The sequence below is a fragment of the Taurulus bubalis genome (assembly GCF_910589615.1).
Source record: "Taurulus bubalis genome assembly, chromosome: 12".
NCBI lineage: Eukaryota > Metazoa > Chordata > Actinopteri > Perciformes > Cottidae > Taurulus > Taurulus bubalis.
In genome coordinates this window covers 21,315,660-21,387,748 of record NC_136600.1, presented here as the reverse complement: position 1 = coordinate 21,387,748, position 72,089 = coordinate 21,315,660, and the positions used below count along the sequence as shown (strand labels likewise).

The 72,089-nt window shown below is 40.4% G+C and overlaps 5 protein-coding genes across 5 annotated transcripts; 4 read left to right on the top strand and 1 right to left on the bottom strand.

Moving 5' to 3' along the window:
- The first annotated feature begins 20,826 nt into the window (after positions 1–20,826).
- LOC306744921 (maternal B9.15 protein) lies at positions 20,827–26,720 on the top strand. The gene is made up of 5 exons (XM_079227626.1): positions 20,827–20,900; positions 23,790–23,967; positions 24,076–24,213; positions 24,371–24,698; positions 25,481–26,720. Exons 2-5 carry the CDS (start codon positions 23,795–23,797, stop codon positions 25,691–25,693), a joined length of 852 nt encoding a protein of 283 aa, XP_079083752.1. The 5' UTR covers positions 20,827–20,900; positions 23,790–23,794; the 3' UTR covers positions 25,694–26,720.
- A 1,141-nt stretch (positions 26,721–27,861) lies between these two features.
- kcnn4 (potassium intermediate/small conductance calcium-activated channel, subfamily N, member 4) lies at positions 27,862–45,141 on the top strand (the record flags this gene model as incomplete). Its single annotated transcript, XM_079228107.1, has 9 exons — positions 27,862–28,152; positions 33,672–33,767; positions 34,755–35,191; positions 38,063–38,198; positions 40,158–40,175; positions 40,648–40,758; positions 42,833–42,954; positions 44,153–44,222; positions 44,971–45,141. 9 exons carry the CDS (start codon positions 27,862–27,864, stop codon positions 45,139–45,141), a joined length of 1,452 nt encoding a protein of 483 aa, XP_079084233.1.
- A 1,424-nt stretch (positions 45,142–46,565) lies between these two features.
- Positions 46,566–48,521, bottom strand: LOC306744659 (uncharacterized protein; the record flags this gene model as incomplete). The annotated part of the gene is made up of 1 exon (XM_079227341.1): positions 46,566–48,521. The coding sequence occupies one exon, from the start codon at positions 48,519–48,521 to the stop codon at positions 46,566–46,568; it is 1,956 nt and encodes a 651-aa protein (XP_079083467.1).
- Positions 48,522–50,387: 1,866 nt separating this feature from the next.
- Positions 50,388–56,661, top strand: smg9 (SMG9 nonsense mediated mRNA decay factor; the record flags this gene model as incomplete). Its single annotated transcript, XM_079227503.1, has 13 exons — positions 50,388–50,534; positions 50,635–50,709; positions 51,075–51,309; positions 51,455–51,552; positions 51,649–51,761; positions 52,273–52,384; positions 52,593–52,688; positions 52,841–52,926; positions 54,779–54,885; positions 54,968–55,075; positions 55,257–55,382; positions 55,474–55,618; positions 56,245–56,661. 13 exons carry the CDS (start codon positions 50,388–50,390, stop codon positions 56,321–56,323), a joined length of 1,527 nt encoding a protein of 508 aa, XP_079083629.1. The 3' UTR covers positions 56,324–56,661.
- Positions 56,662–58,529: 1,868 nt separating this feature from the next.
- negaly6 (neuromast-expressed gpi-anchored lymphocyte antigen 6) lies at positions 58,530–62,090 on the top strand (the record flags this gene model as incomplete). Its single annotated transcript, XM_079227340.1, has 5 exons — positions 58,530–58,575; positions 58,699–58,815; positions 58,894–59,040; positions 61,547–61,657; positions 61,753–62,090. 5 exons carry the CDS (start codon positions 58,530–58,532, stop codon positions 61,950–61,952), a joined length of 621 nt encoding a protein of 206 aa, XP_079083466.1. The 3' UTR covers positions 61,953–62,090.
- Between the last annotated feature and the right edge of the window lie 9,999 nt (positions 62,091–72,089).

Here is a 72,089-nt window from a genome sequence, read left to right as displayed (position 1 = left end):
CCAGAGGAGACGGAGTGACACTTAAAACGACTTTATCTTGAAACGAAGGAGTATTTGCATTTCCCTTTCAATTAATCCATTATTTATTAAAACGACTCAAATTTTCAAATGTTGAAAATGCCCATCATTAGTTCAAAACATTGTCAAATAACTTTTTTTGTCGAATACGTTTACTCAAGTTCACTAATTAACACGTTTGTTTGAACAGCACTAAGATAACCGACCGGCTGCAGTCTTATGATTAACTGACCGATAGAGTGGTATCGATCTTGAAAATACATTGTGTGCATTCCACAAAAGTGTTGATGTTTTTATCAGAACATGCAGTGACAATCCCAACATCTGATACGACACTGATGTACAATTGTGCAGGTGGGTGGGGACTATTTCCTGGTCCACAGTCATGGTCCTCATGAGAAGTTATGAACATACAATGCCTGATGACGGCAACAATGCTCATTCCTCAGGAAACTGCTCCATAAATCATACATGACTGACATACTTTAGACTAGAGGACACAATGGCAGCAGGAGAGAGAGAGCGCTGTGCTAGAATTACCACACTGACACAGTTTCACTATCTCTTTTTACTCAACCCCAAACTCCTGGAGTTCTGAAGATGTCTCCAAGACATCTAAGGAGTCTGAAAGGAGAGGGGAGACGAAGAGGATCAAAACTGAAAGGAGGAATGTGGCGATAAAGACGGAGATCAAATGTAGAGGGAGACGGAAGAGGCAGACGTAAGCAAACGAGGCGAATGAGATAGTTTGGCGAGGTAAGAGGCAAAACTGAGACCTACTAATGCAGAACTGAGGAATTCTCACTGCTGACTCCAAACACATTCCTGCAGCCTGCAAATATTAACCCCCACCTCACCACCTCTGCCTCCTTCTGAATGCACGAGGCAGCCACCTGGGCCGCCATGGGGAAACTATTCATTGATAGCATACTGTACTCGAATACCTAGACATCATGTAACATAATGGAGGCCAACTTCATTCATGATTGACAACTAAGCAGTTGACAATCTGCATGCTTGCTCAAGAGAGTATTAAGAAAAGCAAAACATCCATACAATGGAGCTTATTCTGAAACAAGGGATCTCTTGCTGCCGTTTAAAGTTTGTCATAGTTGACTGTAAAGAGAATATTTTTACGCAAATAGGGAGATGTTGTGGGTCTATTGTGGTTTTTCAGACCAAATTTCAGTATTTAGACTGATCTGACACAGATGTATATTACAATGTACATACTGCAGCTATGAAGTGTCTGGAATTATTCACAAGTATGTTACCGCTCAACTGAGAGTGATTTTTTTTTAAATGAATTCCTAATTTCTTTTAGATTACTAGATTCTAGTATTTTTGGCCTTCATTTAATTTTGTCACCAGGGAGACATTTTAACCAGAGACATTGTAGTTTATGTAGTTCAAGTCTGAGCCACTCAAAATGTTGAGGTTGACAATGAAAGATGAAATTGAAAAGATATTTCAGCTAATTCTTTTAACATAAAACATGAACAGATTTTCGATGAGTGTCACTCATTTTTAAAGAATTGGGACCATGAACTGTATGTGCTGAGCATTTCACAGTTTAAAGTTAACAGTGATCTTTAGTCAATCATTTATGTAATGGTGACGATGTTTCTAAACAACCTTGAATATGGACAACAAAATATGATATAACCCAATATTGGCTAATACATCTGTCGGGTGGCTCTACTTCAACATAATCTCTTGCACAGGTGTGTAAAATAACAGCAACACAATATTATTCATCAGTAGTGAAAGAGGTATTTAGATCCTCCATAAATTTAAATATTTTACTTAAAAAAAATACTCAATTATAATTGTAAATGTACTGCATTCAAGATTGTACCACTATTGGGGTATAAGTAACAAAATATTCCACAAGAATCAAAATTATTCATCATTCAGAACGACCCTTTTGTTGTATTATTTTATATTATTGAACAAATATTATTGTTTTTGAATTAACATGGAAGGAGCATGTTAATGTAGTTGGTCGAGGTGGAGTTAATTTTAAGTATTTGATGTACCATTGGGGAGTTTAATCTATAATAGAGAATGCTATAATAATAATAATTATCTATAATAATTATCATAAGTAAGGAATTGGTAACTACAGCTGTCAGATAAATGTAGTAAAAATGCACATATAACATTGCACAAATGTTATCCAATTTTATACCTCAATAGAGAAAAAAAACCAGTAATCAATGATCTCTTTATATCAACAACATCGCCAAATCGCAAATGACGATAATATCAAGACATGCACCTCCTGCAACTGGAACAATGCCCAAGAACTTCACATCAGTCAGAGTTTAAAATGGCCAAACTTTTTTGCTCTGTGCGACAGGGAGAAACATCATCTGTACCTTGCTTATAGTAGGAAAGCCCTATGGGTATCCAGATGGAGCGCGCTCAACTTCAGCCCCATTTCAACCCCCATGTCCTAGAGAAGGCCAACAAACACTGATGCAAACTAGAACACCGAGTCGGGGGGGGAAATAGCTCTCGCTGAGACTCTTTGAGAGCGTTAGTACATCCACAGCGGTCACATGGTGCAATGCTTTCTCTCCGCGTGGAACCCTGCTGCCTGGTGTGTGTGTGTGTGTGTGTGTGTGTGTGTGTGTGTGTGTCCCTCTTCCCATCTCTTTCACACCCGAGCTACATAATTGATAGCGAAGGCAGAGTTATGTTTTATAAAGTGAAACACATTAATGGATTCCTCCGCACTCTAAAGTTGAGATGTGCTGGGATCAGTAAGCGCCGGCCTCACGTTGAAGAGGCTTTAAATAACCGATACATTCAATGTCAGGGTAATCCATTATTTCTGCCACAGTATTCAGCATTGTTATGGAGAAGCTCTTCATTGTAAATATACTGAAGGCTTTAAATACTCAGATGCTTCCAGTGTTATAATATGACAGGCGAGCTTAATGCTACAACCAGTGACTAAAACGGTTATTATTCTCGGTTTTCAACTTGTTTGAGAACATTTAAAGAATAATAAAAAATGAAGCTCCATATTCGATTCATGAAATGTGAAAAAAAAAAAATCAAATAAAAAATAAAAATGGCGTAGGACAGCGATTGTTCGTTTTAGGTTTGTTCTCCAGAAGACAATATCCAAATGATCAGTGGAGCTTTGTGCAAAAATTATCCGCAGGCTTTCTCCTCGACGAGCATCAGAAGATGTCACCGTAGGGTTTAAGGATTTCACAGCACACAACGGAACACGAGCGGTTTGATAGCGAAAGAAAAGAGTCTCTAACCTGCTGAACTGGATGAGCGTGGCGGTACATAACGGGACAAGCTACACATTCAATTGTGCCGGCTAAATTGCCACATCGAGCTCCCGCTGCTGGACACCATCACACCACTCACTGAGCCAGGCATCAAGGTCAGAGCGGTGCAGTCGTCCTGCATGGATGTTAGTTTATCGGAGCTAAAACAATTGGTCAATTGACAGAAATAAATCAGTAACTGACTGTAGTAATAATTGATTAACAGATAAAGCAAAAAATGCAAAGAATTCCTGACTTCTCAAATAAATATTTGCTAGTTTACCCATTACTGTGATAGTACTGTTGGTTGAACACAATAAGCATTTTCAATCGATTAATCAAGACAATATTTGGACCAATTAATAATTAAAATAGTCCATGCATCATCAGCATATTACCAAAAGTTGTCAGCTTTCTTTTGGGCAAAAAAAAAAAATCTTGAAAATAAAACGGGTACTTTCTGCATTTTAATTACTTTACTTGCACGTTCATTTCCATTGTAAATATTTCTCCACACTGAGACTGAGGTGGAATATCTCCTCCTGAACTTGAACTGAACTGGTTTAAGTGATTTCATTATTCAAGTTCATCTTTTAACTTAAAGACTCCACGTTAACTCAAATCGAGATAACACGTGTGCACATGAATGAGACCCGATGTGCAACGGAGCCTCTCTGTATTTGACCATGGAGAAGAACATCGGTAATAAAATGTGTTGGTGTTTGAGAAACCTGCTTGTTTTCTATTAATTGCTCAGTTTATCATCTTCAACGAGGTCCACCAAAAAACTAATATGTTGAACAGTCCTTCTCTGCTAAATCCCCGATATTCAAGATCGTCTACCTGAGACTTTGGTTCCAGTGTTAAGCCGCCAGTTAAACCGACATTCGGAGGTAACTATCAAGACTACTATCATCCCGCAGCCGCCCTTTGATCCACTATTTCTGCCCTTTGCCAAACGGCGCACCCTGTTTGAGAGATAACCAGGGTGTCTTTGTGAGTTTGTTTGCATGCAGTCAGGGGTACAGACACCGAGCGCTCGTATCAGGTCTCCATGGAGATGGAAACGGCTTGTTAAGAGCATGAATAGACCGAGAATATATCACAGGTGCTCAATCGCACATGCAGGGGACAACAGTAACTTGTCGATATTAAACAATGGCCGAGAACAACAGGGCGACGGAAGGATGGAGTGAGAGGAGCACGGGCACAAAGCAGATTGGGAAAGGTTAGCGAGGTGTTCGTGGACGCTGTGAGACAGAGTTGAGGGACACACACTGAGACCACAAACAAACAGTCAGGGGAAGTAGAGGGTGGGACGTGTCAATTCCAGAGTAGGGAGGATGACGGCCAAATAATCCAAATACTATGTAATCTTTTCAACTGTTTCACCTCAGCTGAAACTCAGAACCGAAAACAGGCCGAAAAACATTCACAAAGACTGTGATCGACGCAGAATGATAGCACAACTGGGCCCCAAAAGCAGCCTGGACCCTTCAAAGACCTTTCAGCAAATACACATATTCTGTCAAGGAGATAAAAGGCATAGCCGAGTTATGGGAGAAGCGTGGAGACGGGGGAAATGTTCCAGTGGGAGTGGGAGGAAGGAAAATGACTTTAGGCACACAAACCAACAGAAACCACAGAGGAATAAAGAGGCGGTCGACAGCAAACAAGACAGAAATAATGTGTGGGGATGATTACTTTTTAACAGCTCATGGACTTAACAATGACAATTAAACAATGCACGAGAATTAGGATCCTTTTTTCTTTTACCTCTTCCCGCGTTCCTTTCTCGATTCCAATTTGATTCCTCCTCCCCGTCTCCTCTTCTTCACTCTGGAGTTAGTGCTTTCCCTCCTGACATGCATCTCTATTTCACTCCGGTCTCGTCAAATGTTATCCGCTGTTGCCTCATCTCCTTTTCCTCAGACACCATTTCTCTTTTCTTCACCCCTCCACGCTCAGGACTTTGAAGGGAAACATGGCTTGTGGACAAAGGAGATCAACGGTTGGAGGAAAAGTACAGTATTAGTACTTTTCCTCGCGACGTTGAGCTGGAACTGTGCAGAAGCCGTTCCACCGTGCGCTGTACAGGGAGGACAAACACACAAAAGTCTCAGTGGTGCAGAGAGAGGTGGGAAAGCGGAGAATGCAAGAGAAGGCATCAGTCATCGTGTGTGTGTGTGTGTGTGTGTGAATGTGTGTGTGTGTGCATGTGTGTTAGAGAGTGTGCATGTGTGTTAGAGAGTGTGCATGCATGCAGGGTTGGAATGAAGAAGAGAGGGAGGGACAGAGATTGAAGGAAGCTGGGAGGGAATAGGAGACAAAAAGGGGAGGAGACATTTTTCTCCATTTTCCTATTCACATTTCTTTCTAACCCCCTCTTTTTGTGAAATGATCCCCATACTGTCTCCATGTACACAACCGCCTTATCAATACGTCATTATTCTGCCGCTCTCCGACTGTTTTCCCCTCGTCATGTTCTCCCTTTGTTTGAAGCCAGCTGTGTCTTTAAGCTCGTGCACTTGAACTCAGAGTGCATTTCTTACTCCGTGTACTTCCCCTCCACTGGCCCCCCAGCATACAGGAAAGAGACACAGCTTGCAGGGAGAGAGCGAGAGAGGGGCAAAAGGGGGGAGAAATGCAGATGGGGGAGGGGGAAGGTTTGTAAACGGTTGTTGAAGGCTATCTGGAACACTTGGAAATCAGTTCAAGAAATACAGGAGATTTAAAAAGATATAAACATGAACAAAACATTGTAATCAGCGCACCAGATTTCTGTATCAATATGAAAGGGCCTTCTAATGTGTTTGCAGCAGCGCGGACAGGATAGACTGCTGCTGAAATATTGATTTGCGGTATAAAGTATATCCATGTGTTTGCAACATCGTGAAAGCGTTCAATCGAGAAAGTGCAAGGTTAAGGTCAGACCATTAAGCAGAGCTTCACATATCTGCACAAAATCTCCATGGCAACTGTTGACATGCAGGTGAATTATTTGTGATAAGACAACTCGTTTGTGTTGTGGGTCATAAAGTGGACTATTAAACCAGCTCAAGCTTTTATCTATTTTTCATAGAAAAGAAAGAGTGGGCAGTCCACTCACCTTGACTGATTTAATTGTGGAGACGGCAGAGAGGGAGGCCGAGGGAGCCTGAACCGCCCAGCAACTCTCACAGCACAGTTCCAAAATAAATAAATGGTTCTGCATCACACAAGTAGTCTGTGAGCATTTACATTTGCAGGGCCAGAGTTGTGCAGTAGTTTAATGAGGGGCATTTATTAAGAAGATTATAAGCTCAACAATAGAAAAATATAAGACAAACCGAAGGAAAAGAATAAACAACAGGTCTTTACGCGTTCAAAGCTATAAGCCATACAAAGAGGAAATAATGAAAACAATACAGCGCAGGCTTTCCAAGCTCACTTCCTCAAATTTTGAAAATCAAAAATGAGTTGCAGTTTCACATCTGAGATTCAAAACATCCTCAGTGAACGTGGAGGAAATTTTTCTGAAAGCCAGAAGAGAAGGCAGAAGTTTGGTACACGCAGGAAATCAATTGAAATGTAATGTAAGTGAAGTTTGTTGTATTAATAATTATTTTTACAATTATTGATTTATTCCTTACTTACACTCTACTTGATCCTTTTCTATATTGTATGGTTTATTCCCAGTGCACTTAGAAGATGGTTTGAGCAGTTTCTTGTTGAGCTAATCCTGTCTGAAGCTTGGATCAATAAGGGCGGATAGAAGTCTATCAGAGAAGAAATGACGAGGGATAATGTCAACATGGCCGCACAGCACTAACCTCACACTGGAGTGTGAGGTTAGTGCTGAGAAAGTTAGACTTTTTCTCTCTCAAATGTTGCAACTATTCTGATCTAATAACTACTCGTATAATTCAGCAGGTTAAAAAAAAAAGGATTTTCTTAGAATTCAGAGATTACAAATCGCAATGGTATGAATAAGGTTTGTCCCTCAGACCGTAGCTCATTGGTCCTTTTTGGCTTGTTACTCTTATTCACCAAACAATAGCTTCTCAGGACGCCTCGTCACAGATTGCATATGAATGTCTGTGAGCTGTAAGGAATGAAGCTACCTTCTTATATTTGTCAGTTTAGAGCCCCTCATAAGGTCAAACTCCCAAATTTCACAATCTCACCACAAGGATTTTACCTAAACTGTAGAGGTACCAGACGATGGAAAAGGTTAACTCGCTGATGAACACAGAGGAGTATTTAGCAGCTAAAGACCTGCATGTGTCTCTTGGGAATTAAAACGGAGATAAAGAGAGTGAATACGGGACTTGCATTCATCAGACTGACAGTATTGCTCTTTAAGTGCTTGGTGCATAAATGAGCAATGTTTTCTAACCAGTTCGCCATACCAACTTAAAAGTTTATGTCAGTGTTGTGTTTGCAGCTTGTTCCACTGCATCCTTGGGGCCAAAAAAAAAACTGTTGATCAAAAGTAAAGGTTCAATCTTAAACATTATTTTGTGGAGTAGAAACAGGTTTTTTTTGGACTGCGGATGTCTCTTAATTTCTTAGCATGGCCCTGCATCTATAATTGAGCATTAAAATAAGTTAGGTTTTTTTTCAAGAGCTAACCAAACAGATAAATGTGATATCACTGATCTTAATATGCCTTAAAAAGACAAGAAAAGGGTGGGAAATGTTCATAATGTCTTATTGCTGTGGTTTGCCTGCAAGGCGCCAAACTGAGAAAAGTCAACTTTTTCAATCTAAAAAGAAGGCGCTGCGTCTAATGCATTGCAAATACAAATAGGTATCGACCCGCTGAGAGGTGGAGAGGAGGAGGGGAGGGAAGCAGAGGGAGGGGGGGGGATGAGCAGATGATAAAGGTCAAAGAAGGTGTGTGCTGCATTCGCTCATCGCGTTTTGGCAAAAGATATACGTTCCATACATAACCATATTACTGGGGACCGGAGAGGACGGAGACCGACTGGATGCCACGAGAAACACTTCTCTCTCTTAATGCAAGACAAACCATTCCCCCAGCTCAAGGACAGCCATTACCTGAGGGGAAAGAGGCCGCATGTGTGTGAGGGGAAGAGATGCTTATACTGGCGCTGATCTTGAAAGGGCCCGGCCGATCGATCGCATTAAGCTCCCTGCAAAAGAGAGAAATCAATATGTTTTTAAAGGCAAAGCAGGCTGCATGTGGTGTATGCGTGTGGGCTTCATTGATACCGCCAGACGCGTTCAGAGAGAAGCTGATCCTGAAAAAGAACGATCACATTTCGAGGTCAAGTGGTTTCATTTCCAATATTTAACTACACAATCCTGACACTTGTGAGAGTCTGATACATGAAGCAAAAAAAACATCTGTTTGTATGAAGTGTCACAGTTTCGATTCTCAGAACTGAAATACTGGCCAGTGTTTGAGGAGCATCAATGTCACAGTGACAGGGAACATCAATAGTATTCAGTTGGACAAAGTTGCGCAGAAGATACATCAGGATTAGAAAGAGAGAAAGAAAGACAAATGACCTGCGATTCTTTGTGGAAATTAATTGCTTGTTTAAAGACGCTGTAATGCAATCAGTCTTATAGTTAGCAACATAAATTGCCTCCAGAGGTTTGGCTTAAGGCGATGGAGTGGGAAGGAGGTCAACAAGAGCAAAAGAGTGAGACAGAAGAGAAAGCAATTTAATTTCCATAAGTCGTCAAAACAATGCTAATCAACATCAAAGACGCCCACTCTTTAATAGTTTCTCCTCCAAGTGATGTCTCTTTCTCTCCTCCATCTATCTCTTTCATCCACACTCATAGCAATAATTTACTCTCGAGTTGGCATTTGGGACAAGTAGTGAAGAAAACATGTACCGAGCTGACAGTGTCCTCAGTGTACCTGCAGGTACACACACCACTAACTGCTGGCGGGAAGAAAGAAAGATCAACTCAAATCTAAACCGACGAAAAAAGCAGAGTGACGACGAGTAAATGAGGAAGGAAGAAAAGAAACTGGGCATGGTATGCAGGTGTGCAGCAAAACCGAAGAAAAAAATTGGAATAGGAGAAATGAGTCAACCAAAAATATTCACAAAAAGGTCCTGCAAAGAAACCATATTTCCAATATGAGCCTACAAATTTGACGAAAAAAACATTAAAATGGAGGGTTGATAGTTTGTTAGTAAAGTAAATTTGCACTTACATAGAATATTACTTTTGTTTGTGCATCTTTGTTGATGTATGTACACAGAAATAGAATAACAGCTTGGAGATAAAGACAACAAAATGCAAAATTAGACACCAGCTTTTTCTGGTGGAGACGGTTGAAATGAACATATTTAGTTGCTGAGTAATTAAAAGCAAAACAGTGTTATATAAATTAGGAAGCTGCATCAACAACAGCTTGGGGACAAAGACAACAAAATGCAAAATTAGACATGAGAAGTGGTCAAAAACAACAATAACATCAAAAATAAAACATTTGTATACAAGTCAAGTGCTTTAAGTTTTAAAGAACACAAATAGAGCAGATAAATACATACTGGATAGATGCACATGGACTGGATGATAAGTGTAAATATGTCTGCACACTGTAAACAGAGAGTAAGGTTATAGGTTATGTCGAAGGAGAGAGTTGATGCCCAACTGTAGCAGTGAAGACTGAGAAAGAGCTTTAGAAATGTCAAGCTTTAGAATGTCAAGCTTTCTGTTTCATGAGTTTAGAAACATGCAACCACCATTTAAAACTGGACGTAATTTGAGAAATGAAATCAGCCTGCCCTTTAGTGGTCGCAGAGAGAAACACAGGCTGGCTGGTCAGGAGTGAAATGCAACACATTGGTGATACCACCAAAGCATCTACAAAGCAGTGGTGGAAAGAACCATTTAATGAGGCATTGGCCTTTGAGGTTCTTGTATTTTACGTATTTTATGACACTCAATGTTTCTCTTAATTAAAGAGGGAAATATAGTTATTATTACATTCTCTGTATTTCATAGCTGTAGTTGCAAATTAACCACTTAGTTTGTTAGAAGGGGGTGTGGTGTTGAGGACCCAAATGCACAGACGCAGCAGTTCAAGTTCCAAGGGCGGACTTTATTGCGACAAAACAAAACAAATAGACAAACTTATACCAACGGTAATGTCCAGCGAACACAGGAGATCCACCTCCACTGCTCCAGAGTCGGGAGGGCAACTCAACCGCTCTTGTGATCCACTCTCACCTGAAGAAGATAACCGAACTGGAACAACCGGACAAATGAGCCAGGTACGCAGTGGTCCCTAAATCACCTGCCGGTGATCAAGGCAATGCACATCAGCTGGGATGAAGGAGAGGGGCGTGGCAGTGGACGGAAACCGGGGGTGGAGACTTACGAGCAGACAGGGAATCCAACATAGTTATGAATTTGAAATGATAAACCCTATCAGCTGAAACATTTAAATGATGCTTACACATGAGCACATTGGTAATTAGGACATATTATAATAATATAACACTCTTAAAAGGGGTCATTCAGTATTATGAGTACTTTTACTTTTGATGCTGTTTTAAGTACCGTTTATAGCTTATACTTCCATACTTGAAGTTAAATAACATTTTGAGTATTTCTACAATTATTTAAGTAAAATATTTACACAAATGCTAAAAAGTAAATTACAACCTCACTGGAGGGCTTTTTTATGGGAAGAGAAAAAACAAACAACTACACTGTACAGCACTCTCTTGTTAATATGATATGAGCTTCTCCTGTGATTTAGAGCTGCAGACGTTCAGACTGTGCTGCTATAACATTCTGGTATTTATGGACGTTTTACTGGTTCTCAGCATGCAGACTCACTGTGGCCAAAAGAAACCGAGGTGAGTAAGATACGACTACAGTTTATGATACAATTATTTGAAAACAAGCCAAACAGGATCACTGATGTCAATTCATTGCAATACAGAATAACTGTATTGATGCCAGAACACACGTAGGAGAGCTGTTAAACCAGTTACCCTTTACAGTTTTACAATCCAATATAATTACGGTGTCACTCGCAACATAAACAATGAATACTGGCGCTGTGATTTATGCTTTAGGCTACTTTGACTTATCTTTACTGCACTGTAGTGTTTTTTAAGCTTGGTTTGTCACATTTAGACTCGCACATCTATGTAAGGTGAATTGTTTATGTGTAAATTACAATGCATAAAATATGATTATTAATAAGGGATATTATTATGAGGGATTTGTAATTGTATGCATATGAAGGTCACTTTATTACTGTGTAATGATGTCCATGTGTACATTGTAATGCTTAAGATAGATTATTGTTCATCAGGTCACAGAGTCACTAGTTTGCTGAGGTCACATGAACTCTGTGCTGCAGAGTGCAGAGGTCATTTACACACAGACAGTGGTTGAGGGTTTTACAAAGGAGCATTTGGTCTTAAGGAACAAAGAGAATGGACCACCTGTGGTTCGTCCTGTGGTTTATAACACGAGATAAGGAACTGGATGGGGATTCGAGGCAGCCGAGATGAAAGGTTTCTGGGGAAGGATGACTGTAGGCTGAAGTAAGATTCTCATAAATTGTAACGTATAGAACTGAATAACAATTCCTTCTAGGTCAAATATTGCGTTAGCAAACACAGGAGGGCGGAGTGAGGACTTCAGGTACCGGAAAACATGAATGTTATGGAGCTATCTTCAAAACCTGTGCCAAGAGAGACTCCGCCCCTGTGGGACTTTTAGCCAATCGCATGCCGTAGAACTAACTAATGAGTGGCCTTAAGCTCTGTGAATGAGATAAACTAACACGAGAGACTGGAAGGGTCTCTCTTGAACCACGGAGGCGGCAGGTAACTGGGGGACAGACTGTGAATCTGTGAGCAAGGGAGGGCCTCAAGCGAGAATGCATACGCTGTTTTTGTGATGAACCTTTTATTAAATACTTTTTAATTATACCTCATCGAATTCCGGACTATTACTTCCCATGATCACCCGGGATTTAAAGAATACATTCTCAGTACGAACGTTATGTTTTGCAGGGAAACATTGTAACACTACTTATTACAGTACATTACTTATTACAGTACGTTACTTATTACAGTAACGCTAATCGCTCTTTTCTGACAGCAATAAGGTTACTTTGTTATAAAGATTTCAAAAATAAAGCATATGATCATCTCACAAAATGTGGTACATTATTACCATCATTATTACATTAATATTTTGCTAATGTTAGGTGGTAAACATTGCATAGCATTTAGCTGCAAAAGAGCCACCAGTCTTCCTCTGGAATTAGCGTCACAAGCGCCATTCTTGGACGCCGTTAGCTTCTATTAGCCTTTTCCGGACGTAGCCGACGTGACACAGTTTCTGATCTTTTTGCCGGCAATTTCTTGGGCGATCGCCAGAAAAGTGTAAGTAGTATTACTTTATACATATCAAATAATCTACATGTTAAATTTCATGAACATATATGGACGTTTACATGTCTAAATACTAGAGGAAAGTGACTTTGATGAGCGAAAGCAGTAAGAACGCTCGGTTGACGATCTTTACTCTGAAAAGTATCTCTCTATTGTCATCCTACTGCTAATATGAATTAGCATATGAGTGTATTTTAAAGCTAGCTTTACACTACTTTATCTAGCCAATAAAAAAATGCACCATCATGTGTGACGTGATCTGTAGTCGAGTGGAGGAGGGGAGGGGGGCAGACAAACATGTTTGATGTCTGAAAAAAAAGTTGCGACAGCGGGAAAAACTAACAAATAATCGGAGCGCTTTTAGGTAGGCAGCTGTTTGTTTGTAGATCTGAAACATAAAGCAGACATAATCAAATGTTTTTCTTGTTTTTATAAGCCAGGCTACATCAAGTATTTTCATGCACAATGATCTTACTAATACATGATGCAAATAATGTTGGTGTGTGTTTGAGAGTGAGAGAGAAAGAGACTGTGTACATTTGTTGAAAGTCAGCAGTGGCTCTTATTAGAAATATTGTTTGTGTAGATACACACACACACACATATATATATATATATATATATATATATATATATATATATATATATATATATATACACACACACACACACATACATATACAATACAGTGCTAGCTTCTATATAAGGTTCACCAAAGTGTAATATTACGTTTCCTTTCTTTTTTTTCATATTGTTGTCAATTTGTTGTGATTTATGTTCCTGCTTGAAAAGATAGAGAACAGAGACAGAGCGAAGGAAGAGAGGCAGAGGGAGAAACCAAGTGAAACAAGGAGAAAAGAGAGAAGCAGAATAGAAGAATAGAATAAGAAGAAGCCGAAAAGAAAAGAGAGAAGCAGATAAGACTTGAAAGAAGCAGAAAAGAAAGGTAGGTAACGTGCGTCTGTGTGAGAGTTTTTTCCTTTACAGGAGGATCAAGAAAAGAAAAGATGGATATAGAAATTGTAAAGCTGCAATAGTTTAAGGTAAATATATATATATATATATATATATATATATATATATATATATATATATATATATATATATATATATATATGTATATGTATGTGTCTATACATGGTAATCTGGCAAATTATAGAATTCATCAACATTATTAAGACATTTAAAACTAATTTAGAATTTCTGACTGCCAAAATGAATGTATTTGCAGATGCCAAGCAACTGGCAAATGAGGGAGAGGAAGACGAGGAAGTGGACCCAGGAGGCCATGGCGCAGGCCTACAGGAGGTGAAAGCAGGCAGGCTCACTCTACGGCAGGCAGCCCAGCAGTTTGGGGTCCCGAAGTCCAGCCTGGGTGACCGAGTCAGTGGAAGGGTGTCCTCTGACTGTGGGCCGAGTCCGAAGACATCCTCACCCCTGCAGATGAGGATTCCCTGGTGGAGTACCTCTTGTACTCTGCCAGTCATGGGTTTCCAGCTTCAGGTCCTGGCCCACGCTCTGGCCAGTTACAATCACCGCCATCAGGCAGCCGCCAAGACCGGGCTTGGCCAGACGTGGTGGATCAACTTCCGGGAGCGGCACCACCATCGACTGACTGCACGGACCCCAGACATTATTGACCGTGGGAGGGCATCCTGTATGAAGGTAGATTTGTGTCTTTATTACGCAAACAAAAAAAACTGTTTTGAGAGCAAATTTCGCATTTGTAACTAGAATTTCTGGCTACAATTAAAAATGTTTTTTTGAATTCTCAAATCAAAAACCTTTGCTCTCAAAATAAGTTGAGTTTGGACGTAGTGGGCGGGGCATACACTGCTGAATGAGGCAGGAGTTTCCGTTGGTGGGGTTGACTTGGTTATTGGCACGCTACGCTAACGGGAGGCTACGTGAGGAGGACATGGAGGTAGTTGACATCATATTGCTTTGTTTGTCAAAAGTATTTTAAATGTAGCAGCACTTTGTTTTCATGTTGTTAGTGCCGTGGAGTCTCTTTCTTTAAAGAACGACATGGAGGGCTGCTGTGACATGCAGGCAGAAAGTGGGGCTGCATGTCAACACAGAAACTCCTTGCTCATTCAGCAGCGTATACCCCGTATTTATCTGGTGTTACAGGAGATCTGTGGGCAGTGAGCCACTCCTTCTTGGATTCTAAGGAGTTTTCAAGGGTCCTAAGAGACTTCTACCAGAGGGTGAAGGATCGGAGAGTAGTGGTGGCTGGGTTTAGGAGGTGTGGCATCTTCCCTCTGGACTCGATGGCCATTGACTGGTCATGGGTCATGCCGTCCGGGCTGCGGTACCTCCTCACCTCCTCCAACCCCATCGGCATCTTCCTGGGCTGCGCCTGATGTTGCCCTACCCTCCCAACATCCCCTTTCCCCAGCCCAACCCCCACCTGCCTCTCCTCCTCCCTCTCCCTCTCCCCCAAATTCTTACATTACCCATCCCCTGGTATCATCAGGCCGGATTACAGTCAGCCTGGCCCACCTCCTGGCCGGAATAAATTGCAACCGCAACACCGGTAAGGTCAGGAGGAATGCCACCAAGGCCAGGTTGATGACAGCCCAGGAAATGTCCGACGTCATCGAGGAGGCGGAGTACCGGGCTGCGAGGAGGGAGGCTCAAGCTCTGGCCAGAACAGACAGAGAGCAGCAGCGGGCCGGTCCGGCAGCCACTTCCTCCACCCTGTCTGGCGGCTCTGGCCACAGCTGCAGAAGACCAGTGTCACTCGGGGCACTCCACCAGCTCCGGACTTTCCATCGCCGTCCCCTCATCCCGCTCCGTCCCCTCTTGTGCCTCCCACGGTCCCCGGCTGCCTGCCAACCGCAGAACATCTCTCCCGAGCCTGCCTGCCTGATGAGGAACACGGTCACCTTCCCCCGTCTCCTGGTCAGCACACACCTATTTAGCATTTTAATTCACGAATAAATCTGAATGTATTAACTATTGTGACAGTTAGACATTACGAGTAGGAATTTTAGTATTGTTATAATAAAATCTGATTATTATTTTAGAGCCTTCAACAACTGTAAATGCTTTATGTAACCTGAAAAAATACAATATTATAACACGGTGGTGACATTAGCATGATGAAGACTAAACAAAACATGGTTATGCTTTTTCTGTTATTCATACAGCCTCCAAACCTGCAGAGACCAGACCTTCATCATCCAGCTCCTCGTCTGCTGGACCCACGACATCCACCGGTAGTGTACTTCATGGTAACTTTCTTTGTTTACCAACCCATGAAAATCTGATCATTTTCTTTAATTCAAAGTTGTTTTTTATTCTGTGAATAGGTCACACTTCCTTTGGGAGTGTGGCCGGTGCAGCTCTGACCCTCCCGAGAGCTCAGAGGGCTTGGTGTCGTGGGTCCAGTGTGACAGCGGCCACACGAGGTACCACACCGTGTGTTCCTCCACAACAACGTGTTCAGGCTGTGTTCAAGTCTTCCTCCACAACAGGGGCGTCTCTAGGATTTTGACACATCTGGGGCTTAGCCCAGATGAGTGAAGCAGCGAAATTTTTAGACATAGAAACACTCTCCACATACCCTACAGGTACCTGCTCTTCTGGACTGAATTGAGGCATTTCATGGTTACCAGTTAATACCAAATAGGCTAGCAATTTTCACAAACTTCCCTCAATAGCCCAGGCACAAAAATGCCCCATTCATCATGTTGAACATACCAACAGCAACCATTCAGCAACAGTACACATTGAGATGTTTAATGAACCATGCATCTTGTCATGTACAGTATTTACATTGTTTTACTTTGTACATTTAATGCTCTTTACATACTCGTATGTATTTATTCTTTACATATTCTTTAACATTATGTAACATAACATACTCTTTAACATAACATTTGTAACTCTTACAGGTCTGTTTCTTGTACTTAACTTTTACTAATGTACTCTTTACATCTTTTTTCCTTGTTCATTTATCTTTAGTTTTACTTTAAACATTTGTCTTGTACAGTATATCTGTCTTAACTTGCACTCTACACTTGACTTTACTTCTTTCTTCAGTCATCATGTACAATTAAGTCGGAGAAAGAAAGAGGAGACGAGAGTGAGCATCAGACTGGGAAAAAAAGAGGAAATATGATGACAATTATCTGGGTTTGTGCTTCACTTGGATTGGCGATGCAGATTGCCCGAAGCCACAGTGCGTGTTGTGCATTGAGGTTCTGGCTAACAGCTGCCTGAAGCCTCTTATTTGCGCCGCCACCTGAACACCAAGCATGCCAGTGCAAGTCAGAAGCCCCTTACATTTTTTAGATCAAAATTGGAAGAGTTACAAAACAGCTAAAAACAATTGCAGTCTCATTCACGTAAGTCTCTCACTTTCTCCCTCTCCCTCTCTATCTCTCTTGCTGCGCTGCATGTGAAAATCCTCATGGACTCCTCCTTTTTTATTTATATCTGTTTCTGAGCCTATGCATGTGCCACTCTTTGTTCTTTACGTGGCTTATTGTGTTTAAGTAAATAAATGTGAAATGCAATCTGCTTCAGCCTGTGCGTGTGTCCTCGCCATCCAGGGAGCAGTGCGACTGAGCTGTGCGTTTGAGCTGTGCGACTCCGCGGAAGGCGCTTAAAGTGGAGAATATTTCAACTTGTAAGCGCGCCGAAAAAACGCTAGAAAAACGCGTCGCGCGGCATTTAAAGACCGGGAGAAGAAATCGACCGGGAGCCGTACCATAGGAAAACAATGGTTTTGCTAGCGACGCGTTTTTGAGAGTCGCGTCTGGTGTGAACGGCCCCTTAATGCTCTTTAAAAGTGACGCCTTGTGTAACTGAAATGTATACAGCGGACTAAATCTATCTATAATGAGCAAACAGTTCTCGCATTGGTCCGATTTTATGCGGCTATAAATAGGCTCTGTTGCGTTTTTTTTAAGGTGTGGGGGATTGGGGGTGCGTGAACCCGGTCGGGATGTAGAAGGGGGTGCGTGGCCTAAAAAGTTTGGGAACCGCTGTACTACACAAAGACAGCAGCTTGCTGTTGTCAAGTGCGCCTGCTGCCTGACTCCGCTGTTTTGGGTGAATGACGTCACGTGCGACCTGGAGGTGTTAATATTCGGGGCTAATTAAATTTTAAATTGTTTTAGCCTAGGGACGCCACTGCTCCACAACCACGTGTTCTGGCTGCGTTCATGTCTTCCATCTTTAATCCTCTCATAAAGGTGCTTGAGATTATGAAAGCCTGTTTTTATACATTCATACCACCTAGCCCTCGCATAAAACACACGGAAGCAAACAACCGGGTCTTCTCTGACAAGCTAGCAGTTAGCTATTTTCACTTGAAGATGAAATCCTATGATTTTTTACCAGCAGTTTAGTTTATAAGAATATCCTGCAGCTGGTGGCAAATAAGAGTGTAATTTCCAATAATAGTTTTCTTCAAAATAAGAGATTTAAATGTGCCCTGTAGAAGACAGGCTTTGTCGTTCACAGTGAACTTCTACCAGCTACAAGCAAACGATGAGCTAACACGCAATCCATAGTGCATTCTGCTTTAATTGGCCAAGATTTGTGGTTTTCCCACAATTTGACACGGTTCATCCATGACGTGGTGCTGTCTCCACCCAGTGGTCACTCCAGGGAACGCAATTAAAACACTATTTTTTTTTTTTACATATGATTTATTTGTAGAAATTACAAAACAAGACTTAATGTACAATAGACCTCAGAAATAAGGAGTGAAAGGATAACATATCAGACAGCCAAATGGTGAGGATACACATTACAGCCCCCCTCCCCTTGCCTTCCTTTCCCAAAACAAATATACAACAAGGCAATTTGATACACAAACAGAAAAGAAAATTCTAAAAGCAACCAAAACCCAACATCAACAACTGGCTGTTAAATGCTTGCAGTGGCAGATAATATTGTAGAAACATATGCTTATTCTTACTATCCCACCTTCTCTGACCTTCAACTCTCTCACTCACATCCACTCACATACACACACGCATATCCACTTGCATTAATTGAGCAATGTAAAGACTATAAATAGTAAACAAAAAACATATACATCACAATAAATAATACAAAAACATAGAAGAAGAAAAATATATATATAAAAATAGTAGTGCTGCATGCTGCTAATATGTGCTACCAATAAGGCTAGTTAAAACAGGGCACTGGTGCGTTGTTGGGGCGAATCAATCAATGGTGGCAGTATCTAGTTGGGTAGACCTGACATGCTTTAAGAAGGGTTCCCAGACCTTACAGAACGTAGTAGAGGTGCCTCGTAAAGAGTACTTCATTTTTTTTTGGCATCTCTGAGCCATTGAGAGTGGGAGGGGGGGTGGGAGTTCTTCCAATGTAGCAAGATAACACGCCTCGCTAAAAGTGACAGAAAGGCCACAAGTTCACAGAAGTAAGATGGTAGTGAGTTCCCAGAAGGTAGGACACCAAACAGGGCAACTAATGGTGAGGGACAGATATTGGTAGAAGTGACGACTGAGAGAGTGTCAAAGACACCCTTCCAGAACGGCGCAAGTACAGGACAATCCCAGAACATGTGGCCAAGACTGGCCGGTCCTAAATGGCACCGGTTACAGCGTGAGTCTGCACCTGGGAATATACGAGCCAATTTCTAAAACACTATTTTTAAACTATTCTATCCAGCCACTTTCATTGTAAAATAATTATAAATGACAATAAGTATTTGTTGTGTGTCATGCATGAATCCAGAATTATATCCATTTCTAAACTAGTCTACTGATTACCACTAAAACCACCGTGTTCTCCGCTGCCAAAGTTGGGGCTTTGCCTCAGTGGGGACAAACAAACAAATGGTATATCAAGCAGATAAAAGTAGCGGCAATTAAACTGAATACATATAATGAATACAAAACTCTGCCGAGTAAGTACTTTTACTCTATGTACATATTCCTGAAAGGTCAAATGCAGGACCTTTATTTGTGGAGTACTTTTAAATGATGTTAATTAAGCGTTTACTTAAGATAGTAACATATAGGCCTATTCAGGGGACCACTTTCTGATAAGGCACCCTTTAAAAAATAAGGAAGCAATGGCTTTATTCTTATGGCTAAAATATAATTTACTGGTGCTTTATCGGCTGTAAGCCATTAATAACGCCAGCTTTTGGTTTTCCAGGTTTAAAAAAAAAAAGCATTGTCTTTATTGACAGCTTTTCAATCAATAATATTTTTATTTAAGTACAATTTTGAGGTACTTTTCCTTTTCTGTTTTTTAATACTTCTACTCATTTGAAAGGGAAATATTGTTGCCTACTTTTACGCCACTCCTTCGCAGCTTTGTAACTGGGTCTGCAGATTCTGTATTGAAAAATTAAAATCTATGACCATTTTCTTTATTATGACATTAAAATGCAGCCTATATATTAATGCATCAGTTATACTAAGATAAAGTATAACGCAAAACATCACAACATGTTTTTTTCTGCTCCATAATGAGTGCATTTTATTTTGATGCTTCATGCACTTTTTGCTGATAGGACTAAAATACCTTTTATTATTAGGGTTTTATATATAATAGACGTTCACTACTTTTATCTGAATGTTGTATTTACCAAAAATGTGTTCTTGCAACTGATCTATGAAGGCATTGGCAAATAATCTACAACTAATGAAGGAATGAGTTGGCACATATCACTTTTAAATGAAAGGTGCCTTGTTAGCAAGTTGAAAACAGGGTCAATAAGGTCACCATCTCAGATCTCACTATTGCCACACAGTCAACCGTTTGATAACAACAACAAAACACAATAGCCTCAGAGAGAGATAGAATATCAGATAAACACGAGTATCACCTTGCACCAGATGTCATCATAGGATAGTGAAATCATCACAGAGATGTGTAGGGACGAACAGATGCACTGTAGTTGTAGCAGAGTAACCCCCCCCCCCCCAACAGTTTACCTTGACTGCCCATATTTGGGCCGGGCAGGGTGTCGCTATCGCGGGGAGCCAGTCAGCGCTTGCTCACGGCCTCGAGTAGAGGAAGTGAGTCACACACTGACGGTAATGTTGCAGCAGCAAGCATCGAGAGCTGAACAGAGAACAAGGAAGCGACATGTGCTGACCATAATAACTCCAACACACCAGCACAGGCAGCCACGAGACAAGAGGCGAGGACGCGCAACGACTGCAGAGTATTCTCAGACTGGACACTTATCATCGTGAGTATACCACTATGTTTCATATTCATAACTCGGGTGTTAATTGTCGCGTATTTATTTGGAAAAAGGCAATTTGCTGTGATTGGAGCTTATTTTAAAAACACACTTTGTAGCGGTCGTGTTTGTTACATTGTTACAACTTTGATGTCAGTTATCATTGTTTGTCTTTCCTGCCTCGCCCGGTGTGTTTTCAATGATTATTTTTTTTGTATTTTCTATTACTATTTTTTTTCTACTTTTACCAAACTTTTTCTATTGAGGCCGATGATATTCTTACCAATTTGAAAGTAGGACTTTCTACCCCGATATGTTTCAATGCTATACTACCACATGGAGAGAAACTAGATAATACCTACCGAAATGACATCCGTCGGCATGTTTCTCTGGGGGGTTTCCGCGCTGTGAGAAACCATAACTGCGTTATTTCCAGCATGTAACAGGAAGTTTCCTTTATCACTGCAGACAGAAACAGAAAAGAAGAAAAAACATTAGCTGTTGTTCAATTTGAGTTGTTCTCCTTTTCTCCTTGTAATGGTCATCCATGAGCAAACACACACACGCACGCACACGCACACAGTGTGTTCACTCCTTGGGTCACAGAGTTGTGCCTTCACTGGTTTGTTTTGTCTTCTTTGTTTCACTCAGACACATTTCCTTGTCACTCAAAGTAAGTGCAGAGGAAACCATACTATGAGACGAAACCTGTTCACCTGCAAGTGTCAACCATATGTTCAGCCTGATCATGACCTATATGAAGTTATGGTATGCTAAACACACCCTGAGCACAGCAACAAGCTGTCAAGTAACAAACAAAAAGGAGCCTGTCCTCAATCAGATATCTTAACACACAGTTCGTCCTCAATCAAACCTCTTAACACACAGTTTGTATATGATAAGCAGGGGGGCAATTATTGTTGTTATTGTTATCCAAAGCCAGGGTCAGGAGGACAGGGTGTAGTGTGCCGTGCATGTTGTGAAGCCCCCATCAGTCAGGTTTGTGATATTAGGCTTGATAAATCAAGTTGACGTGACTCTGCAAATGGGTCAAGTTGTTGTCTTCACGGGTAAAAGCAAAACCCTATCAGCAGAACCTGATAGCGGCAGCAGGTCACTGCTCGGTAAACGGACACACGGTAAACGGGCTGTGCAGGACCGAGAAGCCGGCTCTGCTCGTCAATGCTGGGAACACTTTTAGGGCATCGCCAAACCTCTGATTATATCAAATCAGTTGAAACACTATGTAGGTGAAGTAATCAGGGAAGAAGACAAACACTAACAGTGAATGTTTTTATGTTCCTCCTATCTGGAAACAGGAGATTGGTGTGATGCAAGCGAGTTGTAAGCATGACGCATGTTTAATAGAATACAATGCACTCAATCAAGTCGTGAAATGTGGGATGTTGCATGTTGTCAGGGAACGTCTGGTCGCAGGGACAAAACATATGGCATGATCATCACAAGAAATGATATTAGCAATGTTACAGGGTTGTGACTTTTTTATTTAAGTCTTTTTGTTGTTGTTTCAGACAAGAACTGAATCTGCTCTAAGTGTGATACTCAATGAATTCTGTATATAATTCTTAAGCGTATATAGCAAGAAGAAGAAAAGACATTCTCACTGGTTCCTGCTTCTCAATTAGTTCGTGTGTTTGTTAGTCCTCTGTGGCAGTGGAGTGTATAACAAGCTCCTTGAATATTACAAACTTTGGTTTCAGAAATTGTGTGATTTTCACTATTTTCCCAAATTTAGGCCAGAAGAGACATATTCAGTGCAAACGTTTTGAGCTTGAACGTCTTCTTGAACACAGTATGTGTTTTGAATGCCCGTGGCCTCTTTAACTTGACATTAGAAGGAACGACAAGTACAAGGCTGCTTGGGCCAAGAGGGCTAACATTCTCGACAGTCGCAGCAGAAATCTGAAACTTGAAAACCTACTAGAAAAACCTGTGTTTGAGTGTCTTTGTCAGACAAAGTGACTGCAGGATGGCATGTTGCATAAGAAGCTTTTGCTGGTGGAGACGGTTGAAATGAACATATTTAGTTGCTGAGTAATTGAAAACAAAACAGTGTTATATAAATTAGGAAAGCTGCAACAACAACAGCCTGAAGAATACACGCTATATGACCCGGTTTACCTGGCAGACTAATAATTAACCAGAACATCTGTAACATTTGAGCATAATAGCAAAACATATTTGTTCGGGACTTAAAGTTACTACTTTGGCTTGTTGCGTCACAGGCTCATTACACCGCCTAAGTGGAGGCTGTGGCTACTACTACCAGGGCAAATAATAATTTTCTCTCACAACATGTTATACAAGCTGAAGCAACGGTGGTGTGTTTCAAGCCACAATAACAAATTACTGTCTGTTCCTCAAAGTTCAAGGCATGACTTTTTACTCAGGGACCTCAGGTTCGGCTGTACAGTTTGACTTGCCTTGGCCTTTATAGAACAAACTCTTCTCTCCGGTCAGGCTGACATTGGCACCCAACCCAAACAGCCATGCTATCAGAGGATAATCAGCACAGTGAGCTCACGGGATTTGCATAAAAAAAATACTTAATGTTGACACGGCAGCACTAGTTTGCATCTTGTTTGCATGTATACAAAGTCTACAGAGAGCCATGTACAAGGCCAGGCACTTCACCCAGAGGTTCTCTAAAGGCAATAAAAATAGGCTCAGGGGCAACCAGACATGACAACGCTGTTATCACGCCCCCCCCCCCCCCCCCCACACACACACATATCATTGAAGGGAAGTCACAGTCTGTTTTACCAAAAACTCAAATCACTACTTACTACAAAGCCACATACTCATAATCACGCACACACAGAAACATTTGTTTGCAACCTCATGATTTTCTTTTTTAATCTTCCGTTCCTACAGTCACCATGAAAAGAGAGGTGGAGGCCGGAGTGAACTTCCTCAAAAGCCTGGCTGTAGCACGTGGCAAGCTCAGTGAAGCCAAAGCAGAATTGTTTGCCGCGAAGCTACAGAAACGTCTATGCAACAAATATGAGGACCACTGGTACCCTGGCTGTCCCAGCAAAGGCCAGGCATACAGGTAATTACACAATGTACTTTTGCAGTCTCTGCAAAGATCATCAATGATGTTGTTAAAGTGGAGGAGATCTACAAGAAAACCGAATCTTCAACATTGAATCCTTCACAGATGCATCCGGATAAATAACGGAGTACCCTGTGATGAAGTGATTCTGAAGGCATGCGAGGAGAGTGAGCTCACGGCCAGCGAACTAGGCTTTCCGCGTGAGGTCACAGTGTGGATCGACCCGCTGGAGGTGTGTGCAAGGTGAGTCACTGGCTGGCCTGCTGAGTCAGAGAGACAGAATGACACACACACACTTTAACAACAAAGACGCATTTCTCCTGATGAATCACCGTCATGATGAATAAAGTGTGGGAAGTAAAAATGTGGGTTTTTAAATAATCTACTCCCCTCTTCACAGATCTGCAGAGAACGGCCGGCCATTCACAGTAGCCCGTTTCGAAGAGGAATGTGTGAAGGGAAATCCGGCGGACTCCTCGACGGAGCTGGTAAATCTGGACACGTCAGATTACCACTCTGCTACCTCTTCGGATTGTAGTTCCGCCGCGTCGAGTGACACAGAGGAGGAGGCAAAAGATGTCGAGACGGAGAGCGAGCAAAAGAAAGAAGGGAAGGAGGTCGTCAAGAAGGAAGAAGCAGAAGGCAGCACCTACACGATGACCATGGTTCCCAGGGTTCGGAAGCAGCACGGGGGAGCACCAAATAAGATTAAATACATCAAAAATATGGTAAATGTGGTCCGTTTTTGCATGAATTTTACATGAATTGTTTTAGACGACAGAATTCACAATCTAGTACTGAAGTATAAATTGTATCCTGACACCCGTAAAAAGTTCTGAATTTACGTGTATTTAGTGTGTTAGTCGTAAGCTAACTACACAGTACATTTGTCATAGTAAATTGTACTCAAATTGAAAAAAAATGTACTCATAAAAAATAAAATATAACATTTGGTCCCAATCTAAATAGATTCAAATCTAGAATTTTTGTACTCTATTCAGTATTTATATTTAACTCTACATGATGATAATTTACTAGAATTCTATATAGAATGTGATTCAATTCATGTAGAATTCTACATAGAATTTGATTTGACTCCCTTCAGCTCTCTTCCGTCTCATAAACCGTCAGCTCGTTCCAGCGCAACGAGAGGTTTCATGGCGGAGGAAATGGAATTTAAGGAACCGTAGTGGGCGTGGTGACGCTGTTTTACTCCAATAGATTTCATTCTGAATATTTGCTCCTACTCTACTGGCTACGGCTAATTACGCTCCAAAATGATGAAACATTACTCCTTTAGAGGAAATAGTCACTAATAGTAATATTAACTCTGGAAAAATTACTCCCCCGCTTTTCCTGTGTACCACAGATATGCGCTCATTTCCATGTGTCAAAGTTTCAGTTTGCATGTTGTTGAAAGGAAAGGACAAATGGACAAAGCGTGTTTAACATGCCTGCTGGAAACTATCCAGCATCCCTTCTAAACTCTTGTACTCCTTCCAATCCATAGCTCCCTGCCAGCCTCCAGTACTTCTACCACCCTGCACCAGTTTGGCCTCAGTACAAGAAGGTTGCTCCAGTGTTTCTCAATGCAGTGTGCGCGCCTCCGCCGCATCCTCCTCCGCCCCAGCAGGTCTTTGGCTACTACATCTTGCCGCAGCCATCTCCTCAGTTCATCCTGCCTCAGGCCACTCTGCAGCCGTTGGGGGCTGTGATGGGGTAGACCGGGTGCAGGTGCATACAGCATTTACAAGCTCCTTCAACTGAGCCATGTCGTGTCCGTTCTCTGAGTTCAGCTAACCTCAGGCCAAAAAATAACTTTTTTTAAACCATATATCTCAAAGTTATTCCTTGTACAACCTGTAATGATTATTATTTCCTTTTCACTTCTGGTGACTTGTAATTCGTGGCTTTTTACTCTGTCAGGTTTGCATTGCAAATGATTTTCTTCACATACTGTAAACGTTGAAAATGACTTCAATCACTGGGTGCTTGGACTTACTCAGGACATCTCAGCAATATCCTCCACACCAAATAGTTGTCTTTTCAGGTGTTGTTTCTTTTATTATGTCAATCTCTTTGTACTTTCTCTGACCAAATATGATCCATAGTGTGTTTGTCACAGTTAATCAATGTCAAATGTGATTCAGGGGTTTAATCTATTGTAGCAAGAGGGACAATATCTGTCTTTTAAGAATAATAGTTTTACTAAACTACTTGTAAATAATATAGAACCTGGATACCATTGACTAATGCACATTTTTTTCAATCTCACTGTCTTTTTGTTGTAATTTATTTGGCCACCATTGGGTGGCACTCAACCTATAGCTAACACATGAAATTGTATATTTTTGTATGAACAGTGGCTGCTGTATTTTACAAATCTAACCTCACAGAACACAAACATGATTTTAAAAAGCTTAAACTCTCTCTGCTGTTAGTACAATGTATTGCTCTTCAAGTGTATCCGTTGTACGACCTGCTTAAAGCTGTGTGTGTGTGTTTTTTTGTTTGTTTTTTACAAATACTTTCTTTGCTATAGAAATCCGCTACTGCGATATAAATCCTGAATATTTTTCACCCACTGACTCGTATTTACTGTGATTATTGAATTATATTGATGCATATTTATTTAATGTCATGGAACCTTGAAACTCATCTGTGTGTGGAAGCATTGTTTTTCTTTAACCTTTTGCATTAGCTGTTTACCTTCTTAATTAATGCAGCAGATTAAATCCACTCATACCTGAGATTATGCATGAAGTGTGTTCTTTTGCTGATTTCTGTAATTAACACTCCTCAAGAGTTTATAGTGTTTTCCCTCACATAAATATCTTGACTTGGTTCTTAAAAACACCTGTCAGTCTGAATACACTCCACTTAATACCACTCAGAGTTGCAAGGTCCCGTCACGCGACCAGCAGGATGCTGCAGCGGAAGGACTCCTGTGCGCGATGCGTCATTCGGCCCAAGGTCGTGACGCTGTTCCTCCTTAAACGAAGAGGGTGAAGGGTAAACTATCTAGACAACTATTTTGACTGGAGAGTGAAGGCAAGGACGACTATGAGTCATTGCCAGTAAAACCTTGATGTTTCACCACAAGTCAAAGGATATAGGAACTCGACCACGAGGTGTCGCTCTTGAGCCGCGGATGAACTCGCGCTCACCACTGTCCCAGCGCGTAGAAACATTAAAAATAAGGCTTCTTGGAGTTTTTTCAGGCTTAAAAAAAAAAAAATTGTAAATGAGTTTTTTTGGTCTAAATAATAATAATGCATTTAATTGTTTATCGCACTCTTCCTTCAAAATAATCTCAGAGTGCCACACATATAGTAAAAACAAATAAAACCGATTAAAACATAGTTAAAGCAACCCATAAAAAAATAAGAATGTAATGGCTCACAATAAATTAACTCAAGGTAAAAAATGCTTTCCTGAATAAAAAGGTTTTTAGGCCAGTCTTAAAAGATTAAAAGAGTTCAGTGTCTGAGTTGAGATGTAGAGAGCATCGCGTAACACACACACACACACACACACACACACACGCACACACACATCGTTTGAGTCAGACTGACGCACACTCTGATAACGCAGTCATCGACCAGGAGTATCCCACATCACTCGCTGCAGCGTGCAAATGGCACACCGTGCGCGTAACCACGCCGCGCCGGTTGGTAGTGTAGAGGTGAGAGTGTGTTAGAAGCCAAGTGCTTTGGATAAACACGCTACTTTCGATGAGCGACGAACGAGAGAAGGGCCTGGTACACAGTGCGCCCACCGGACTATGCCCTCCCCAACTCGGGAGGAAAGCAAAGGGGAGACCGGACAGGCACAGGACGGAGCAACGGACTGAGACGACGCGGAGAGAGGGACAGGCGGCCGTCTCGTGAGATGGAGATGACGAACCGCAGCCTGCACGCCGCCGACTCCAAAGTGAATTGTGTCCATTGCGATGGCTTGATCAACCGAAACGGCGGGGACTCGGCAGAAGTGTCCGTGCCGCTGTCTCTGCTCGGGAAGCGGACAGCCCACATGGAGGGAGACGACCTCCACAGACTGCGAGACAGAAAGTTTCTGTTAGAGGACAGAAAGCGCCTCTGCGCGCTGTCTTTGGGGACTGCTCTGCTCGGGATACTGCTCATGATAATCCACTCCGAGATATGCCCCTTCGTTTATAAAGTGGTAGGTGTTTGCACACTCATGTTTTTGACTTCAACATGTAAGACTTGACTGCATAATCAAATCAAATAATTCGATGAGAAATGTTTGAAATGTGACACTTTGGTTTTGTTGACACTAGACCGTAAAGCTATATCCTTATAGCAAGTTAACCATCTCGGTTTCCACTGCAACACAAGTTGCACTTATACTTGTACACATTCTGTAGAGAAGAGTTTCACTTATTAAAGGGTCCATCTGCATCCACAAAGTTAGTTAGAACACATTCATGTTGGCAGCTGGTCGAGACACCTCGGTGGAAGCCATTGAACGCATCATCAAATGATAACGCAATGAACAACATTATCAATGTCTTGCTTTTTTCAGCATCATGCAGTGGACCTAGCGTTGTTAACAACCCGGCTGCGCATGCGTGTTCGCATCTCAACTCTTCTTCAACTCTTTGTTACAGCTGCTCAAACTAGTTTTTCACTTGGACTATTATAAAACTGATCAAACACATTTATACAAATATGCTATCGTCCATTCATGGCATATTTCAGGAAAACAAAATTGAAAATTACTTGTGCAGAAAAACATCATTAGCCAACTGGCTACATTTGTTGTCATAACAACAGTCTTGATTAGCCCAAGTCTCATGCAGCAAATCCGGCACCTGGGCTTTGAACCCCCCCCCTCCCACACCCGACCTCCTGATTAGTTAGTCCATTTCCAGGCACTCTATTTGGTAGCACAGCCTCATGACATTAACTTGCAGATCTCAGTGGATAACAATGCAGGCCACACAATCAACTAATTATTAACTCCCCCTGACTTCCTACAGCACATGGCAGTTCCACATGTGGAAAAAAGTTCTCATGCACGCTGCAAAAAACATCAGAGCACCTCCATGCTGTGAAGTCAGTGATTGATTACAGTGTCAGAGAGCTCCAACTCACATCAGCTGCAATCTTCTAAGAAACCTATGGAATTATGGAGAGTTTGGCCTGTGGAAGCATGGACTGGAAATTAACGCTGCTGGCACAAATAGGACATTACAAATCTAATACGAACCGAGAACAGGTGTTGCCTGATTCCTATCAACAGGCATCAGCTTCTGTGGAAATGCTGATGCACTGGAAAAGTGTTCTTTGCCATTGTTAAAGCATATTATTTTGGAGAGGCTGCATTGCTGATTTAACCATACGCTTATATCACCGTTTTCAGCATTTGTCTTTAAACTTCATGTCATGAGTGTGAGCTGTGACACCTTCCTCACCTGTGGCTTGTAGCACCTGCAAAGCCATATACCGCAGGCTATTTCGGATCTGCCCACTTCGGCCCATCGGAGCTCATGTCATTCTACAAAGTTATATTTTAAGCTTATACCTTTTCATGATTATGCATGAAAACTATTTTTGGAACATTTTTCCACATTTCACCTTTTCCCCTCCAGCAAGATTGCTCACAGTACTTCAGGCTATCTTTCCACATCATTTAGTGTGTAATTAGAGTGTTTGCATGCAGTCTAAACGTCTCTATGTCTTGAGTGTGGCTGTGCTAGAACCAGGAGTGTGCAGTTTTACTTGGTTGCAACCCTGTATCCTCTTTTCTGCAACTCCTTGATGACTTTCCGGGGATGACGTTACAACCTATGCAATATCCACACATCGAGGCTAAATATCGGAGCATGATGTCCAGTATTTAGGGAAAAAGTTAATTTATGGTTGAACAGAGACTTGGATAACTTTGGTGGGCTCTATTCACTCAGCCATGTGTGATTGTACAACAGCCAAAGTTTGCTGGCCAAAAATTAAGTACATTTTGGCAAAACCAAGTTTGACAATATCTGACATTTGACAATTAATTACTAAGATTTATTTTCAAGCATTGCTTTTCTCACAAACAACACATGCTTTCCCACTCTCTAAGCACTGATACAATATTACAGCTTACACAATCACAACAAACGTACGGGCTCCCATTGTAATATACTTAGATATGCTCTCGTAGCTGATTCTTAGTAAATGTCACAATGTTTGTTTAATATACAAACTGACATGGCAGGTCTACATGCTTTTGTTTTGTATCGATTGCTTGCATCATTTTCTGACTCTGCACATCACTTTCCTCTTTTAAGCTAATCCTCCGTTTAGCTACTTCACACCTGCTTTCTCCTGTTAGGATTTTAAATGTTGATTGTTTTAATGTTTTAAAGCAACATCTGATGGCAAATTTAAAGTGCTGATATATGATCTATGACTCATTAATTTACAGCTATGGAATGTATATGTTCTGCCTGGACTAAAGCCATGCAATTACCTATAAATGATTCAGCAAACAAAGCCCCAAAAATATTTTCATGAATTTTTATTTTTATTTGACAGATATCTTTTTTGAGAAAAATATTATGATGCAAGTTCAACTTTATATTAAAATAAAGTAATAGCAAAAGATGCTGCAATATGATCCACATGGGGTCAACCACACAACGAAACCTGGCTGACATATATGGCCCACATGCAAAAAAGAAAAAACTCACCTCTTAACCAGCTCGCCACATAAAACGAGCTTGCTACATAAAACCAGCCGAAACAAAAGCTGTTGCCATAGCTAGATCTGAGCTCTGACTACCAAAAGTGGCCCAGATCGGGTCCACATGTGTCTGCTAAATGGGCTGTTATGCTGATCAACCACAAGGAGGAATAGGCCTTTAGCACAGCAGACATTTTGACTTGTCACAGTGGTAAAAGCACAGGTAATACTAAGCACATTAACAAGGACTCTGCGCTATTGAAGTGCTGTGAGTGACATTGAAGCATCTGGATGGACTTCAGCCATCATTAATTTCACGAGTATACTGTTTTGTTACTGTGACAAGTCAAAGTGTCTTCCAGGAAAAAGGCATATTATCAAAATGAGCCGCTATTTTGATTTGTGGTAATAAAACCCTGTTGGGTCTTGAACCACTGTCCTGCTCCATTAGATGACTATATTATGACTGTAGGGCAGCAGTTCTCAATTCCAGATAGTTTTCTGGGGGGCCGGTGAGACACTGCAGCTGCCCAGTAAGAAAGAAAACCAGCAGCGCTAAGAGTCCCATGGACAAGGATGGAAAACCTGTTTTTCAGGGAGCAGTGAAGTGGTACCCTACTCCCCGGGGGTCTCAGAGGGCAAGGCACCTGCAGGTTTTGCACCTGCAGCTTGTTAAGCATCAGTTTCCCGATTTCACTGACATTTCGCTGACAGTTTGACTTGGACACTCTTACTGTGATATTATCAAAATGTCCATGGTGTCACCCAGCAGTGATTATGTCATCCCTTAGTCACCAGGTAGCGTCACAGTGAGATCCCCATGTGCAGTTTTTGATTGGTATGAACCAAATCTCCAAATGTTTTACCCGCTGTGATGTCTCCTTTCCCATGACTGTCCCACTCAGTATGTCAGTATAATATTCTTTTTAGGATATTATTTCTTTCATCAAGTTTATTTCAGGATGCGTGTAGTTCATTGAGTGACCTACAGCACAATAATCTACACGATTTCTCACAAAACCACACTGACTAACAAACCAAATTATAAAATGTAAGTCAGATGTTTGTAGTATTTTTTGGGCAAGTATTTATGTATTACAGTATACACAAACTAGAACTCAACCTCCTCATTTTGCACTGAATTCAGAGTTTTATCGTTACAACTACAAGAAACAATCTGTGTTAAATTTTACCCAGATTAGCTTCATCAGGCTTGAAATTACTTTTTTCCAGCATGAAAATGTTACAAAAACAATTTTAGATACTCAGCAAGAAGCATGTTGTTGAACTCTCTGTTATGGAAATGTTGAGCTTTTGTGGGGTCTTCTAATTAGCCCTGGACGAAATACAGACGTGATGTGGATGCTACGGGAGAAACTGTGGAAAACGGCTTACCTTGCCAACGGACGTCACACCATACCAACTACACGCTCAAGTTTCCTTAAGTTTGAAAGTTTGTAATGATCTTTTTATCCGTAAACCACATTAAACTGCACTTTCCGTTAAAAAACTTCCATTGACGTATCAGTTGCACAGATGCATGAATGAAGGGTGAAGGTGCTCTTTTACCTGCTGAGACAAAGGTGGGATAGCAGAAGCCATATGAACATACAGTAATTCAATTACAAGCGCTCTATTTTCTGTAATTGAGTGGCTTCTTATGTACCTCTTTTGCAGTACATTACAGGGTCAGTAATTTCACTTTCATTATGCCAACGTTTGTAAATGTCTAATGATGCTCCATTTGGAAAGGCAAGGATCACAGAGTAGCCATCAGTTGTGCTGTTTAACTCAATCCACAGTCTGAATGTTGTTTTATGGAAATTAAATCTCTGACAAAACATTTATTACAAAGAAGAGATGGCCAGCACACTTTTAACAGCATTTCTGATGGGAGAATCATTGTGAAAAGCACACTCAACTTAAAGTGACATACTGAAAAGTACATTTTTCATATGTATCATACCACATGCATGTAATGAATACTTGATGTTTGATCCTCATAAATAGAAAGTAAAAGCTGGTTTCTAATCTGAAACCTTTTCTCTTTTCTTTTTTTTTTTTTGTAACAAATATTTTACTGTGGTTTGACACCAGATGTTACACTATCAACAAAAATGACGGGAAACCACTTTAAAAGCATAGTTTTTTTGTCTTTTTCTTTGGGCCGTACTGAGTTCACAAGTTATTTTATTATTTGTTAAGTGCTACATTTCAATCTCAGTTTTAAGACTTCTTTTTTTCAATCAATTAATTATTATCAATTATTATTTTCATTATTGATGATCATTATGAAGTGGTCAATTGCTGGTGCAGCAGTTGGTGATTGATTTTCTGTTGCTCGACTAATTAATTAAGCAACTATTCAATTCAGCACTACAGTGTAGTTTTGATATGCCACAGATGTTTGTACTATTTCAGTCTGAAATAAAGGTACAAATCTCTTCCACCTGTGGTTAAAGCTTGCTGCATTGGCAGCTCACTTGTTTGGTCAGAAGCTGGTGAGGGATCAAGTCCAACTTGCTGTCTAGCAACACCTATTTGTGTGTCTGTCTTGGGGCATATAGCCGTTGAAATTGTGAGAAACAAAGAGCAAAACAATGATTTTCTCATAATGGCCTAATGTGCAGTTATAATGTTATGACTAATATTTTTCTTTTCATTTTGTACATGTTTTACTGGAATATGTCTTACGCCCTTGTTCACTTTTTTTTAATTGGACCAAATTGCTGGCTAACGAATTAACTATGTAACTTGTAAGTACATAATGTGCCTTTTAAAGGACACTCCTCCAGAAACAAGTTTTTTTTTTTACTGTAGGTCAGTCAGAAGGCACATTGACCAGCAGCCGCCATATGTAGCCAAGTCACTGTCTGTTTTGAACCCCTGTCTCTTTCCACCCCTGTCATCACCACAGTGAGCATTAGATTATTCATAAAACCTTGGTAATGGAGAATATAAATGGAAAGAAATCAAATATTTATGCCTTATCTCCCTTTCCTTGCCAGGGCTCGAACATTGCCTTAATCATCAACTGTTCCATCAGCCTGTCCACTGGGTGTCTCCTGATCCTCATCACACTTTTCCATCATAAGGACATCAGGGTGAGTCTGGACACCCTCATTGTGAAAGCCATATTGCATGCGAGGGTGCATTGTTGTTTCTTATTAAGGGCGTGCCAGATTTTATGCACCACTTTTTGTACCAGTAAATGTTTGTTCCTAATTAGCATGGCTGGAACGCCACTTTGTTCAAGATACCTGTGCGTTTTAGAAGTCCTCCGTCCACTGGCGGTAGCCTCAACACTGATTATCTGTGTTATGTGTGTAAAAAAGAAAAACTGGATGAAAACCTCAGGCATGCACATATTGTAGCGGCGCTATTTTTCCAATCCACAGGGCTTGCTGCCGTTGTGTTTGATTTCAGTGTACATGAAGGGATTTGGTTGAATTTGAACAGTAAACAACTTTTCATTTTCCCTTGTGCACACTCACAGCATGCGTATTCAATAAAGAGCAGTACGAACGAGTGCAGAAAGGTCTCGCTCAGGCTGCTGGGTTTATGCTCTCGCATGCAGTGTTTTCAGTGTGTTTGCAAGTCATGTGCATCTGATACAAGCGGGCTCTGTGCAAGTGCAAGGAGGAGATAAGGAAAGACAGGCTCAGGGTGGAGACCAACACACAGGCAGGGTTCAACAATTACTGGTGTAGCCAGTCAAAAACATCAAGATGCTTTAAAACAGTGGAGGAATGAGAGGAGAAAGTGAACCTTCACTCTACTCAACAACTCATATAAATTAGCAGTCACGTTTCCTCAGATTTCTGTTGGATATCTGTGGTCCCCTATCTTTACTTTAAAGACATTTCCCTTAGTAAAGACCTTTACAAACATGTTGAACTGCATATTTGCATTTTGTTTATCTCATCTTTGTTTTTAGCTTGAGATGCAAAACACATAAAAACACTAATTGATTTAAAATGATTTCCACACATAAACGTGAAGACATGATTGTATTTGCACTGTTTTCCATCGGCACTTATCATGTTCTTCTCTCCCTCTCTGTCTCTACACTGTCCTCCTCCATCGTTCAGCTGTTTGTCATTGACCACAAACATTTGGACTGGCGTATTGCCATGAGCAGCCGCAGGGTTCTTCTGATCACTCTGGAGCTGCTGGTCTGTGCCATCCATCCTGTTGGCACATACTGGGAGGTGGGCCTCCATGCCAACTCCTCTTCCTCCGCTCCGCTCTGTATTTCCAACCACCAAGGCGAGGCCCTGATGGACATGGAGCTGCTGTTATCTGTGCTGATGTTCCTTCGCTTGTACTTGGTGCACAGAGCCATCGTGCTGCACAGCAAAGTGCTGCTGAGCGCCTCCTACAGGACCATCGGCTCGCTCAACAACATAAACTTTAGTTTCCGCTTCGTACTCAAGATACTGATGAACAAATACCCGGCGCGCACGCTGCTGGCCTTCATCCTCTTCCTCTGGCTGACTGCGTCCTGGATGCTTACTTTGTGTGAGAGGTAGGGAAGAGAGATGTGTGTGTGTGTCAAGTTACAAGTCAGACTATGAGCAAAAAAACTGGCATGACGTATGTTCTCTGTGCATATTAAACATTATAGTGAGTACTATTATTTTCCCAAAAAGGAGAAACAAAAGCACTTGCACTGGCCCTGAAGGTTTTATTAGGCGGTACATCAACAATATGATCTTCTTTCAATGGGAAAGCCTTCAATGAACAATTTATCCTTAAATATGATTTAATTCACAAACTGATATGATTTGCAGCAGTTAAGTAAAAGGAAGCCATCAGAAGAGTCAGATGTGTGTCTGTGGTACCTTTTTTATTTTTTAGAATTAAGTTTTGTGAGCAAAACAAGTTAGTATTATTATTTCAATGGAACACTTTGGACAATAGTTTTCAGTTATCGGAGCTTTTCAAATGTTGGTATCTGAAAGAATTGACAAAAATGTGGTATTTTTCATTATATACAGTAAACAATTATTTACAAAGTAAATCGTACTGCGCCAATAAATACTGTTTTATGACTTCTTTCACTCATACTTTCTAGTGCAGGGGTCTCAAACTCAGCTGGTATTGTGATCTCATCGGAGGGCCACACAGAAAGCGCAATGTGTTTTTTTTACATTCATAACATATTTTCGTCATAAAAAAGGCAACCAGCAGTTTCTATACATTTTTATAATAGTTTTTAACAGTGCAAATATATATATATATATATATATTTTTTAAATAACTTATTTAACTGCACCGAACCAACAAATGCAATCCCTGAATACATTTGTACTTTATTCTATTTCTCGCCAGACACCTGGCAGCGCTTCTGCTCACACAGCTGAGCCACATTGACCCTGATCCAGGTCACAGTATAGAAACCCTGATCTAGGTCACAGTGAAGCCCTGATCCAGGTCACAGTGAAACCCTGATCTAGGTCACAGTGAAACCCTGATCCAGGTCACAGTGAAACCCTGATCCAGGTCACAGTGAAACCCTGAGCACAGGTTCACGATGGCCATCACTAAGCCTGGACCTGTACTTGCATTTATTAAAGTTCACAGTCGAGAAAGGTTTCTCACAGATATATGCTTCCAAAAAGGTACATTGACTGATCACTTTAGTCTGCTCAGGGAAGGATGGAGGCAATTCTCTCAGAAATGGTCCAGTCATGTCTGGTTTTCCTTGTGCCTCTGAATTTAGCTTTTAGATCACTGTTGCACTGCAAGTCAATAAGTTCCATTTGCAACAGACTCGGGACTGAGAAATGACTTCATACTACAGATCAAGCTTCATGGGGTACACCCCCCCCCCCCACACACACACACACACACACACACACACACACACACACACACACACACACACACACACACACACATACACACAGTTCTGTTCCTTGTAGATTCAAATACCTACACGTTTGGCAGTTTAACATTCCTGCTCAAAGCTTGATGGTCAATTTGACTCCAATAACTTATTTGATAATCATCAAATTCGATGTCGTTACTCCTAACAAATTGCTTCTTAGCGTGAGCCAACTAAACGTCAAATGTATCCTTCCGCAGTTGGTTTGACTGTTTGAACAGGGTGAGGTCATTTGTTCATTTGAACCCTGATGGGAGGTTTTGCTCTCAGTTTCACATATCTTGTATGTTTTTATTTGTCAAAAGTGATAAAAGAGCTTATTATTGGTAGTTGATAAGACCACCAAACCTTTTAACACTGAGCTGTTCTACGTTGATGAACAGATGAACATTCACACACTGTAGGATTTCTTTGTGTGGTTTCTGCAAAGTGTACATTGGACTTGTAATGTTTTACAAGTTCACACTGGGAGCCACTTCCTGGCTTCCTAAATACTGTCGAGCATCAACTCTGATAACACAGTTTGATTAACAGACCACAACTTTATCAAACTCACGTCATGTTCAGGAAATGTTTCATGTGTTACGGTATCTAAGACATGAAGTTACATGCAACGCTAATCACTAGAAGATGTCATTTCGTACAAATGATGAAGAAACGGGAACAGGAATTAATCAATTTGTACACTTCCAATTACTTTCTTATTTTTAGTCGTGTTACCTAATGAGTCTTTAAGCAAGTGCACAGGACAGTTATACAACAATAGGCACACATTCAACATCTTGACAGGGTGTGGGGATATCAAATATAGAACATTTTATTACATGCATTTCTCTGCCTTCAGGGTTTTTGCCATACTGTTTGTTGTAGTTCTCACTTTGATATTTTTTGGCAATATTAGGCCATTGTGGGAAATGTTGTCCTGCAACGAGTAGGACTGTTTCATATCAAAACTAGATTTTTTTTACACGATGTTTGTATCAATAATTAAGTCCTTAGATTGTTAAGTAATTTTATATAATATTTCCAACTTTTTTTCTTCTCCATTAACTGTTTATTAAAAAACATATTTACCAAAATATATACAATATTGTTAATGTGATACAATAGTTTAAACTGTATACTGTGATAGAAGATCTAACCTGTGTCACCCACTCGGAGAATAAGGTTTCCATATGAGATTAACATAATTAGTAATATACGACTATTTAAATAATTTGGTTTGTATTTAGATCAGGTCTTTCACAGTAATACATCTGGAAATCAACAACTGTTTATTAAGTCAACACTACTAACTAAACTTAAATAACTGTCTCACAACTGTGTCTCTATTTTCGTGACAAAACCTACTGAATTACATTTTATGGAAACGTCCAAGGAAATTATTCGGAACAATGTTACTAGCATCTGATTAAAAATGGTTAGGTTTAAGTTAAACAAAAAAGTTATAAACGTTTAAATAAACCATGGTTGAGCCGATGTAAAATTGAAAATTCCTCCCTCGTGCAGGCAGACCGGAGCAGGGACCGGACACATGGACACGGCTATGTGGCTCATCGCCATCACCTTCCTCACTGTGGGCTACGGCGATGTGGCGCCCAACACCAGCTGTGGCAAAGCGGTGTGTCTCTTCACTGCCGTCATGGTAACTAGGCTGGGCTGCTTTGTTTAGACATTGTATCACGTATTGTTTCAGAAAATGAAGATTTCATGCTCATTTGAAAGCCATTATGAAGTATACAGGTTTCCAAGTGCTCCAACAAACTGTGTGCTCATTGAGGTACATCGACACCTGTTGAGTCATTTCATTTTCGAGTGCTTGCTTTGGCTTTGTTGGCGTCTTATCAGAAAAAGACAAGAACAGCAGTAGTGGTTTCTACACAAAATAATAAACTCAACGTCTTATCTTTGTTTCACTTCTGTATGTGTTCCTAACCAAACCATCTCTTATTCCTCTGCATGGATTATCAGCTTCGTAAGGCACAAAACAAGATGTTCTTTTGCTGTCCTTCTCATTTTCACTTCATGTTGTTCTGTTCAGAATCAGAATCAGAATCAGAAACCGTTTATTTGCCAGGAATGTTTTACACAAACGAGGAATTTTTCTAGGCGGAAGGTGCATACATTCTGTTGTGTCTGTAAATGTCCATTTCTCCCTTAATTCAGTTTCTCCACTCCCTTCTGTTCTATTTGGTTCCATCCGTGTCTCTCTATTAATTCTTCCCCAATATAATATGTTCTCGTTCTTTCTATTTCATTGCCTTCTGTTCTGTTCCATATCATCCTCTCTGGTTTGTTTTATTCCCTTCCGTTTCTGCTCTGTTCCCTTGCAGAAGCTCTTCCCCCATTTTCCTATTTAACTTTCCCATTTCATATTGAGTCAGTTCAGCTTAGTTCACTTCTCTCCTGTGCCTTTTCGGTATAGCTATCTTGATTATAAATGGCCCTTATGGCCGAGCTGCACACTCTAGCGGTGCTGACAGACCTGCATACCTTGTGTGTGTTAGATTTATATCACAGCTGTAAATTAATGGCTGGTGCTCCTGTAGGACCGTGCTGGTACCAGGCATTCACACAAAAAGGCTGGTGGGGGGAAGCTGTCAGCATGCAGTCCACATAAAACATCTGCATGGAGCATGATGTCATTGTTCTGCTGGATTCACTGACTCTTCTCTTTTGTCATACCTTGAAAGTAAAAGATCCCAGAGTAAAATAATAGAAAGCACCACATTAATTAAAACAGTAGGAGCAAATGAAAGCAAAAAAGTGCAATTTTTTTTTAATTACAGCAAGATGATGTGTGTGTGTGGGCATGCAAGGGAGTGGCAAGGAGAAGAATGAACTAAAAGTGGAAGGGAGGGTCCGAGAGAGAGATGAAGGGTTGAAGGAATGGTGGAATGATACTTGAGATAAAACACAAAGAGTTACAGTAAAGTAAGATAAACAAAATGTCACAGAGGAGTGGCTGTGTGTTTGAATAGGGCAAACATTATGGTTCGCCGCCTCACCTCCGCTGTGTTGAATTCTGGTAGGAGCAGATAAGAGTTGTGGATGTGGGCACAAATCTGCTTCAGACACTTCTGTGACAGAGTGGAAAACAATCTTTTACCTCTCTCTCTCTTTCTCCATCTCCCTTATTTTTATTAGCTTCCATCCTAATAAGGGGAAACTTTCCACCATATCCATTTTTAGGTGGTTTATTGACTTTGGCACCACTACAACAGGAGGGTGAGCCAACCTGTGCCTGTGATTTGGAAAAGAAAAGAAAAAGTCCTATTCCCATCAGGGTAGCTACTGGAGCCGGCCACTAGGATCTCACACCTGTAATATGGATGAACACCTATATGGTCAGCACTTCTGCTCGACTCCAGCAATAACTCACTTTGCAGCTTTGCTCAGGAGTTGAAAACGTTTGCATCCCATCACTGTGTGCGGATGGATCCAGGGAAAGTGTTTGTCCCTCCCAGGTCTCACAGACGGTGTAATTATAGATGTTCTGTGGATATTGGAGTGAAAGATAAACATATACATATATTTGTCTTTTCTTATGCTCATGCTTGATCTTGCTCTCTCCTTTTCTCTCTCTCTCTCCTTCTAATGCAAGCTGAAAAGAGGAAAACAGGTAATGACTTTTTATCCCTATCAGCGTGGGGATTTGTCTGTGTTTCCTATCAAGTGTCTGTTTGTGTGACTATGTGTAGACGTGATTTGTTCTTCGGCCTTTTTGAGTCCTAACAAGCATTCTGTATTTCCCTGTCCAGCAATAGCACACAGCTATTCTCAGAGGAAACCAGCACTATAGCAGTGCCGCACAGGCCTGTGTTTAACCATTGAACTCTCTGTGTAAATATAACTTTGATTTATTGGACAAAACCATATGAGGTATGAGGATCAACATTCAGATTTCTGAAGAAGTGCTTTCCCAGGAGGGGAATGGAGGAAAACACACACGGCTGTAAACGTTTCTCTTGAGTTCTACCTTGTTGATGTCACTACAGTTTACAGGATCAATCTCAAATGCTTACATGATTATTGAGGAACCAAACCGAGGTCCATGTGTGTGTGTGTGTGTGTGTGTGTGTGTTGGGTTCTAGGGTGTAGCCTGCACTGCCATGCTGGTGGCAGTCGTTTCCAAGACGCTGGCGTTGAACAAAGGAGAGAAACATGTGCACTTCTTCATGCTGGACATCCAGATCTCTAAAAGGGTAAGAGCAAAGAGTGACATTATTTTGCAAAATGATATTATATGTTAAAGTTTACTTTATGAAAACATTGCAATATATCTAAAGGAAGAACATGGCAACTCACCGGTTTGTGATTCATTCTCTGCAGCAGTTTCTTCATCAGAAGTGTAACTTTTGGATGTACGCGCGTGGCCATTTTCATTAGATTTTGCTGTTTCTTATCCTCTGAAAGGCTTCATCTGACAAGTATTACGTCAAAGACGATACCAGTATTTTTTGGGCTGTATCGGCCCATTTACTACAAATCATGCATACTTTACATTACTGCAAACTCTGTTTCAATACCAGCTGAAATGTTGTGAAACTTGGAACTTGTTTAAGTTAAGTAATCTATCTCAATGAACAGCACGTTTGTGTTTATTATTGCCAAAGTCGCTGGGACATTGTGTGGTAATGCAGCTGTGGTAGTGCACAAGGATTAGAAAAGTCTGTTCTGCAGTGCCAGAGGACAATAACATGACTCAATCAAAAAAAGTTTAAACACTTTGGTATGCTTTGGAAAACGCTTGGCAGTTATGCTAAAATATGTTGTCTGTATTGAAAGAGCCAACAATCATGTAAAACCACTATACCATGAAGCAGAATAATCCAAATATTAACAACAGCTGAATATTGTGTAGCGTCATGTGACAAAATAAACCCTAATCACATCTTTGACGACAAACAGACCTAAATCAAAATGTCCAATAACAGGTGCAAAAAAAAAAGTGTACGTAATTGTTATTCTTGAAGGTTTTCTACAGGAGCTATAGACCCTGAAAACAATGGCTCTTATTTTTGTGATAATATTGATCTAATAATTAAATAAACATCCCAATGTAACCATTTAGTAAACAGTTAACTGCCCTCCCTTCCACCCGAGGTTACTGCACTGTAGCAAGACAAATAAGACGAAGCGGATAGAGCAGTCCGGATGGAAGCGTCACTACTTTCTGAGTGAGGCATGCATGTTTTGGTTTTCGAATCTTATTAGAATGATTTTGTTTTGTTTCCCTAAATAAGAGACACCAGAGGACAGGATAGTGTGGGGAGAAGCCAACCTCTTTATAGCCTTTTCAAGGCGTCAAACAGAGGAAATCATCTGATCTCCGTCAGGAAAGACACTTGTGTCAGTTCAGGACGGTTCAGCGGAGGGCAGGAAGCTGGTTATGCTTACGTACATGTGTGTGAGCGAGTGTGGAAGTGGCTTCCAGAGGACTTTGTTTGTAGGCTTGGACAGGATTCAAGTGTTTGCTTAAAGATAGGAAGAAGGAGGTGTCTGATAAATAAACGCTTGTAAGGAAACATTACTATGACTCATGACAATGTCGAAGCCAGAAAAGTGTCTCAAGTCTATGCATAAACATGTGATAATGGATAGAGTTCCTAGTTTATTACAGTCAGTTTGTGCTGCAGCCTCTTTCCAGCAGTGTGAAGCAGTGTGTGACTGCGGTATGTGCACTGCTTTGGAGGATACAACCATTTCCTTTCTCCTGGTAGCTGCATCCTGTCACTTGCTGCATCTTTATGCCTTACTTGTGGTTGCTCAAGTGTGTGTGTGTGCGTGTGTGTGTGTGTGTGTGTGTGTGTGCGCGCGTGCGTCCTTCTGAGCTATCTTGTGCAGTCCAGATTTGTACACTAATGGAACAAGGGAAGACATCTGGATGCAGACACTGACAGCATCTATTAATAACCCTCACAACAGGGCCAGGGTGACATCATCAGCGGGCTCTTACAGTGATTTGTGCAGGAAGCCAAACAGACATGAATAGAATCAAAGAGAAAGGTGCAATGGTGATACCAGAGAACTTCAATCCCTCACTTATAGTCTGTGTGGGCTATTCAAATTATTGTATATTAGCATCTATGTAAGACCTAATAATTGTGCCTTATATTAGTCACACTTTTACTTCCTCTGCAAAAATGATTGATATGAACCATGTCTAAGAAACATAATACGCTTTGTGCTATCTTGATGGTTTTATCATGGTTGTTCCATCTCCTGAGACCGCCACGATTTGATCGCTTGATTTGAATGTGTCTGTCTCTTCACCAGATCCGGCATGCTGCTGCTAATGTGCTCAGGGAATGCTGGCTCCTGCACCGCACAAAACTGACAAAGGGCAACCGCGGTGAGCACCGAAGACACCAGAGATGCCTTCTGGAAGCCATCAAAGTGTGAGTTACTGTATCACAAAATGGTGGCGTCAGGCAGGATGTCAGTGTGTGTGTGTGTGTGTGTGTGTGTGTGTTTGTGTGTGTCTGGGCAAGGGATGTACGTTGGCAGTGGCCTTACATGTGTGTTTTACAGGTCGTTAACTTAGTGTCAACATGCTTTGCCTCAGAGTCACAGTTTCTAATGATTTTTCTGTGGGCGAGGCATGTGTGAACAAGAGTCCATCCTTTTGTTGCACCGAATTCAAGGCAAATATCAAAAGCACGCAGGAGCCATTTTCCTTTTGCAGATATTTTTCCGTTTGAGGTGTGTCTCTTTGTTATTGAGCCCAAGCTTCGAAGAACAAGTGGATTGCACAAGACAGGAAGTCCAGACATGTGATTGTATGCTTCATTATCCTGACAAAAGGATTATGTGTGTGAGTGTGTGTTACACTAGGTGGAGAGGTTGTACTTCCTGCTTTACACCGGGGAGAGCCACTATAAATAAATACACTGTGGAAAGTTGGAGCAGGAGGCACCTCCACACGATAGGATGAAGAACATCATGAGAACATGGCTCTAATGTCTCCAGAGACTGGCTGCAGTATTGGCTTCCGTATTTCTTTTTGGGTGGTTTCATCCATCCTAGATGCTACTTTTAGCTCTTTTCCACCTTTATATGTCAAAAACTGTCGAACAATGTTTTAGAGCTATTTAACGAACACAGTGGGACTTCTGCATGTTGAGTCGTGGAATATTCAGTATGTTCCTACACAAATCACAGTTTCTGCATTGTGCCAGAATGACTGTTCTATTTGTCTAAAAATAGGACGCTTCATTTGCAGATGTGCAGCTTTTAGAGTGGTAATGCTTAATATTTCAGTCCTGTAATACTGCAATTCTTTCCGGGGAATGTTGCCACAGACGCCTATTTTGTATTAGTGCAAATATATAGATACTGCAATACTTTCATCAGTGGGCCAGAGGCTCCATCACCATTGTGTTACCTCCTTCTAAGATTGATAGTGATTTACCAAATTAATATTCAAATGAAATCTTCGAGAATGACAAAAAAAATAAATCTGGTAAAAGGTCTTGCACTTAGAACATGAAAATTCTTTGAACTTAACCATTTTCTGTAACTCAGTGCAACATTTGGAATAGTGAAAATGTTTAAAATACATGACTGAGATCTATCAAAGCTTCTTTTTTTGCACAGATTTCGGCATTTACGCCTCAAACAAAAAAAGCTGAGAGATTACGTCAGTGAGATGGTGGACCTCCCGAAGGTAAATGACAGTCACCGGAATGTTGCACTAAAAAAAGCTAACGCAAAATAAGATGACAAAAACACTCACATAGACTATTAATAGACTATTGTATTTTACAATCTGCTGATTATTTCTAGGTGTTCAGACACATTAAATGCTTGATAAAAAATCTCCATAAAATGTCTCAGGAGTCATTTGTGTCAGGAATTCCCAGGCCCAGAAAAGTTTTCCGTGTGGTATAAACCCACGGTATAAAGACACTACCCAGGGAGAAGCACTAATGTGTAATTCATCCACTTTAAAATGCATTTTCCTAATTGATTTATAGTCAAAACAAACCTAGTTTTTCCAGACTGCAAGTGTTGCCCCTTGGTAAGATGTCAAACCACTGCAATCACTTAGTTACAGTCTGACTGCAGTAAACCAAGTATGCTGCACACTCTAACTGACTGGACGCAGCTGAGCCAGAGTGCACGGGACTAAAAAAGAAACCAGCTTTGTTGCTGTTGGCTTCTTTTTTTAAACTAGCTTGCAAAAGGGCCTGCTAAATGTAGTGACACAGTTTCTAAGTTGGCAACACTGGGTTAGTTTCGTGTCAGGCAGTTAGACAGAGACTCTCCGAAGCTTCATTCTGAATCTGTGTCTGCACCAAATTTAGTAATATTAGACTTGCTTAATATTAGTCTGGCTACAGTTTGAGTCCGGTCGACCCCTTGTGACCCCAACCCCCCCCCCCCCCCCCCTCTCGTGTGGATGATGTCAACAGATGCAGATGATCATGTGCGACCTCAGTGCAAATTGGAGTAACTCCTATCGGGAGCTGGAGCAGCGAATCCTCTCCATGGAGCAGAAGCTGGACGAGCTGAGTCGCTGCTTCCAGCAAACCTCCGAGCTTCTGTCTCAGGTCCTCCGTCACCGCAGCCCAGAGATCAGGTGAGCAACACTTCAGGGTGCCAGCCACGTTGCACAGATCTGCTAACAACACAGCGCAGGATGTGGTATCCAAGCTGAATCCTGAATAACACTTTTTTGTTGTTGTTTTTTTTACAGTTGACATGGCTACACACACTTGCTCCTGAGACAGATACTTGTCTTCAGTGTTTTCATCTACAGTCTCCATGAGAGTGCGACACCCGCAGCTGCTCTCGACTCTTAACACGCGGAAACCACTTGAAGACTTCCACTCCCTGTGTGAGGATCACACAGCACATTTGGAGAAATCTGTTGTGTTTCCAGCAGTTGTATTTGTGACGGTGCACAAACAACTGAATTGTCAAAGGCTCCAGAGTACAGAATGAACCCAAACTCTATTTGTAAGGTTTCATTGATGGACTCCATCACTGCCTTATTCCTGTGGAATAAGATACATATTTTTAAATGTTAATTATATTTGATATTTTTTGCAGTTAATCAGTCTTTTTCATTAGCAGACAGTTTAATAGTTGATGATTTTTTTCGCAAACTGACAGTTCCTAATTGTTCTGCTTTCCTCTAACCCATCACTTGAATTGTGAATGCAATGATGTGTTATGATGCTCAAAAGAGAACAAACTAAACTTCAATTCAAGTATTATGGGAAGAAATCTTTATTTTAAACTGTAAATCCTTGGTCTTGGTCTTATAAGAGATAACAACTGAAACGTTTATGCACCAATCATCTTTACACCTGCTCTGTGAACAAAGCCACTTGAGAGCGAGTCGCCTTAGAGCAACCCAACTGCTCCATCTAGTGGACATGAACGTAAAAAATACAAAATATTGAGGAATGTTGACATAGAAATCATGGCGATTATATTACAACTGCAAAAAAAAAAAAGACATGTTATTTTCAACCTAAATACTAAGACCTGTATAATGTCTCACAGGATCAAAACATTTGAATCAGCTGGAGTGAAAACAAATCTGAAAAGCAAGAAGATTCAGACACTCCAATACAAACCTCACTGTTAAGAATGCACTTTGTGAGAAGAAAAATGGCAAAACTGGATTAACTCTTTCTCTGGAGGATAAACTGGAGTTTTGATGTCTTAATTTAATCCAATACTGGGAATTGTTCCATGTGGATTCTTGTGTGTTGTCAAAATATTTGTTGAGGAACTTGTTTATCTATATCATGTATCATTTGCACGAGGTGAAAACGTGTTAAAAAACATCCAGGACATGCTTATAATTAAAATCCATGGAGAATGAATGCATTTGAATGCTTGAATTTTGTCATTCCAAATCAAGCAAAAATACTGTAGCAACGATCATAAAGGGGAAAGATCTCTCTTGATTTAACACTTTGCTTTAAGGTGTGGTGCACATAGCTGGAGAAAAGTACTTAAAAGCCAAGTAGAAACCAGGGGTGTGTCGGCTTTTTTATTTCAAAGGCTTCTTCAATTGTTTAGTTTTGGTCCTGTTTTTAAGTTGGTGCCATATGTAAGCCGAAGGCCTAAAAAAAAGTTGTCCACAGTCGCACGTAAAGGGCATTCGGCACTTTCTCTTAACTTTACGTTTGCGTTTACGTCCAGATTTCTTCCGTGACTTGCCCCTCATGTGCTCAGCAAGGAGTTTGGCTCCTGTGAAAGTCTCCCCGCAGCTGACACAGATGTAGTTTACGGTCTCAGCGTGCCGAACGCAATGTCGCAGCAGGTGCAGCCGGTACTTAAACGCTCGACCGCACTGGCACTTGTGTGAGCGGTGGCCTCTGTGGAGGTAGCGGTGGCTGATGATGAAGGAGGGCTGCCGTAAGATGGCGCCACACTGCCTGCAGGGGTGAGGGGTCTTGGAACGCCAGCCCGTGTTCATACGTTTCATCATCGCCACGTCCTGGCTGTCGTTCTCAAACAAGGCCATGATCGAGGGCATTGGTGGAGCGACGGTGTCAGAGGCTGCGGGGGCTGGACTTGTGTCATTGGCACCAGGAGGGACAATTGAGGGTGCAGAACGACGGCTTAAAGACTGGTTCTTTGGACCTTGGGCGCCGTCGTTCACCGATCTAGGTGGTGCAGCAGAGGACGCCATGCATATAGTGGCACACTGTCTGTCTGCGTGGGAAGAGACAGGGGATGGGCCGGATTTCACAACAGTGGACAGAGACCCTGCATAGGTTTGGCCGACGTGCAGCTTTCCATTCATGACCTGGATTGGACTACTGTTGGCTGACTGGGCTGCAGCGCCAAGGACACCTGGTGAAACCTTCAAGTCAGTCAATGCAGATGGACCAGTAAGAATGCACACCTTGGTGCTGACCACTGACGAGTGAACCATGGTGACATGGTTTAACAAAGTTTGCTCCGAAGTGAAAAATGATTTGCATATGTTACACGCTAGCGGCATTGACTCTGAACAGAAGAGGACCAGAGGTGATTTGGTTCCCTTAGGACACTGGTGGAGTTGGTACGAGTTCTCATGAGGGAAAACTTGGCTACAGATTTCACAGGAATACAAAGGCATGTAGTGTTCCTTAAGAGACTTCTCAGTTAGGAAGAGCTTCTTGCACACTGAACACTGAAATTTTACCCGTACACCACTACAGTGCAGCAAATGGAGCTTCACTGACCGAAATGGCCCTCTACCACATGCAGCACATAGTGAACTATTAACCCTAGCAAGGGCTGCAGGGGCTTTTTTAGAATGCGGACTATAAGAGGAGTCACTGGAAGAATCAGATGAACTTGAGTCAACATCTGATTCTGGATCATCTGGACACAAGCCTGAAGATTTAGTGCGTGTCTTATCTTCGTCATCAGATTCACTGCTTGAGGAGTCATCTGCTTTCTCACATTCACTTTTCATGTCGATATCCTTATCATCTTCACCCACTGAAAACTCGACACTAGTTTCAGATGACGCAGCACTTCCGGGCTTCATCTTAATTCCTTGTTGGGGCGTCAGCTCTGACAATGAGTCACGATGCACCGACTTTGGGTTTTGCTGTGCAGTCCCGTCAATAGGAAAGTTGTCACAGTTCTGACTCTGATGTGTGGGTGCAGAAATCAGAGAAGGAGCTTTTTGAAAAGACGAGCCGATGCACTCTGTCCCTGCATGCTTGTTCAACTCCCACGAGCTACTGAAATACTGATTGCACTTTATGCAGCGGGGTGGCAAGTGTGCATTTTCCAGGTGCATGGAGAGGGATGTCAGGCGTCGGAAAGTAATCCCGCAGATGTTGCAGGTGGCTTTGCTATTGTGGCGTTTGTAGTGCAACATCAAGCTTTCTATTTCGCTGAACGTTTCGCCACATTCCCAACATTTGGCATCTGCTTTTTCATCCTCCTCCAGCCTGTTTGTGGGTTCACACCATTCTTCATCGCTGCTAGAGTCTTCAGACATAAGTAGCTGGTCAGGAAAAACCTCTGGGTGGACTGAAATGATAAATAAAATGGACAGAATCACTTTAAAATGTTTAAATACATCCATATTACAGGTTTGATACTTGCATCCCAGAAGAAGCAGTAGAGCAGACATCTTAGTCATTAAGATTATTATGATCATGATTATATCATTAATCATATTAACTTATTAGAATAAAGATTTAGCCAAACTACAATAATTATATGTTTGGTTTAGAGCTGAAACAATGATACTATAAACAAATTAGTTGACTGACAAGAAATAGTTCATAACGTGTCTTAACTGCTAGTTTGGATGATCAAACATCAATTAATTGTCCCCACAGGATAAAGCCCATTATCTTAGTCGCCCAAAATTGTAATTGGTACAATAGCTTGGTTTATGACTAGATAACTGCATTCCCATCCGCCTCAGCTGTATGTTAGCGAAGATTGTGTATACCTGCTATCACATAGAAGCACTGCAAATGTGAGCATTTAGCTCAAAGCACCCCTGTGTCCAAGGACAGCCTCATAAAGATGCTCGCATGTCTGTCGACTCTTACTGTTATTGTCCTGTGTCATTGTTGTTGTCACATACCAGTGTTATAGCATTTCAATGCAATTGAGTATGAAACAAAAAAAGCACCTTAAGGTCTAAGAAATAGACACATTCAATTAATTAATTAAACAAACAATTATGATAAATTATGAACATTATCATTATATCTTTTGTTAGGTTTTCACACCCATCTTTTTGTATTTACAATCGTTCCTACGTGTTTTAGCTGCCGTTACACATGTTTTAGTGTGCTTGAAGAGGAGCCATAACCTATATGTTACACTTTCAGCTGCACAGTGAAACTGTAACGTTACGTACCTCTGTCCACAAGTACTGGCCGCCTGCAGCCCAGAGAAGAGGTGAAATAATGTGATGAATCCCAACGTTGACTGTGCGTTTCTAAGACATATAAACGTCTGGGGTCAACGTCATCTTGTATGTAATGGTTAAGCACATTTCAAAAAGGAAAATGCCTTCAAATGTCACATTTGAAGAGACGACGTGATGGCGTCCACGGAACGAACTCCTCCATATCCGGTGAAAGCCGGAAGCGGGATGCCTCCACCTCCCAGAATGCACCAGCGTTGAATATTTCTCCAAACCTCGGGGGAAACTCGTTTTCCACACCGTACATTTCTATTACTGTAATCCAATTCAGTGAAAACGTTGAAGCGCGTTTAATCTGACAATATTCAAGAAAAAAAAATACACGGAAGCTTTTTAATTTAATCAATATCTATGTTTTAATCGGAATAAATAATAAGCTCTAGTAATATTTGAAGTATACATTTATAAATGTATGGTACTTTCTTAAATTTAAGCAAACAAGAACAATTGGATATCATCATAGAATATACAGTAACGCGAGCCCACGGATCCCAAAAGTAGCGGAACGATTAACATCATTGCGATGTTTCATGACGACTTCATTTACCAGACGAACGAGGTTCGTTTGAGCACCAAATACATCGCAGGCGGGCGGAGCTTCTTTCAGCGCGTTGACGTTAGAGAACCGGTTCGTAGTCGCGACGTACCGTTTAACGCCGTGTTTCTAGCGCAGAAAGCTTGAGCTGACTCCACCGCATTATAAACGTGCACGATGTCACCATTAAATACCGTTCAACGCAACCGACAGTAACGGTCGCGGGGGTCGCGAGCTAAGAGTAGATTTCTTGTTTCAAAGATATTTCATCTCTAGCGTTAGCTCGCTTCAACTTGGACTGGCTTCCTATCGTCAGCTAGCTTCCTGTTGACGTCAGTTGTGTTGTTGTTGTGGTTGTTGTGGGGACTCAGGAAAGTAGCGACATGTCCGAGTCCGGTCACAGTCAGCCCGGGATGTACGGGCAGGGGCGCAGGAGGAGGCGACGCCGGGGGGACAGAGATGTGGGACCTCCGGGGCAAAATCTGTCCGGTCCCAGCCGGGACCGAGAATATCAACCGAGGGAACGCAGGGTAACGTTCACGTTAGTTCGAAGACAAAGTCTGCGTTGTTTTCACTGGTGGTTGTATTTCCTCACAAACATAGTGACTAACTGTATTTGTGTCTGTCCAGGATGGGAGCGAGGATCCACCAGGCCCTCTCATCCAGAAGACACCCATCATTCTTGCAAAGCCCCCCGGGGAAAGGGTACGTTCAGTTATAACTGCTTAGATACTAACACATACAAAGACATCAGAACATGTGTATTTGTCGAGGTAGTAGTACTGTTTGAAGGATTGTCATATTGACCACAGAGTAAAAATATGCGTTAGCACGACTGTAATATGTGAAAACTATTTATTTGGCAGACACTTTTGCTCAAGGCAATGTAAGGTATTTATACTGTTACGTTAGTCTTTCCAGAATTTAGTACTACGTTCGCAATGGCAACAAACTGAGTCCCAGTTAATATGCGATTGTTACGGAAAAGTAAAGCTTGTTTGTATTCAGGTCTTCTACTTCTTAGGTTATACGATCTATTGACCTGTGCTGTTGTTGGACTCCTTTTTAAGGCCAAGCCCTTGCAGAATGCACCTGTCAGTGGAGCTCCAGTTCTGGAGAAGCCCATCATGCTAATGAAAGCCAGGGATGATGGAGGGAAGCTGGGTACCCCTCCAGATGCGGCAGCTCAACCCTCAGGTCCTGGGCCCTCCAAGATGGAGAGGGAGGGGCAGCGACCCACCCAGCCTGTGTACCAGATCCAAAACAGAGGAATGGGTGCTTCTGCATCAAGCAGCGCTGTGGACCGTGAGCCATTTCACAAAAATACCTTTTTTCTACTGTAAAGCTCAGTAACTGTGATGTTTTGACTACTTAGATGCACTCAATAAAGCCAAATTACATCCACATAGAGAAGAAAAGTAAACTGTGAATCTCTTCACATGACTTCCAGCTATGGTTGGCCAGTCTAAACTCCTCCCTCCTGAGAAGATGAAGCACAGCATCAAGCTCGTGGATGACCAGATGAATTGGTGTGATAGTGCCATGGAGGTGAGTTAACGTACCATTGTACCAAAGGATGTGTTTATATTTTCAATATAATGAACTGTGTGTACTCAAAGGAAGTTCTGTTGTCCTGTGTTGCAGTATCTGAGGGACCAGACAGATATGTTGGTGGTGGGAGTCATTGGCTTGCAGGGAAGTGGGAAATCTACAATCATGTCACTGTTATCTGCCAACACTCCTGAGGAAGATCAAAGGTGAGGCTGGTTGTAACACCAACAATAAGCTCACGCTTTTAAACTGCTTGGTTATCTGCATTTGTTCCATTTATCGATCAAAAACAGAATAGTGGCTAAACTTGAACTATGAAGAAGTCTACAGTTAAAGAAAATATATCTTTAGTATGTAGGAGGTATTTGTGATAGTATATTGATATATAAGTTGTCCCTTTTTTGTATGCATTTTAAAGCAGCACTTGACAAGTGAAAGTACTCTTTCTGAACACACAGAACACAAATCCACTTCTGCAGAGTCTAGTGGAGCATTTCAGCTAATCCTGTATTATATTGTTTAAAACCAGTTAACTGTGTGACACTGTACAATGTCCACACACTGGACAACCTTATAAGCAAATACTATTTGTTTAGAGAACATTTGAAATACTAGATGAATTGCTTATTCAGACCGTTTCATCCTTTCCATGCATTGTTCTTTAAGCTTCACCAGTGCAGTCTGTTTAAATGATGGGATGCGTGTTTGTTTGCTCAGGGGCTATGTATTCAGAGCCCAGACTCAAGAAATCAAGGAAAGAGGAGGAAACCAGAGTACAGGCATTGATTTCTTCATCACACAGGAGAGAGTCATTTTCTTGGATACACAGGTATGGATGTCGTATTGCAGACGCAGTTTCTCTTTCGTTTTCTATAGTATTTTCAATTCGTTATCAGTGGGTTGAGTGTAAAAAGTCATGAACTGTGTAAATTGAAACATCACCCTGGGATAGAAAGTAGTTACGGTTAACTTTAACTCTGTGTTTGGTTAAAGGCTAATGAGCTGTGTGTGTGTGAATGCCTTTTGTGTTTCTTCAGCCAATGCTCAGCCCATCTATTCTCGACCACCTCATCAACAACGATCGGAAGTTGCCTCCAGAGTACAACCTCCCTCACACATATGTTGAGATGCAGGTCAGTGGCTGGCCTGCAGGTGGCAGCAGGTGAAAACACCAGTTGTTCATGTGAGCACTGGTGGTTAACCTGGAGGGACCAATACACACCTTTTGTCCTCTGATTCATTGTTTAATGACCACATAAGCACTCTGTGTGTAATCTGTCAACAGTCTCTTCAGATCGCCGCCTTCCTGTTTACAGTGTGCCATGTGGTCATTGTGGTTCAAGATTGGTTCACTGACTTAAACCTCTACAGGTTGGTACTAACTGCTAATCTGCAATGGCTCTGTGTTATAGTTACTAGCAAGATTTACGGGAGAGAAAAAAAGGGTAGCTCTCAAAGCCCCCCTCTTACCTCAGGAATGTTGAGCATTTCATCTCGTATCTTGAGAGGATATTTGTCTTCTGTTTTTTTCATAAGCTCAATATTATGTATCTTTCAGTTGGTCTTGTAGACAACAAATGCAGGCAAGATCAGACCTGTTAAAAAATGTACCAGTCAAGCTTGTGCCGGCACTTGTCTTGTCCAATACAGTATTATCTGTTCAAGAGGGCATTTTAATCATTCATTAGAATACTTCTAGCCTCACTGTAAGACTTTTCCCTGTGTATACCTGTTCCAAATTTAACTTTCACACAACTGAAAAGTTGTGCAGCAATAGCTATAATCAGCGTAGTCGTAGCTACTGTAGAAGATAGACGACACTAACCTTGAAATGTACAGAAATCCATTTAAACCAAATATATATATATATATATATATATATATATATATATATATATATATATATATATATATATATATATATATATATATATATATATATACAGGTAAAAGCCAGTGAATTAGAATATTTTGAAAAACTTGATTTATTTCAGTAATTGCATTCAAAAGGTGTAACTTGTACATTATATTTATTCATTGCGCACAGACTGATGCATTCAAATGTTTATTTCATTTAATTTTGATGATTTGAAGTGGCAACAAATGAAAATCCAAAATTCCGTGTGTCACAAAATTAGAATATTACTTAAGGCTGATACAAAAAAGGGATTTTTAGAAATGTTGGCCAACTGAAAAGTATGAAAATGAAAAATATGAGCATGTACAATACTCAATACTTGGTTGGAGCTCCTTTTGCCTCAATTACTGCGTTAATGCGGCGTGGCATGGAGTCCATGAGTTTCTGGCACTGCTCAGGTGTTATGAGAGCCCAGGTTGCTCTGATAGTGGCCTTCAACTCTTCTGCGTTTTTGGGTCTGGCATTCTGCATCTTCCTTTTCCCAATACCCCACAGATTTTCTATGGGGCTAAGGTCAGGGGAGTTGGCTGGCCAATTTAGAACAGAAATACCATGGTCCGTAAACCAGGCACGGGTAGATTTTGCGCTGTGTGCAGGCGCCAAGTCCTGTTGGAACTTGAAATCTCCATCTCCATAGAGCAGGTCAGCAGCAGGAAGCATGAAGTGCTCTAAAACTTGCTGGTATACGGCTGCGTTGACCCTGGATCTCAGGAAACAGAGTGGACCGACACCAGCAGATGACATGGCACCCCAAACCATCACTGATGGTGGAAACTTTACACTAGACTTCAGGCAACGTGGATCCTGTGCCTCCCAGAGTCTGGAGGAGGACAGGAGAGGCACAGGATCCACGTTGCCTGAAGTCTACTTTTCTTTTTTTTCTTTTTTTCATACTTTTCAGTTGGCCAACATTTCTAAAAAATCCCTTTTTTGTATCAGCCTTAAGTAATATTCTAATTTTGTGACACACGGAATTTTGGATTTTCATTTGTTGCCACTTCAAATCATCAAAATTAAATGAAATAAACATTTGAATGCATCAGTCTGTGTGCAATGAATAAATATAATGTACAAGTTACACCTTTTGAATGCAATTACTGAAATAAATCAAGTTTTTCAAAATATTCTAATTCACTGGCTTTTACCTGTGTGTGTGTGTGTGTGTGTGTGTGTGTGTGTGTATATATATATATTTATATATATATATATATATATATATATATATATATATATATATATATATATATATATATATATATATATATATATATAGTATAAATATATAAACCAAATGTTTGTGCGTAGGTTTCTTCAGACCGCTGAGATGTTGAAACCCTCCACTCCGTCTGCAAGCCATGACAGCACTGGCTCTTCAGGCAATGACGATGGAGCAGAATACTATCCTCATATAGGTGACTTTTCAATGGAGAAACACACAATCTCACACGCATCAACCAGGTTTAATGAGCTTTTTTAAATTTCTCCCTCTTCCAGTGTTCCTCCAGAATAAAGCCAGACGGGATGATTTCTGCCCAAGCAGTCTCAAGAACATGTATATGGTTGTGGACAAATTAATGGCCCACTCTCATCTCAAGTACAAAGGTTAAAAACTGCAAGCATATCCTCTTCAATAAACATACACTGTTCATTATGGGACGGTTTTTAATGGCTAACCATGACAATACCATTCCATGGATGCATATTTGTTTTCGAGATTGAAGGAACAAAATAGTGATATGATGCCACACCTGCATTCATCTCATAATATATGTTTTGTTTTCAGGTACATTGTCCATGCTCGACTGCAATATGTTCCCTGGTTTGGAGCAGGACTATCTGGCAACGGAAGTCAACATGTTCCTCCTTCCTATGCAGGAGAATGATGGGGAGGATAATCTGACTAAAGCAGGTTAGAGAGAATGTATCTTCACATCAGGCGCAACTCAATTGTTTTCATGTATATTGTGTAAAATGTGAATTTGTCTTTGTGCCATGTTTAGGGACGGGAACATACCCGCTCTTCTCTCTGCTCCCGGGGTACAGAGGTCATCCTGCCTTCTCAACCATGGTTTCAAAACTCCGCAGCCAAATATTAGCAATGCCTCGCTGTCAACTGTCACACACCATCCTCACTGAGAAGAACTGGTAAACCTCACACTTTTCTGAAGAAAAGAAAAAGTGCATATCTTTTTTAAATGGGTGCACGGTATGATGATGATATGATCTAAAAGGGTTAAGGCATTCTCCTTTCATCTTCTCTTAAGGACAGTGCTCTTTTTAGTTTTTATGATAAAGTAGATTTCTGTTTTTTGCAAAAACAAATCTTCTTACTGTGCTTACTTTGCACAATGTTTTTTTGCTGTGAAGCCTTTAGAAAACATTTGAGAATATGAATGAACACTTAAGTTCAATATGGACTGCTTTATAAACACATTCAGCAATGAAACCGACCATGAATTTGAAATGGTTCTGTGCAGTAAAAATATATATTTACAAAGCATATCTGTTTTTGTGTGTTATTATAACCAGTTTAATTGCAATTTATTATCTAGGTTATTATAAATGTATATACTTTACATGCACAAAAATAGCTTTCATTTCATTTTTTTGTATTTGTAGCCTTCATTCTGTGTAGCGAAAGTGTTTTCAAGGTAGACGTGGCAAAGACGCATGCTGCATGAACTGCAACAATCCCTGGTTCTTTGTTGCGTGCCACCCACACCCATTTCATTGTATTCACCTGATGACTGTGAATGTGTTGTGTTTTCCAGGTTTCACTATGCAGCTCGTATCTGGGATGGGGTGAAAAAGTCCTCGGCCCTCTCAGAGTACAGCCGCCTGCTCTGCTAGCACCTTGGTTGAACTGCTGTCGTATACAATAGCAGTTGTAAGCTGTTATGTCTGATAATCAGGTCACATGAAGGAAAATGTGGCTCTGAAAGTGGAGACCGTCGTTTGCACTCTACAGGAGGGACAAGTGAACCTGAATGCCCCCGGTCAGTGGTGAAGAGTCAGATATTAAAGCAGGACACCTTCTCTAGACTTTGGTGGGATGGAAAAGCTGCGAACGTCTGGCGCTCAGTGTCAGAAAGTTGTGCATCTGCCGCGTTGAAATGACACAGCTGCAGCCTGCGCGCAAGTGGTGAGAGAGAAAAAGGAAACCAGTTGCACAGGTTTGCTCATGTTTGAACAAGATGTGATATATATATATGTATATATGTATGTGTATATATATATATATATATATATATATATATATATATATATATATATATATATATATATATATATATATATATATATATATATATATATATATATTTTTTTTTTTTTTTTTTTTTTTTTTGCAAGCCATTATGGACTTTGATGTTTTGGTCTTTTACACATGAAAATATAAATATTTGTTTTAGTTTTCTTTCAACCCTTAATCAAAAGGGTAATTGTGAATTACTCGGAAATAAAAGGAAACTCAAGTAAAACATATTTCGCCTGTGGGTCATTTTTATTGTAATTTTCTTCCAAGTTAAGGATGTTGTCGAGCTCCAACGACATGTTGCTTTAAAACCTTTCACAAGACAACGATTATGACACCTACATCAGAAGTAGCGTTCTTTTTTAGGTGAAGAACACACAAACCCTAATGTGTTTGGACCTGTTTGATCTTGATTTATTTGAGGGTTACGACCTAAAAAGATGAATGAAAATTAAACTTTGGTGTCGGTTGGAAACCACTTGTTCAGCAACCTACAAATATCATCAGCAAAACTACATGCAGTTAAGAGGCTGCATTAGGTTTCCATGATGGACTTTTCTACAAAGTTTTGCAAATTCATACCATTTTCACATATCCAGCTACTGTATTAGCCAACAACCTGAAAAGGTTATGCATGCTGACCTACCTCAAACTAACCTTGTTTACATATTCTTTTGAATATGTAAACAAAACCAGTCACTGCCATTTAATAATCAAATATATTTGTCTGTTCTTGTTGGGGAGCTTTAGGTCATCCCTAAACATCTCTCGGAACTAAATCAATGACAAGCCTAATGTGCTTCTCAAAACCAAGTTTACATTTTTTAACTAATTTCTACTAATCAATTGGCCTGATTGCTGACACAATTGTCAATTTCTTCTGCACAGAGAGTCAACGCTCAGAGATATTTTTTGTATCATCCTTCAGGAACATTGTGATGTTTAAACACCAAGGTAATCTAACTTGACGCAATAAAAGTAAATAGATATTTATAATAAGTCAGATTTATGGTTATTTTTCTGCTGCACTACTATAAACAGTCATTTTCAGACAGCAGCAGTTAACCAATACAGCCAAAAATGTATTTTTCTTTGATGGTGTAAAAAGCAAACAATCAAAAATGCAGTCATTACTTTATTTAATGAAATAAGATAATCCTCTTAATAAAGGAATATCTTATCTTATTACAAACATTATATTAAAATGACCTGTTTTACTTTGAAAAAAAGGGCTGTTATGTGAACACAGTCAGTATCTGCCATTGTGCAGTCACCTGATAACATAATTGGAAATCCTCCAAAAATGGGAATACACTGTCAACAACAGAGAAAATGTTTTCCCTCTTTCATAATTGCAGAAGGGCAGTTCCTGACATGACACAGCCATGCAAACATGCTCTCCTTGCATCCTTGTTTACGTCCTCCTTGCAAGTGTAAACATATATCATTTGAGAGATGTGTGTTAATATGTGTGAAAACATAGTGGAAGTATTTCACTTTGTGTTTTATTAGTCCTGCAGTAAGTCTGTCTTTTTATGAATGGATACTCTGTGCTATAGCTCTTGGAGCTATAAGACACCTCGTGCAAGAATGTTCATCTCTGCCAAAAAACAAAACAAAACAAAAAAAACAGTTTCAATTCAAGTGAATTTACAAGGTTTTTTTTTTCTTCTAAGTTTCACATTTAGTCACTTTCAAGGCAGGAATAAAGGTGTGGTCTGAGGATGAGGACAGCCTCTTCTCAGAGAACTACATATACCCGTAACCGATCAGACTGAATCTTGTTCTATCCGCCATCACAACATGCATCTCCTGACACTCATCTTGGGGATTGTTCTTCTCCCTAAAGGCAAGTTTACGTTCTGTTTTGGGTTCATTTAGAAGAGAAGGAGGATTTTAAATTATGTTTACCTTTACAAATGCTAAAATGAATAACAATGTTAAAACGGATCTGTATATTGTGTTTGCACAGCCCACACCCTGAACTGTTATGAGTGTGTACGGGGAACCTCAGGAGCCTGCACAGACACCGCTAATTGCCCTTTGCCGGGTCAACTCTGTAGTGCTTTACGTTTAACTTCATATACAGGTATGGTTGTTCGTGTTGCATTTTTTTCTTGTGAAAATGATTTGTCCTGGCACTACAACGGTTCCTCTTTTGTTGCAGGTGGTTCAAAAGTGGTTGATGTCCACGCAAAAAGCTGTGCTTTGACTTCCGAGTGCGTTGAAGCCTCACTCAACTTCGGAATCACTAAAACCACAATTAACAGCAAGTGTTGCAACTCCGACCTCTGCAATGACCAACCTGCGCCTGGTAACGTACTTTTATTGTCTGTTGGAACTCTTTACACTGAGAACTGTTTTAGTTGCAGGAGAGAACGCTATTAAAAATGTGACTATTAAAAATGTGACTATTAAAAGCTACAAATTGCTGTAGAAATACAAGAACGTACTCAACAGTAACGTACTGTTCTTCGTAAATACAGTTGAATACAGTTAAATACAGCAAAAGTTGACGCCTTGGAAGAAGAAAACAAAAATAACATCACGCTATACTGTCAGATATTGCAGTATACTACACTATTTTTTACTTTTTCAGTTAACTTAGTCCGCCCATTAATCTTCAAAACCCCATTGCATCAACTCTCTACTACTTATTCAGCACATAGTCAACATAAAGACTGTGGGGGAAAAAAGCCTTAGATATCATAGATCCGTGGTTTTATTCAAGATGAAAGAATAATATGAGGACATTTGAGAAGAAGATTTTCAACGCACTCTAACCGAAGTGGACCGAGCCCCACCTGCTGCTCCACCTGGCCTACAAACACCGCAGCGGACACCGTAGTCCATGCTGTCCCTGTGGCTCACTGAACAAGGTAAATGGAATATTATAGTAGCATTAGTAGCAATAGTCAGCATTACTGCGTTCAATCATTTTGTGTTGAATTAACATTGTAATTTATTTATTGTTTGCCTATGACGTGACTTGTTAAACCGCATGTGGCTAGCACGCATGCTAACGCTTTGAGCTAACTTTAGCTAGCATACCTTAACTTTACTCTCATTTTATATCATTATCTTTCTGTCGAGCCACGTCACCGACGTGTAGAGTTATTTCATTTTCAAAGTCACTGGAATGAATTCATCAGCAATTGAATCAAAGTAAGTGCTAATATAGTAAGTTAGCTAACGGGAGCATGGTCATATTCATTTAACATTGAGGCCGTGTTAACTTCAGCTACCGCTATAGCATTTGCTTTGTCAGTTTAATTTTGATTAAATGAAGGTTAAAATAAAGTTCCAACGTACGATTTGATCCCTTATTGATGTTGTAAAATCTAACTTAGAATTTGTACTCTCTACATACCACATCTAATATATATATGCTTTCTCTGTTATTACATTTTTAGGTGCTTCACTGGTCTCAACTGAAGGTCATCCAGGGGTAGCTGGTGTCCAGAAGAAGGCAGCTGTGAATCCCCATGTGGACATATTAATATTTATAAAACACCTCCTGGACTTTGAGTGTGGCTTCATGTAGCCCACAACACATCTCCATAGAGGAGGAAACAGAGAGTAATGCAACCTGTGTTCATTTCAGTTCATCAAGTTGTCTCAAACGTGCAGTTCCAGATTTGTTCTTTTACTCGCTTTCTATTGCACTAATAACCATAACTCATAAAAACTGAACAGGATTCAGAGTTCTGGTCTGATTGTATTGTACAATAATGTAATTACTGAAAATGTTTTTGCTACTGAATGTGTTTGATGCATTTGCTTTAATGAATGCAATTTTGTATGGTGCATTTATTATTTGTATTTTGCAAAAATGTGATCACTGTCAAACTGTCAGTCATTGAATGTGTTTGACACTGCATTGGCTTTAATACGAGATTATTATTGTAAGGTCATCTCTTGTCTGAGTCGTTTCTATGCTAGCAATTTTCAGGGGTTTTATGTTTAAGCTAATGTTACAACATTAGCTTCTAGCAGTGTCGTACTGTAAACATACATTATACAGTACTGTCATGAACCGGTAATTAACTGTTTATGGGAACACTAACATAACAGTATAATGCCTTATCTATACAGCACTGTACTGTAATAATGTTTACAGTATTAGGCAGTTGTTGTAAATTACAGTAGGTATGCTGTAGAATTACAGTTGAATGCTGGAAGCTGTAGCTGCCAGTTATTTACTGTAATTTAACAGGGAAATGTGTACAGCAGTGTAGAGTTGTTTACTTTTTTTTAATAATATAAAAATATCTGACCGAATAATATACATCTGCAAAGTAGTGCAGATGTAGGTGTCTGATTAATTGTTCATTGCACTTATTGTAAGTTGCTTTGAAAAAAAGCATCAGCTAAATGAAATGTAATGTTATATGTTTGGAGCAAATATGGTTTGAGAAACGAGACTCACATTTTGGAACAAGCCAGTATGAGGAAATTACTTTTCCCCCAATATCACCATCTGATATAGAGCAGCCCAAGGGCAAGATACCCCCAACTGCCACAGTGCAGCTATGTGTGTGTGTGTGTGTGTGTGTGTGTGTGTGTGTGTGTGTGTGTGTGTGTGTGTGTGTGTGTGTGTGTGTGTGTGTATGTGTGTGTGCCCAACTGCCACAGTGTGTGTGTGTGTCTTTGACTTTGAAAGAGAGAAATACTTTTTAAATCTGTTCATTTGAATGCTGTTCACTAGCATATAAATAGTTTAAAAAAAGGCACTAAAAGACAAATATTGCATTGCAATAACCTCTCAATCCCACTTCACAAAACCAAATAGTATAAACAATGTATGTTTTATATTACAGTGCCCGGCAAATCCACTCCAAATGGTAAAATGTGCTTCCAATGCAAAGGACAAGACTGCACCGCAACTCTAAACTGTGAGGGAACTGAGGACCGCTGCATCTCAGCCAAAGGTAACAAGCCTGCAAGCATTTGCCATCTTACTCTGTTTCACATGTTTCCTTTCCATGATTCTAGCATAACACTAACATTATGTTCATCCCCTCAGTGAATGCAGGAGGTGAATCAATTACCATAAAGGGCTGTGCCTCCAAGCTGCTATGCTTGCCTGAAACTCAGAAGATGTCGGGAGTTGTTGGCGCAGAAGTAAGCTGCTGTCAGGGGGATTACTGTAACAGCGCCAGCAGCACGAGTGCTGGCCTTCTGCTCCTGGTGGCACCGCTAGTCTCTTTGGTCGTGCTCCCTTAAATGGTCAAGACGGCAGCATCACCCCCAGCTTTTCCTCTCATTTTTGCAAGGAATCATAGTGCTCACATCCCTCCTTATCCTTTCAACTGATGAGTGAGAAAGCATAGCAGGTACAGCATTGAAATATAATTTAGGAAAGTTGGGATTTGTCTCATTGCAACAGCTAGTTTCTATCGGCTTATTTTGTTTTGCGGCCATGAAAGTTTTTTGCACTCTTTTTGCATGTTGTCTATACAATAGCAACTGTTTTGCATATTATGGAAATTTCTGGGACGAGAATGTATACATGTTCTATATTGTTTCCCTAAAACATTTTGTTATTAAAATTATTGGGAATACTTTAATGTCTTTGTTAAAAAAAAGCTGAATAAATACATTTCTCAAATTTATGCTGTGTATTCTGATTTTGGTTCTAAATCAGTGGTTCTTAAATGGGGTACGTGAGATACAAAACAAATATATATAAAAAATTAGCATCGATTAAAAAAATCCTTTAAAAATAGTTATTTAATAGATATTCAATAAAATGTAAGGCAAGGCAAGTTTATTTGTATAGCACATTTCAACAACAAGGTGATTCAAAGTGCCTCATATAAAACCATTAAAAGCATCAAAATAATGCAGAAGAAAACAAGATTTAAAAATGTGTGTAAATGCATGAAGATAATTGTATATATTCTATATTAAATCTGACTTTTCAACCCAAAATGATTTTGCACTGGTTAGGGGGGTACTTGGCTGAAAATATATTTCAAAGGGGCTGCATCACTGAAAAAAGGTTGAGAACCACTGCTCTAAATTCTAAAAGTCTCATTTTAAAAGACGTGAGTTATTCAGAATACTCAGTTTTAAAGTTGTTACATATAATAATTACCATAACTAAATATATTTGTACAGGTCTGAGCCCTCAGCCTCTATTTTCTTATTCTAGAATCTGATATAAAGTTTAACCTTTTAAAAACCAATCCGCCCCTAGGAGGCAGAGTGAGCAATTGTTATATAAAACTGTAGATTTTTAAACTTAGAAAATAACTCATTGCTGTGTATATAAAGAAGCGTGTGTGATACAATATGTTGAAGCACTTACCACTGACTGCAGAAGCATGCAGCTGTTGTAACTCTTCCCTTGAAAGAAATAAACGAAGACAACTCTGATTCCAAAGGGGTTTTATTCATCTTCATTACTTATGTTCATTTCCGACTTCCTCTCCTGATAACATAAGAGATTTTGTTACATTTTGTGAAACCACTATGAACAGAATGCCCCCACCTGGTGCTCAAAGTTTTTATAACAGGCAGTTTTTACACTTGTTAAAGCGCTGTTAGGGTTTGCAGCTTCCTGTTTGGCCATTTGATCAGACGGCAAGAGAAAAGTGCACTCAACAGAGAGCAGATCTCCATAAAGCACGAGCACTGCTATATGTTTGATTGAATTAATACAATCAGGTTTTATTCTTCAACGTGATTATATTGACTACACACTATTTAGAATGCATCATTTATGAAGCATTGTTCCCACATGAACACTCATTAGTATGCAATTCATAAACACAGTTATAAATGTTTTATTCTTGATTAATAAGCTTGACTATTATGCGTTTCATGATTGGGTTTTCATACTTTATAAATGATGGGTTCCCCATTTGTAAATTATTAAGGATTTATATGATCAATAAGATAATTTATGAAGTGTTAGTAAATGTTTTAATACTGCAATTCATGATTCATTCAGGTAGTTACTCGTTAGTTAAGTATGTTCTGTGACCTCATCCTATTGATCAAGAATAACACATTTATAACTGTGTTTATGAATGGCATACTAATGAGTTACTAATGAGTGTTCATGTTGGAACAATGCTTTATAAATGATGAATAGTTTACTCATGCTAAATAGCGTGTAGTTATTACACTATCCAATCACAATGGCGTTTTACACTTCAAGTCAATTTCTTTTCAACGTGATGCCTAATAAAAAGGCCACTTAATGAATATATGTATAATAATAATAATAATACATTTATTTTTTAAACACACTTTTCTTTCAAAAAGCGCCACATAGCCAATATATAGTCAAACAAATTAATAACATAGTTAAGACATGATTAAAGCCACCCCTAATAAAAAATAAAATAAATTAATTAATAGCTGACAATGAATCAACACAGGGTAAAAAATGCCTTCCTGAATAAAAAGGTTTTTAGGCCAGTCTTAGAAGAGCTCAGTGTCTGAGTTGCCCTCAGGTGGTCAGGGAGACTGTTCCACAGCTCACAAAATGAACCCTGCGATGGTCTTTCGTTCTCCCATGATGAGGAGATCAGCTTCCAGGTGTGTGGCTTCCCACAGTCATATGGGAGTGGATGAAGCCACCTGGCAGGTAGACGTGTTTAGAATAACATAATCAAATCACTTTGGAATTGTATGCACATCACAAACAATTGAGTCAAACTGAGAGAAAACTATATTTATTTGATGGCTGATATCTTTAAAAAGACCCCCCCACACACACACACACACGCAAACATGTACAGTGCAGTATGTGGATGATTGTAACATAATAAACAGCAACACGTCCTGGAAGCGTGTGAAGATTCTGAGATGTCTTGAAGAGCTCAATAGCTGTCATACACATGGACATCCTGATCCTGCAACAGATTTGAGGTCAATTGGAATGAGTTGCAACATTATATGTTATGTTTCTGGTGAGACAAGTACGAGTGTTGATATGGTGAATCCTGGGTGCTTTCCAGTAAATTATGCTTTCTCATATCCTCTGGCCCATGGTCTGAAAGCATCCCTTATCTCCATACAATGTGTATCCTCAGCAGAGGGTAACCACTCTTCAGTTGGAATCTGTTTATCAATTGGTCACTGATCATTATGCTGTAATATCAATATCACTGCATTACCTCAGTAGTGTGGATGGGACAAACTACCCTCAGGAACTACATATGCTCACAGGTAAACAGACTTTCTTTAGATTCTTAAAATAAGTTTTGCCTCTTATCCAAAGGGCGTGCTTGTCGGTTCATAATGAAAACTTAATTCGGAACTAAAGAAGTATACATATATACATATACATATATATATATATATATATATATATATATATATATATATATATATATATATATATATATACATACATCATGACCCGGGTAACTGAAAATCGACACAGAAATACCCACCAGGATATCATAAAGGTGACATAAAGGTGACATTTGTTCCAAAGCCTGTGATGGCCTGCTCTTTTTCAGAAATAAGAAGCAATGGCATTACTGCTCACCACGGCACTACTAACCTGTGGCCCGACAGAGTGAGGAGGCCTCCGGTTACTGGAGCAAACGGAAATATAAAAAAGGAAGAGGATAATTAATAAAGAACAAGTATCTGAAACGTTGATATGTCATTTAGAAGAGTTAGGAACAGCCGTGTTCGTAAAACTCACTCCTTCGGGGGCGGAACGCGTTGTTTGTAGAGTTGAGTGTCACAGTTCACAGGGGTGGTGTTGTTTCTACAGGAGGAGGAGGGAATCACACACGATCAGTTTTTGTCTGTGGTGCCCATTCAGGTTGTGTGATGTGGGGAGAAACATTGATAAAAGTAGTCAACATTGAGGTTCACAGTGTTTTAATATACTTATATGAATTGATTCTTGGGTATTCTTACCGGGAAAATCGTCTCCAAATGGACCCCCTGTATGGAAATAACAGTATTACTGCGTGTCAGTATCTTCTGTATTTGTTCAGTTTGTAAAGCTTACACACCGTTTTTCTGGCCTTGGAGGTCTCTCCCTGTCGTCAGCGTTTCTCCTGGACATTTCGTTAAGGATAAATTATTTTAGGAAAACTGATTACAGCACATCTTATCTTGCATGATGTGAGACCAACAAAAGAGAGACTATCCGGAGAGCTTACCTGGATAATCTATCCCATAGAGATCTCCTGGGAAAGTTTGAATAGCAGAGATGTAAATTTATTTTAAGGAAATACAGGATGTATGACAAAAAAAATCAGGCGGAGCTCTGAAACCCTGTTTGCATTTGCTGATTGATCTCAGCTGTTTCACTCACGCTTCAATCATTGGCTTATACAGCGACTGTGTGGCAGCTGATTAGTAACGTCCAAAGCAAACATACTATTTATTTTTCATTTTAGTACTGTGGGAAATATTAATCCAACTCAACAAACAAATAATCAATGTATTAACGCATAAATACACAGTTTACAATCATTTCATTTAGTAACTTTTTTTGTAAGAAATAATGGTATGGTTAAAAAAAGAAAGAAAAAGTAAACAGGTGGCATTAATAACATGAATTAATCAACAAAACCGGAGGGCCAGGGTCCTGGTATTGTGCATGTTGGCTCACTGAAATGGCTGTATTACACAAAATACAATGGGCCATAATTAATTTCCTCAATTATACCTGTGTGTTACCCTATTACATCACTGCTGTGAAAAGAGCTTATTGAGGCTTGAACTTTATAAATCTGGCGGCTTCTCTCAATTAGCTGTCATCAGACAGTGTTTGTCATCAGGCTGTGTTTGTCATCAGGCTGTGTTTGTCATCAGGCTGTGTTTGTCATCAGGCTGTGTTTGTCATCAGGCTGTGTTTGTCATCAGGCTGTGTTTGTCATCAGGCTGTGCTTTCTCAGCCTCTCAGATCATCTGTCACTGCTCAGAGGGTTGTGGCTCAGAAGGGCCAGAACAGCTTGCTGGCTCGCATACTGGAAAACGCAACCAGATGCAGGAGGGTTCCTGGTACTTTTGGAGTCATTTCAGTGACCAAAGTGTTCCTGACTGAAATCTAGACATCAATGATGTCATCATTACTCATCAAGGTTTGCCTACATACCTTTTCTCTGGTCGAGGTGGTGGTCTCAGCGAGTCCTCAGACTGCTTCCTGTTGGTTAAAAACATTCTACAATAAACAACTAATAGCAACAATATAGTACAGATATCCATCTACAGTATTGGCACATTGACATGCATTTACCTTCTCCTATAGAAGAACACTCCAAACACTGCAGTTAGGATGATTACAATCAGGAATAAAGCTGACACTCCAATGGCTATCCCAGTTCTTGATCCTTGGTGATTTTGGAACATGTGAGAATCATGCAAATGCATAAAGAAAAATACACAACTCAATGTATTATATAATTGCGAGACATAAGCAGAACAGATGCATGTTGGGACTCTCACCCTTCACAGTCAGCATGACTGTGTTGGCTTGCTGCTTGCCACGCCACCAGATAGCAGTACAAGTTAGGGCTTTGGGCCCGTCTCCTCCAGCGGCCATGAAAGTGATCGTGGAGGTCGTCTGCCAGACGCCCTCCGGCGAAGAGGTGTGCATGACCTCACTGGTGAGGTTACGGACGTTCCACGAGAACGTTGGAGGATGCGATGGACATGTGTGCGGAACAGAACACGAGACAGTAGTGATTGAACCGGCGTGGATTTCCGCTGGAACCGAGGTCATCACTGGTTTTTCAGGGGACGCTGAGCACGTGAAACACAAAGCAGAGTACTTGTTGATTACAAAGCAGAGAAACAAATACATAGCGTGGCATATTTGAAGAAAATTAAGACATCGTATTCATTCCAGACCTTTCATAACAATAAATACGCAGCTATTGTTGAATTTGTGTCTGTCATGATCTCCTTTCTCCGCATGGAAACAGAAGGGCCCGTTGTCAAAGGGCTTGATGTCATCGATCTCTAATGAGCAGTTTCCCTCATTCAGATCTCCTAATATTCTGGTGCGGCCCTTGAAATGGTCAACCACAAAGCTCCGGGCATTATGGTAGATGACATTGCCAGTTTTTTTGGTCCAGATGCCGCGCGTGACAGGCTCATCCACCTGGTACGGGAAGCTGCAGGGAATCACCACACAGGAGCGGGTCAGGGCGCTGAACCGGAAAGGGACGTCAGCAGCCTGAGCGTGGAGAGCTGGAGAGGGAGAGAAGAAACAAGCCATGATGGGATGCCTGGAGAAATCAATTGTGACATTACATGGCAGCAGGATGAGTTTTGAGAGATTGTAAGTAAAGTACACCCACTGTCATTTTCATATGGATCAATTGGTCTGACATATTCTGGAACAAAAAAAAGACAGCAAGCAATTATCAATGTGTCATCATGAGAGCAAAAGTTTGACATTTTGGTAAATATTCTTAATTGGTTTTATTTTCATTTAGTTTTACTGCTGGCTGTGGCTTCATATTTAACAGACATGTAAGAGTGGTATCAATTTTCTCATCTAACTCTGCCAGAAAGCCAATAACAACAGCTCCCAACATCTCAAACACTTCCTTTGAGTGACCACTGTGTACGACGTGAACTCACTTATTATCTGAAGTATTTCGGAGTCTGAAGTCTCCCCAGTAACAAACTGAGCAGTGCAGGTCAAGGATTTACCGTCATCCTCAAGATCGCCAATAAAGGTGAGATTTGACACAATTTTATAGGTATTGCTGGACATCGCTCTGTTTTTTAACGAACTCTGCATGTCTTCGAAATTCCACACGATGGCTGGTTTGTTTTTCTTGCACTTGTAGGAAACAGAACAAATGACACTCTTTGCCACACCCTCCGTTGTCACGCCTGGCCGCTCAACCATTGTGATGTCATCATATGGACCTGAGCAGAAATGTGACAGTGAGGTTTAAATCTAAACAGGAGCATTTTTTTTTATTTTAATTCAATCAATATTGTCAAACACTGTACTCACATTCAACATTCAGCTTGAGCTCACTTGTGGCTTTCTGACCACCACGGTGACTAACAGCACACTTCACACTCTGGTCCTCTTCTCTTACGAGCCAGGTTCGCTCTACTGTCCTTTCCCAAATCCCATCAGATACCTGCGTGTCCGTCATCACGTCTTTTCCAGGTACACCATCCAGGCTCAGGGTGGGAGGAGCAGAGGCACACGTATGGCGCACAATGCAGGACACTGTGCTCTCCTCTCCCACCCTGGGGATACCAATGATGTTCAGCTGCGGTTCCTGAGCATCTTCTACAAAATCAAAGCCAGAAAGGTCAATTGGATACCTGCCTGTCTTGGAATTTGTATTTAATTGACTAAAAAAGGGGGACTGAATGCATCCAGATACTTGCCTGATACGATAAGTTCAGAGGTTTTTTTATAAAACGCATCACCCAGGCGGTGGTAGGAGGAGATAGGGTTCTTGTCTACCCATGGGTAAAGTCTGTCCTGGTTGTGTGACATCTCCAGCTTCTCAATCTTAAGACTACAATTCCTCTCCCCAACAGATCCAATCAAGCTAGTTATCCCGTTAAACTTACTAATAATGTTTTGTCCAAATACAGCTGGGTACCCATCGCGCTGGAACAAGTACCATATCACTTGTAGGTCGGCAGGCTGGGAGATACTGTAGGAGAATGTGCAAGGAATGATGATACATGAGCCCCTCATGCCAGTGATGCTGCCTGGGGTGGTGAAGGACCAGCCGCGAGAGAGCATATTTCCTGTAGAAAGAGGAAGCAGTTAAAGCACAGTTGGAGGTTTTTTTAAAAGCAGTTCAAGAAATTAGTGGGGTTTCCATAAATTCTTTTTGGAAGCAGGAAAAAGATAAAAGAATTGAGAAAAGTACCAAACTATTTTTTGTAACAGAACTTGCATTTTTTGACAATCCCATTCTGGGAAGTCTCTTTTCTAAACAATCTTGCATTGGGAAATTATTTTATACTTGCATTTAAATTTCTATTTTTTGAAGGAAGAGAGACAAAAAAAAGACACTTTAAGAGAACATTTCAGTTCTATTGCAGACTGTTTTGGTGATGCAGGGTAGATCTGGCAAATGACTGCTTTAAGGATATTGGCTTGTTAAATAAAGGTTGTCATTATTTCTACTCACTCTTTACACGTTGGGTGATGCTTTTTTCCTGCACCTGTCCCCCAGTGAATCGTGCATAGCATCTCAGAGCTTGTCCATCGTCTTTAGCTGATGCTGTAAATGTCAGTGTGGAGACAGACCTCCACTCAGTAGTTCCAATCTTTCTGGTGTCGGTGGATGCTGGCATGTTACCATAGTTCCATGTGATAACTGGAATATGTTTTGAGCATGTGTATGAGGCAGTGCAGGTTACTGTGCTTGCCTGTCCCTCAAGAAATTCTGACGGGTTGCTGATAGTCAAGGGTGAAAAGGAGCCTGAAACACAAATGGTAAATGTGAATATTTTGATGTCAGCATGAAATAAATATTGTTTTATTCTTGCATAACCATCACATACATTCTGCATTTAGGGTTTTGGAAGCTTTTGCACTGAGACCACCTAAGTGTCGGACAGAGCACTCAACAGTCTGGTGGTCACTCTCAATGTACAATGTGGTCGTCAAGGTAGTTTTGGATGTGCCATCGGAAATGGAGCTATGAGTTAGGCTGTGGCTTCGCAATGGGATGTTGAGACTCAGAGTCGGTGGATAAGAGGAACAGGTGTGGTAAACAGTGCATTGCACTACCACGGAATGTCCAACCTTCATGGATCCAGAGATCATAATGTTTGGTGTATCTGCCCTGCCTTTACAAAGGGAATGTGAAGAATTATTGATGATATTAAAATACATCTATCTCAAAATGTATCTTTTTCTAAGGTCACCATGAATACTTACCCTCTACGTCAATTGTTACAGTTGTGTCAAAGAATCGGTAGGTAGATTTCCCAACATTCTCTGGATCTACCCACGGGTAAATCCTCTGTCTGTGGTGATTCCACGTCACTGGGTAGATTTCAAGACTGCATTTCCTCCCGGATGTATATACCTCTGTTTTTCCACGAAATATGCTAATGACGTTCTGTGGGTGCAAATCGTCAACAACTAGAGGATATCCACGGTTTTTATATTGGTACCAAACCACACGATTTGATCTGACAGGTGGATAGCGACTGTATCCAAAACTGCAAGGGATGACAAGGCAGGAATCAACCAATCCTTTGATATTGCTTGGCATCGTTACATACCAGGCACTGGACCCGCAGAAAATGTATCCTGCAAGTGCACCAAATTTAAAATGAAATACATTTAAAATTAAAGATTGAAGATGTGTTTATATATTTAATACAGAGGGAAAAGAACAAACATGCATTACCTAAAATGCAGACGCTCAGGAGAATATGGCTTAACTCAGGCATCTTGTACATGGTACCACACACCTAAAATATATGAAATGAACATCTTAGTTTTAATGCGTTGATACAAGTTAGAGTTCATCTCTGATTATTTTTTCATATTACTTAGCTGCGTTACTATAAAACAAATCCAATTTATCCACGGCCTCTATGTCAAAGAGGTACTCAGGCAATTTAGTATTGCATTTCCATATAGTTGATTATGATTATTATTGATTAAGAGCACACACATGCACGCAATAAGAGTGTGTCTCTGCTACATCATGCATGTGCTGGAAAAATAACGTATTCAATCTTTGACGTATTTATTTTCAAAATAAAAAGAGGGAAACCTTATTTATAATAAAGATACAGGCAAAATAGGTAGCAATAACAAAAATAGGAATGCAAAGAAAGAATACATATCCAACTTAAGGTTTGCCAGAGAAATAAATAAAAACAAAACCTGAAAAAAAAAAAAACATTGTAAAATGGAGACAGATATTTTAGCAACATATGCAACATGTTTCTTATACTTGAAGTCTAAAATGTTTCGGATATGTAATGAAAAATCTAACTCTGTAAAGAAAGCAATGATGTCACCATAGTACATAAATCAATATTTTGGAAACATTAATTTCAAAGTCAGTTCTTCAGTTACGAACATAAGTTGCAAAACACAGGGCAAAGAAAAGCTTCTTTTATTTCCTAAAGATCAGAATGACTTACCTCAAGTGTTGAACGTTGATGAAGCGTTTCAGCACCTTTTAAAGTCCCTAACCACTCCTCATGTTAAGAAACCTCACTCTGAAATGTGGGCGGAGAGAATTTGCCAAGGCACAGATGCTGGTTGAAAGATATTGACTATTGTGTAAAAAACTAATTATTCTAAAAACACTTAAAATGTGCAAAATATAAAATATATAAGACCTATACATAGGTTTGGGGCTTTTCCCATTAGGAAGTCATACTTCTTCTTTTATTTAATTTTGTTATTAATTG

Coding starts and splice junctions, on each gene's coding strand:
- LOC306744921 (XM_079227626.1), top strand. CDS start 23,795: ATGAAAAGAGAGGTGGAGGCCGGAGTGAACTTCCTCAAAAGCCTGGCT. Junction 24,214..24,370: donor CCGCTGGAGGTGTGTGCAAG/GTGAGTCACTGG, acceptor CCCTCTTCACAG/ATCTGCAGAGAACGGCCGGC. Junction 24,699..25,480: donor TTAAATACATCAAAAATATG/GTAAATGTGGTC, acceptor TCCAATCCATAG/CTCCCTGCCAGCCTCCAGTA.